Source organism: Zeus faber, assembly GCF_960531495.2.
Source record: "Zeus faber genome assembly, chromosome: 1".
NCBI lineage: Eukaryota > Metazoa > Chordata > Actinopteri > Zeiformes > Zeidae > Zeus > Zeus faber.
In genome coordinates this window covers 54,438,026-54,510,114 of record NC_137193.1, presented here as the reverse complement: position 1 = coordinate 54,510,114, position 72,089 = coordinate 54,438,026, and the positions used below count along the sequence as shown (strand labels likewise).

The 72,089-nt window shown below is 42.1% G+C and overlaps 3 protein-coding genes across 3 annotated transcripts in view; 1 reads left to right on the top strand and 2 right to left on the bottom strand.

Moving 5' to 3' along the window:
• The window catches only part of atp10a (ATPase phospholipid transporting 10A), a gene marked incomplete at both ends in the record, with an annotated part of 32,547 nt that extends 31,717 nt beyond the window's left edge, over positions 1–830 (bottom strand). Inside the window, one exon of the mRNA XM_079997607.1 lies at positions 406–830. Within this exon, the coding sequence (XP_079853733.1) occupies positions 406–830 (425 nt within the window). The remainder of the gene's footprint in view (positions 1–405) is intronic.
• Positions 831–23,909: 23,079 nt separating this feature from the next.
• gabrb3 (gamma-aminobutyric acid type A receptor subunit beta3) lies at positions 23,910–64,407 on the bottom strand (the record flags this gene model as incomplete). Its single annotated transcript, XM_079999929.1, has 10 exons — positions 23,910–24,257; positions 26,038–26,282; positions 29,095–29,247; positions 30,485–30,622; positions 31,657–31,739; positions 32,519–32,739; positions 42,447–42,514; positions 43,164–43,255; positions 44,997–45,044; positions 64,313–64,407. 10 exons carry the CDS (start codon positions 64,405–64,407, stop codon positions 23,910–23,912), a joined length of 1,491 nt encoding a protein of 496 aa, XP_079856055.1.
• On the top strand, positions 46,471–70,443 carry gabra5 (gamma-aminobutyric acid type A receptor subunit alpha5). Its single transcript, XM_079999940.1, has 10 exons — positions 46,471–46,596; positions 47,460–47,544; positions 47,678–47,802; positions 49,810–49,877; positions 50,048–50,268; positions 52,972–53,054; positions 63,045–63,188; positions 67,264–67,416; positions 67,763–67,974; positions 68,893–70,443. The coding sequence occupies exons 2-10, from the start codon at positions 47,462–47,464 to the stop codon at positions 69,181–69,183; spliced, it is 1,380 nt and encodes a 459-aa protein (XP_079856066.1). The 5' UTR covers positions 46,471–46,596; positions 47,460–47,461; the 3' UTR covers positions 69,184–70,443.
• Positions 70,444–72,089: the final 1,646 nt, after the last annotated feature.

Sequence of the window (72,089 nt, the reverse complement as noted above, 5' to 3'; positions counted from 1 at the left end):
GGGCAAAAGGTGGGTACATCTACAGGCCCCAAGTATTTTTCTATTATATATATATATATATATATATATATATATATATATATATATATATATATATAAGGGCTGACTTCTCTCTAAACCCCCCTCCCATGGCGTCAGATAGGAGGACCAGTGTTGAGTGAAAGGCCCACAGTTTACACAGTCCTGCCAAATAAATAAATACAAATGAAACACAAAAACTGCTTTGATGCACGCAAACAACCACGGTGAACTCTTATCAACTTCCTTTTCGGAAGTATATCCACACGCACAGAGGACCTACGCCTAAATAAATCACAGTCGCACCGGTGCAATGGCAGCAGCCCCCCACCCACCGCGGCTCGAGCGGTGACCGGTTCGGGTTCGATCCCCAGCGGCCAGGCCTACCTGCTGTACACCAGGCAGTCCATGTGATTGATCTCCTTATCCGATCGATGCCTTCGGTAGTCCTCCCACAGATCTTTGATGGCGGTCACGGACAGGATGAACACCACCGGGGCCAGGGCGAGCTCCGGCTGGAACGCCTTGACCACGGGCACGAAGTTGAGCAAGGCGATGAAAACGAAGTAGACGTTGGCGAACCTGTGGAACTGCTCGAAGAGGTTTTTGGGCAGAAAGGAGAGGAGCGTGTACTTGGTGGTTTTGATCTTGTTGCTGGCGTAGTGGCGGTTGGGGTTCTCCTCTCCCTTGGCGCGGTCGTACAGTATGTTGGGGCGGACGGTCCTGGCCTTGCCCTCCTTGCTCTTCTTCTTCCTGGGCTTTTTGACCCGGGGACCCTGCCCCGTCCCGGTGTCCTCCGCGTCCCGCGCCATAGCGTCCCGTCGCTCGCCGCTCAAACTTTTCCACGAGTTGTGCGTCCGCGTCCTTCTCTAAAACAACGACGACGACGACGACGACGACGACAGGGCGCTATGTGATCATTCTTCCAGCACGTGCGGAACGGCCTCATTCTCTTTCCCAAACTATTTTCTCCTTTTCATCCATATCGAAGGGGGGGGAAAAAACTTTTTCTTCTCTCCCCCCGTTGGCGAGAAAGGATGCTGGGAACCCTTCAGACGGGCATAACTTGGAGTTTCCAACCACTACGTGCGCGACTTCCAAGCCATGCGGGTGGACCCGGGGCGGCCGAGCCGCGCATCCGGATGCTCTGCAGGTCCGCGACTCGGCGCGCGGGGGCGCGGCCTGGAGGGTGGGCGGACTCGCGGGCCGTGGGGAAACCGGAGCCGCGCGCCCCTCCCAGATCCAGAGTGGGACGGTTTCTTTCCCCCCTCCAAGTGCCACGCGGTGTTATTTGAGTTGAGCGGGGGGAGACGCCGGCGGGAACCTTCACGCAGTAGATATCTATGATAGAATATGTTCTGCACGAAATGGTCGTCTGTGTCGATAGTACGACAGTGCGTCTTACCTCACGACTTTTGTGATTCCCAACCTTTTTCCTACCGAGGGCCCCTCAATGTGGTAATCAGACGGGGCCACTTTTTTATTTATTTATTTGTTTTTTATTGTTGGATGTCATGCGCTTCAGTCCAAACTATGCCATAGTTAGAATGATAACAGTGAAACTATGATTGAAACATGCGCTAATGGTGGCTATTCATTCCGGTTAATATTCGTTTTATTGGGGGCCCCCGCAACCTCTTGAAAGCCTCCTGATGGTCCCAGGACCACAGGTTGAGAACCTAAACCGGGTAGATAGATAGACAGACAGATAGACAGACAGATAGATAGACAGATAGATAGATAGACAGACAGATAGATAGATAGATAGATAGACAGATAGATAGATAGATAGACAGACAGATAGATAGATAGATAGATAGATAGATAGATAGATAGACAGACAGATAGATAGATAGATAGACAGACAGATAGATAGATAGATAGATAGATAGATAGATAGATAGATAGATAGATAGATAGATAGATAGACAGATAGACAGATAGACTAAAGTAATGCAACTGTTAGAAATGAAATCGAGTAAAAGTATAAATATTTGCTTTGAAATGAGTAAAAGTTGAAAGTCCCCCAAACGGAATATAGTGAAATAAGTAGAGATACTTGAAACATATACTTAAGTATAATAACAAAGTACTTGTGCTTTGTTTTTTTTCTTCTCTTTCCACCAATATTCTATAGTTGTACTTTTGTTTTGTACAGTCGCGTAGTAGGACAAACTGATTTCAATCAGGTTATTATCATTTTGTTTCTCATCTGAGATGGAGCGTAATCATCTCTGTGTGATTAATAGTTTTTGTTTGAGCGCTGCGGTAAACAACTTTCTGGGGGGGGTCAGATTCAGCCTGTTGTCTCAGATCCACCTGACCGCGGCCATTCATCATGTGAAAATTGAATTGTTCCCCATGCCAAGATGCCAGAGAGTACAATCAACCATTAGTTTTTTAGCCCAACAGCTGGTGGTGTGGTAGCAAATTGCTGCAGACGGCCCAGGGATAGGCCTTTGATTTATATCCTCCTGGGTCTCTGCGGGCTAAGTGGCCAGTCTTTCTCTGGAAGTGCTGATATTTCAGAATTTCGAGACTTGTCTGCCAGTGAAGATATCACAGGGTCCATGGGTCTGAGGTACTTTTTGTTCGGTCCTGTCACTTCTGCCTGAGCCTTTAGTGCGATAAACAAGATTTCATAGCAAGATTTTTAGCAATGAAAAAATAATCGTTTTGCGAGGGCAAGACGCCTTGGAGAGAATCTTCCACATTTGTTGGAGAGGGCTCCCTCTGCAATTGAATAATTTGATTATTTCTATTTAGAATAGGAAAACATTTTAAACAAGCATTCTTACCAATATTCCTATTCTTAATTTTATTCTTATTTTTATAATAATTATAATAATAAGAATAATTATTATTATTGGCTGATGATGTGGCTTTTCGTCAGCATTACCATTTGACTAAATTAAATCAAACTCTGTTATAGATAAATAAATAAAGCAAAGCATTGCATCGTAGAAGGATGGGTGGTAGGTTGAAAAAGTAAAATAAATAAAAAAACGTGATTCCCTCACGCCTCCATTTCCATCTACTGATACTGTTTTGTAAGAGCTGCTCAAAACCTTCTTGGTGTTTTGGTCCACCTCAACACTTCTCATGCAGAACCTCATTGAGAACTATTTGACATCCTAAGAAACCTTGTGGTCATTGGGTAATGCCCGTGGCCTCTGGTTTGAATATGAAGATGCAGCTGCAGTTCACCTCTCATCAGAGACAGCGACTCATCTGCCAGAAGAGGGCATGATACTCCAGCCAGTCACATAATAACTGGTGTGTGTGTGTGTGTGTGTGTGTGTGTGTGTGTGTGTGTGTGTGTGTGTGTGTGTGTGTGTGTGTGTGTGTGTGTGAGTGAATTTTTCAACCTGTTTGTTTTCAGTAGATGAATGGGAAGGAGATGTTTAAATATTGGTTGAAGTATGAGTGCATGTTTGGCGCTCACACATACCTCAGCTCTTCTTCTCTTCTTTCTCGGCAGGTTACATGTCGTTGTCGACTCCCATCATAGGGGTTAATGGGACTTTCGCGAGACACAGTTTTTCATTAATTTCGCATTTGGCATGAAGTTAATTTGACCTCGCTTTGTGTCATTTTCAATAAAGAATTGTGTATTTCTACAGACGATCTTTTAATTTTCCGCTTGACCTTTGTGTCGTTGGCAGTTATACAGTAACTTGAATCGACAAAATGATAGTAGACACTTACTGTATAGTTGAGGTGGAGCATGAAAACAATGAAAGCATTCATTAGACAATTCCTGTATGCAAAACATTGGAAAGTAAATGACTATAGCAAAATGGTGAAAAGGACCCGAGACCCCCAAAGGTTAAGTGGTGCAGGGCTGGATTGTCTTACTAGAGAGGTTCAAACTCCAGATATGTATAAAAGACTAAGGGAAATCATCTTCCCATTGACTGGATGCATATATATACTGTGAATATATATATTTACAATGTCAGAATTTATACTGCACTCTCTTCATATATATGCAGCTCTCATCAAAATGTGTTGGCCCTTTGCGTACGCTGTGTCTACAATTGCAGTCCTCAGAGTCAGATAGATACCCATCACCTCCCTCAACGCTTTCATCTTTAAAATCACTGTGTCCGAAAAAATATTCTGAAAGCATGCATCAAGTATGTCGGATAAGACCTACATTCAACCTTTTTTTTTTTTTTTTTTTTTTTTTCCCAACAGGAGACACAGAAATACACCCTGACCTCTAAATATCTAGACCAGGTGATACAGCGAGAGAACCAAGCACAAAACACACGTCCTTCACACTCAAGCAGAGATAACAGGGTTTACTTTTGTGCACCATTCGTTCGAGGTCATCATCCACCCTTTTGCTCCATGTGCTTCCCTTAAAACCTCATTGACTATTTTGTTTTCCCTCTGGTTAAACAAATGCAAAGAAATCCAAATTGATAAGGACGTGCATAATGAATAATGACTGCCCATAATGTATCCAGAGGATGCATATCATCCCTGTCACACGGAAACACTGATCTGCAGAGAAAGCAGAGAGAGAAAAAAAAACCTGCTGACTCCATTGAAGCTGCAGATCAATCTGCAACGATGTACAGCAACTCCACAACATCACACCAAAGAACCAGGCGGCCAATCACCTACAGCGGATGTAGCGCATTTAGGACGCCCGCCAAAATGATGAGTTACCATAGGTACAAAAAGTCTTAATATACCAAATCTGATTTGAATGATCAGGAATTTTCCCCAACGGATTGAACTGCAAGATACAACAGAATTTATCTGCCCACAGATTGTCCAGTGGCTGGTTTCAAAGCAAATAGTGACAAGTGAAACATTCACATCTGTCCAAGCAGTTATGAAAAACTTAAAAAAAGAATTCTCTCAATGATATCTGATGCACGCAAACCGAACACAATATGAATAATCGGGCATTAACCTTTTTTTCTTATTCACGCCCAGGCCATTAAGCTGGTGCCGACAGGAGCCACGGACGTCTTGCTTGCTTTTGGACTTGACTGAGCGACTCTGCACTTGTTCTTTTTTGTTTTAAAGACAAAAAGGGTTTCCACGGCAATTCTGTAGTGGAAGAGTGGAGCGGAGGAGACACCGCATCGGCAAAACCAGCTCGGAATTGACGTGGTGGGATGTTCGGAGAGTGACAGGTGGGATAGAATACAACTCCATCCGGGTCACTTTGTGGATTTAAGTTAATCAGGGCACCTAGAATAGGACGTGATCATGGTCGTTCTTTCTTCTTTCTCTTTTTTAACATGAAAACATTCATCAGTAGCATGGCGCAACCAAAAAAGTGGGCAGGACCGGTGGGTTTTAAATGAGCGGCAGATCTGGGTCATGGGCGTTGAGAGCGAATCACAAACACCACAGAGTCCTTCGCCCCAAACCACCACAACTGAATTTGATTGTTGTTATTGTTCTGCTCGTACAGTTGATCACCTGATCGTTTTGGGGATAGAGGACGAGCAGGAAAATGTATCATCTGAGATCTGACTGCTGTTTGAATTAGAAGTGAGTTCTTATCACTTTCTGAAACCGCAGTTTGATTGTCGAGTGTGTGTGTGTGTGTGTGTGTGTGTGTGTGTACAGTAGTTGTCATTTTAAAAGCAATTTTACTGTTTTGTAGATCAGACAATCAGTCTTATGCCACAGAAAAAAAGCCAATTTATGTTTGAACTGTTCAAATATCAAATGAAAAATGAAAATAGCATTTGTTCTTCAACCGTTTCCAGTGGATGAAGACATTTCAGAGCAAAGGGCCATGAAGCGGACTATATAACAGCAAACACCGGTGCCAGCCCCACCCTTTAAAAGCAATACTAAATCAAGCCTCCATAAATGAGAAATACTTGTGGTCAAAAAGGGGAAAAAATCAATACAGTTGAATTCATTTCATTGCAGGAAATGGAACACTCCCACTGACGACCTGCTTTCCCATTCCCTCATAATATGCCATTATGGTGTTTTTTAGTATTTCAGCCCTACCTCTCGGCAGGGTTCCCTCTGCCCAGGGAGTATTAGATAATCGCACCGGCGACCTTCTTAATATGGAAATAAGCAGGAAAGGCGATCCTTGTTATCAGTGGTATTGAGTGCATCATAGTCGGTGTCACAGTAATCTCAATTGATTGGTTTCTGATTTATGGCCGGTGTTCATCACACCAACCCTGAAAGAAAATCCATAGCCACATGCCTGCGGAGACACCCTTCGGATTAAGGTGTGAAATTTGCCATGCGGCCTCACAGAGACAGTTGCAGAATTGGCCAAAAAAAAAAATGTTTTAGACATGGATGTCATACGCAAAGGTGGAAAATTCCAGCTTCTAGAGTACAAAAACCTGCCATATTTTCGCTCCAGCCTTGCCCTGATCCAGCCCACTCCAGCCTTCAATTGGACCTTTGGGTTGACGGTAAGTAGCAAATCCACATGGTTGACTTGACTGAAATCCCCGAATATAAATTTTTCTCACCGAACCTGGATTTTCCACCTCCGGTCATAAGTGATGATGGCTTCAATATCACTGTGAAACAGGGTTTTTTAGTTTCCGCCAGAAAACAGAACAGCCTGTTCTGCTCGATTGATTTCCAATGAAGAGGGCGCGCAGCCTGGAAGAGTTTAGGGTAAAAGACAGGACTTGACAATCAGGAGAACCGTCGTAGAAAAAGGCTAATCCATCTACAATAAAACAAAGAACACAAGGAAAACAATCAAGATCAAATGTAGACATGAATGCAATCATGAGCCTGTAAAAGTTGCTTCCCCGGGCTTAATTATTTTCAAAGCCAGAGGTGGATTGAAATGGAAACAAAGACGTAATGAGATGAAACCAGAAGTTGTTTATTGGAGACGATGATGATGATGATGATGATGATGATGATGGGTGAGAGGCTGGTGATTGATCGTGCGACAACGAATGAAATAAGGACAGAATTTACTTCTGGGATCTAGCGGTGTCAATTAAAGCCTGGATTAGCACGGCCCTCTTTAATGAAAAGTCTCCCAGAAGCCTGCACCAAGCGTCTCCAGTCTGATTGGTGCGTAATGAGAAAGCACACAGACTGAACATTTCCTCTGAGGGTTGCGGACATGGATACGTCTGCTCACCGTCTGAGCACTTACACCTATGACACGTTTTAAAAATGATTATCTGCATTAGCCCCAAAGAAATTGTGCAATGAGGCGTCTTGTCATCAAAATCCAACCGCGTGATTGACGGCGGTAAGGATAAATCTACATTGTTTTTTGTTATTTTCAGGCTAAGTAGAAAGAAAGAAAGGACTGTACTGCAGGACGGAGTGATACCTATCAATACAGTACATTTAAACCCTTTTTGAGATTTGAGAAAACATGAGAAGCATGACTTCCATTCTTGTATTGCGGTAGTACATGAAAGGGTTATTTTTTTTTTTATCTTTTGCCCATTTTTTTTTTCTTTTGTTTTTTTAAATGAGCTCAACTTGTTTATTTATTCATAAGGCTTGTATTTGTTATTACTGTTGATCCATGGCACTTGAAAAACACCCGTCACTCTCCGCTTTGCACGGCCCAGCTATCAAAGGATTCAGCTGACTGCCTGCAGAATGTATAATGCATTTGGAAGTTCTCTGTGCAGAGGCCCAAATAAATCAAAGTAATTAACTCAATAATTGATATGATACATTTTCCCGCAAAATGGAGACATTTTTTCTTTTGCAAAATCTGCAGAAGTGTGCATTTCGGGGAAATCATGCAGAGAAAGATCTTGCATAAACAATAGGCGTGTTGTGCCCGGGGGGGGGGGGGTCACTTTTAACTACACAACGCAGGAATCCGGAATCACAATACGACCCCGTAATCAATGATCAAACTGTGGATGCAAAAATCAAAACAGGATGGACGAATAAATCCTCCCCTTTCAAGCAGGAAATTCTTTTGGAAACTGAATTGTCAAAGAAAAGTCAGCTGTACTGTTCTTTTTGAGAGAGGGAGAGGGAGATTGATAAATGGTAACAGGGCTGACATATTTTTCCTTTGATTTATACCAGATTTGTGATTATAGTGAGGATCAACTCAAAACCAACCAGACTTAGAAAGAAAAAAAACAAAGGTAGACAAAGCATTCACAGTGAAAATGAGAGCGCTGCCTCACTGAGCCGTGCAGCAGGTAGGATGTAATAAATGGCTGTAGAAATAATGAGCAATTGCTTGCCACGTCAGTGCTGAATGACAAAAATTAATTATTAATTATAGATACGAGGAAGAGTGATTACAGAAAAATGGTTGAGAATGGTTTTGCTCCCGTGCGGCTCGTTGACATCATAATATATTGTGACAGCTTTGATTTACGGACAAACTCAAGGGGGTTTGATCTTATGGGAAGAAAAAGAGCAACTTAATACATAAATGAATAAATAAATCAGGAATCTCTTTTCACCATTAGCAACAACGTAAATGAATGTGATCCGATGTGTCCAATAACGCAATCTATCACTCAAATATTGATTTGTTAATGAGGCCCTCAAGCTGTGCGTTAAAATTAAAATGTATGACAAATCAGTGCCATTATTTGAACATTTGGGAGGAACTGGGTTTGTTAATTAAACTTCAGTATCGACAGGTTAATCGAGATCTTGGTTTTCTTGTAAATGTAAATTAAGAATTTTTATTTTCTTCAATATTGTGTTGCTGTTATAATTCAATCCCACTGAATATCCATACACATTCAATTCTTAATGACAATATGTTATTTCATTTGAATCTTATTTATTGTAGTTATTGTCACAGGTATTCACTGCAACAATAAATACAGTTCCACACAGCGAATAGCAAACAACCTTGCAGTTATTTCACTTTTGTGAAGAAAGTGAACTAAATATTATTTTTTAACAAGGTATTGATTGAAAGTTTTCTGGCGCAATGTAATTACTGTAGAAATAAACCTTTCAGACACATTGTTATGATCACATGGCTGGTGCTGGCATGATTCAATGATATTTGTTATATATTTGAGAGGAAATGCTGTAAATTTGGAATTTGGATTATTTATCCTGATCTGGTTCTTTTTTGGAAGCCAGTTGTGCATAAGTTTCTCTATTAACTGTTTATGAGAAGTATAGTAGACGACGGGGCGTGGTTAAGCCATAGTCTGTGCTATATGGGCCTGGCACTGATTGGCCCGACCCGGCTGGCAGAGTTTTCATATGTGTTGTGTGTCTTGCAGTGAGGGATCATGGGGTGCAAGAGCAGAGACTCTGGACTAGATCACGAGGACCCTGGTGCTTGACCCTGATGCTTGTCAAGAAGAATTCTGTTTGCTCACGTTTGGCCAGCGAGCCTTTTTGTTAACTCTTGTAATAAAAACCCCGCCTTGTCGGTACCTCACTGCCCGAAAGTCTCCGTCTCTCTCCCTGAACCTGTATCTGCGTGAGTCCCCCACAAGATGGTTTCTAATTTATCATCACCCTTTAAGGACTCAAAAATGAGAGAAAAGTGACAGAGAATGTTTTATGTATTTTATGTGGAGGAGGCTGGGTACTTTCTACTTTAAATGGCACATTAAAAAAACACAATGGCACAGGGCCTCCATTACTTTGACCTTTTGTAACGACAACAAAACCAGGAGGTGGAGACTGTAGGGACGACACCTGAGGTACTAGGCTGGTCTGGTGGCAGCGTTGGAAATCTCGGATGAGGTCTGGATCCAAGATGTTGCTGGAGGCCACCCATGACCTCTCATCAGGACCATACCCCTCCCAGGGTTAGGGTTAGGGTACTAACGTCCACTGACTGTGAACCAGCAAGAGCGGCTTGGCGGTCTTGACAAGTCCTTCATGTATGATCTGGGGGTTGACGGCGGCCTGGAGGCAGGAACCAACCATCTCTCCCTCACAGGTTTGAAGCTGCCACATGGAACGTGGGGTGAACCCTCATGGATCTGGGGCGCTTGAGTTGCACAGCCACTGGGTTGGCCCCCTTTGAAACACGGACAGGCCTCTCCAACCGGGGAGCCAGCTTGCAGAATTCCACATGCAGGGGAAGGTCTAGGATAGAGAGCCACACTCTCTGCCCAGGCTGTTAGGTGGGAGCAGGGGTTCGCCGGTGGCCATCCTTTTGTAGCAGTCAGGCTCGAACAAAGGCCTGGGCAGAGGGTACACAGACCTCCAGATCAGGGAACAGCAGCAGCTGGTAACCGTAGGCGCACTGAAAGGGAGAGAGGCCAGAAGCAGAGCAAGGTAAGGTGTTGTGAGCGTATTCTACCCAGATTAGTTGCTTGCTCCAGGTGGCCAGATTCTGGGAGACAAGACAACGTAGACCGGTCTCCCAGCTCCTGGTTCAGCCGCTCGGTCTGACCATTAGACTGAGGTTATCAATTTTATTGGCAAGGGAGATCAGAGAGTCTAAGCCAGCGGGAAGCTCTAGAGGAGCTAACTGGTACTTTATGGGGTGCGCTAACCCACAGAGGAAAGATTCGAACAAGGAGTGAGAGTTCCAGCCGCTGTCGGCTGCCAGGTGTGGAACTTAATGCTGTAGGTGGAGACTTCAGCACTCACCCTGGCACAGAACCCCTGATGCTCTAGCTGACTCTCGGCTTGGGGTAGTGTGGTATAAGATCTTGCAGAGGATGTTGGAGAAGAGCTTCAACAAGGAGAATACAGGAGAACCCCTGGACCACTCTTTAGTTCGGTCCGGGAGGTGGGAGATAAGGTATAAGCTACCTTCAAGCGCTCCAATGGAAACTAGCACACTTGTAGCTCGAAATGTAGCTCAAAAGCTCCTGGAAAGACTGGCAATCCCTGAAAAACTGTTCTGGTCTGGAGGGGCGAGGTCCCGGGGCTGGCGATGTGACGATGGGGGCTGGAGCCGGAGGTGGACCTGGAGTGAAGACTAGAACTGGAGCTGCCACTCGGTAGTGGGCCAGATGGGACCTCTGTAACTGGGTGAGTATTTCTTTTAACAGGTTAGCTTGAGGTGTCTGTTGTACACTGATGGTAAGGACCTACTCATGGAAGCCTAACATGATTCCCTGGGTGGCGATTCCCTGGCTGTGCACCGCTAGTTGGTTATTGGCGCCCGCATCATCAGTGGTGGTGGTTGCTGGGAATGCTCCCGCCTACTTAAATGTTGCCCCCCCCGGATGCTGCGCTCGTCAAATGAGCGTCGCCTGGCTCTGCCGGCCATACAGCCACGGCAATCCAGGCTATTCTCATTTGTAGTTCCACGTTGGTGGAACGAGCTGCCAAAAATGACCAGAGTAGGGACCTCCCTCTCTGTCTTTAAGAAGCACTTGAAGACCCAGCTCTTCAGTGAGTACCTCCTGTCCTAACCTACAATTACTTAGCACTACCTAGCAGTATTTATTGTTACACTAATGTTGTTGTTACACTAATCTCTGTCGCAATGTAGCTTAATAAAAGCATCTGCTAAATGACTAAATGTAAATGTAAATGTAAATCATCAGAGTCGGCCGAGTCCATAGACTTGGCCAGTTCGTACTGTAACGACTGGTGGAAAGACAGGCAAGAGGACTCAATAGCACAACTCGGAGACAGGAAATCTGCTAAAAACAAATAGTCTTTACTTGAACAGGACCGGTAGACAGTAGTCAGCGGAGCAAACAGTCCAATAGGAAGTAGATAAGGTGAGGCGGTTCGGTACACAGGTGAACAGTATATAGGGCAAACAATCTGACAGGGAAGAGGCAAAAGCAAGGTCCAGAAAACAGAGCAGGGAATCAAAAATACCAGGAACGCGGGAAACTGGGGAAAACCGCTGGAACGCTTGGTACAAAAACGAATTGTTACAGAGTGAGGAAAACACACCAACTAAATACACAAGGGAGGGAAGGTAAGGTGTCATTCGACAGAGAATCCATCCGGCTCGATTCTCTCCTGGACGTCCATGGAAAGTCTGGTCTGATGCTGTTCTTTTGTCATAAACCTGTTATTTTACTCAAGTCAGCGTCAGCGGTCACTCCTTCTTCATCAACACATCAAATTCATCAAGGAACTACAAAGGTAAAATGAGGAACAGGTAAAATTAATCAGGACAGGGAAGACAATCACACAGGAGGGAAACGACAAAACCAGGCAGTGAAGACACAAGGGAGCAGGGCGGCACATTACACCTTTAAGGTTCATCCAATAACCAGATTTATACGCAGGTAATATCACTCCCAGAGAGGTATAGAAAGAGCTTCAGAGCTGCAGAAAACAGAACAGTTTAGATAACCCAGAGCAGCATTGTGGACATTGTATTTATTGCACAGATGGCGAAGGCTTTCCATTTCCTAGCGACAGTGGAAGTAATGATTAAAAAAAGCGGCGCTCCCAGAAGGGGCCAGGGGACGTACGCTAAGGAAATGACCGTGGTGATCAATCAAAACAGATTTCATAATTACCAGATTAATGATGCATGACCTCTGGTTTATGTCGCTTGGATTAACGCTCTTGTCTACATCGCATAATGTTCGAGTGAGCAATGTGAGCCTCCATCCACAAAACTTTCCTGGAAGCTCATCTTCTTTTTTACCTTTTTTTTACGATTGCCGAATAAAGCTGTAGCACAATGAGAGTGAAAAGGGGAGAGAGAGAGAGAGAGAGAGAGAGGGAGAAGGAGAAGAGGAGAATTAAACAGATGGAAGTATGGAGGCCAGAGCTGGCTCAATGTGTGCAAACAATCAGAGATGATTTATTCACACCTTTAAGGGTTATTGAATTTCATTGGGAATACTGTTGAGTGGGTGAAATTGTGTGGGGTTTTTTTTTCTTCACTGAGAGCCCAATCATCTTCCATTTGAAAACCCTTCCAAAGGCTTGCGCTGTGTTTTCCACAAATCAGATTTTTATTTGATTATATTTCCTTGTATAATGCATACTACTGGAAGGTTCCTTGTAATGCTTTGTTGATGTCATTTTGTTCATCATCGTTTACAAATTGCCGGGCAGTGCTGAGGATGTGGAGGCCACGATCCAAGCACGCATTCATTCAAAATAAAAATAAAAATTGGCCACACTAAACCACAGAAGGGATGAATTCTATAATAGTGTTCTATAACAGTGGTGGAGAAAGTACCCAGACCTTTTACTTCAGTAAATGTAATACCCTGACACAAAATTACTCTATTAATAAGTGAAGGCGCTACGTTGACATTGTTATTAAGTAAAAGTATGTAAGTACTTGCTCTTAAATGTACTTAAAGATTAGTAAAGTAAAAGTACTGGTCATATCCACCGCTGTGATATAACAAAGCCTCTAATATGGTACAGTTGATTGGTTTCTCTTGATTTGGAATAAATAACAATACATTTTGATAAAGAAAAAAAAGTAAATTAAATAAATAAACAAATATATTAAAAACAGTTTGTTTTAGAAATTTAGTCAAGTAAAAATAATATATATTTGCTTTGAAATGTAGTGGAGTAAAAGTTGAGTCTCTGAATATACTTAAGTCCTTGAGGAATGTACAATGAAATACGTACTTGTACTTTGCTACTTTCCACCGTTGAACATGGTTGTATCACTAGTTCCAAACTACCCTAATTTTCTCATCAAAAAAGCATTCTTAAATACAGCGTAAGACGTGCAAATGTAAATAGCCTTTAAATAATAACATTATTATTATTATTGTTATTATTGTTATTATTATTATTATTATTATTATTACTACTATTATTATAAATAACATTTCTATCCTTCGCTCTTCAGTCCCTCCACATTCCTATGGGCATGGTAGTAAATAAGCAGAGAAGGAGAGCCAACCATTGTGACACACAAACTCTAGTATGACTAGTGTTAAACGGAGAGAGGGGGGCGTGTTGAGTAAGGATGTTAAAGACCCAGTGCCTCACAAGGGAGTCCTTCTTCCCCTCAGGGCCAAACAGAGGCTCATCACTACTACGAGACATGGAACGCTAAGCTCACATGGCACGGCTGGGCGATCCAGCGGTGGTATTTATATCTATGTGAGATTGGAAAACATTTGGTAAAAACAGAAATATATTTTTGTTTTTATTGATCTTATTATTGGCACTTCCAATATAACTTGGTCGCCTTTGCTGATTTTCTCAGATCAAAACTGGAGATGTGGGTATCATGTTTCAGGCAGCAGTGAAAGTTTTATATATATATATACACATTTCACGTTCTCCTCCATTGGGGGTTGGTTGAGGCCGGTTCAGCACTTCGGGGTGATGTGGCTTTGTTCTGTGAGTCCTGCATGTGAGGAGCATGAGACACAGAGCGAGCGAGGCAGGACGGAAAACCAGCAACATCCACCCCCCAGTGCTCCCAGTGTTCCCAATGTTCCCAGTGCTCCCAGTGTTCCCAATGTCCCCAGTGCTCCCAGTGTTCCCAGTGTTCCCAGTGCTCACAGCTCTCACGAGAGAGTTCCAGGAGCAGAGTTCTGATCAAACAGGATCCTGGCGCTCCACATCGCTGCGACCGCTCTTGGTCGCAGGAACCACCCGAAACTGTGGTCGTTCATGCAATTTCTCCTCAGAACCACAGAGCATTGTGGCATTGTAGATATTTACATCATTTTTTCATGTTTTTCATCCCACCAAAGGCTTTATGGTGTCTTGATTTGTTTTATTTTGTTTATTTTTTGGTATTGTTCTGCGCCACTCAGTGTGGCATGTTCATTGTAAATAATGACAAGCACTCAGGATTATTTATAATATAATATTGATATTTCCATTTCAATGTCAATATCAAATGTAATTAAAAAATGATTAATTCAATCAATGATACAGTGGTGGAACAACTACAACAGTACCTTTTTCTGTATTTACTGACGCATTTTGAGTTTGGTGGAGTTTTCCAACTTTTCCAACTTAAACACAAACACACACACACACAATAACAAACAAAAGTAATCAGGATATCCATGATGACAAATAAAGATACAGTAGTACTTTATACTGTTATTATAGACTCTTTTATATCAGGACGCTGAAAGTCAAACGACTGAAATGTCAATTTTGTCATTTTGAGTCAGGGTATTTGTACTTTTAAAGAACCTGAGTATGGGCTGAGTAAGTTATTCCACTATTGGAATTAACCAACATTAAACCCTCCTCTCCACAAACAAACAAACAAACAAACAGACCCATGGTTATTCACATTTCATATTTCAGGACTATGTCAGCCATTTTGTGAGGCGCGTGGGTGCCTTCTCCACGTCCAGCCTTAGTCATCATCAACTAACTGCGAGGTGCTCCAGCGGATCGTCCGCTGCTTTCGTGAGTCCGACCCCGTGGCCGAGTCGTGAGGTGGAGGGCTGCGGTCCCAAGTCCAGCCCGTGTGGGCATACACCGTGTGTATGCTTAGCTCATTATTTTAAAGGGTTTCCGGGCACGGGGCCAGCCTGCGATAGGGCACGCGCCAAACTATCAGAGCTTCATGGAGAGAACATTATTCAGAGTGGTTGCAATGATCTATGCTTTACTAGAAGCAGGGTTAAGGGCAAGTGTTGTACAGGGACGAATATCCCGAGGTCACTAATTTGATGCCAACAGTTAAAGGGACGATAACTGTCCCGCGTGTTAATACGTTATCTCCAACGCGTTTTACCCCCGCTGCGGCGTTCCCAACAATTGTGCTCTGAGGCTCAATAAATGTGACGAAATGTAGTTTTTGTTTTGGATATGTTGTTTTGCTTCTAGTTCTAGTTCTCGTTCTGTTTTGTGCTAGCAATTACATTAAATTGTGAAAGGGATCATAACTAGCACGCCGAACAAGACGTCACGCTACGACCGCAAAGCTTCTTACTTGAGCTATAGTCCACAACAACATAGCTAACTAAAACTAACCTGACTTCTTTTCTATTGAGCTAGTGAAATTGGACGTATCCACTTTAATCTTAAGTCTTCCATTGTAGTTTCGATGTGGCGTCATAAAATGGCGACAGTAGTGTTAGCATTAGCATGTAGGTATCTTTATACAGTAGGGAGGACAATGGTCAATATTAACAGACAGCGGTCATTATTCAAAAATTTCTGCCCGCTGATTGCCACTATTGACTCATAAGAATCAACTATTCCACAGAGCAATGAATTGCAAGGACGACAAGGACAAAGAACTTTTCAGCTTCAGCATTTTTGCACAAAACGATCTCTCTTTTGTTTTAGTTTTCTTTGATTCATGTTGTTTTGGTTCTGGATCAGTGAGGGGGTCCTTACAGTCGCGGCCACGCTGTGATGAATTGCTCGCGCGGCGGGACGTAGATGGCGGCCAGACACAGGTGAGAGAAGTCTGTGTTCTCTTTATCGGCACAAACGCCTGATAATAACATTCATTTTTCCTCCTGCTGGATCGTGCCACATGCACACCAATTCTTTACATGCGCACGCACGCATACTCCTAAACGCACTATTATCTTGATGAAGACAACAGAAAGTTGCAAAAAAGTCTCTCACATGGCTACAAAGGGGTGTTCAGTGGTGTCGAATGTAGGATACAAAATAGAATAAAAAAATAAAGGCTTTGGGAAATTTGTTACTATGGGATTTGTTACTAATGGGAAACACCCTCTTTATTCCAGGTATTTTCCCCCAAAACTTGTCCAAAACATAAAGGGCCTTTTGAATATTTAGGTGGGTAATTATACGAAAACGTGCCGTTTCCCATTCCTAATGTTGGATTTTCAAAGTACTGTTTTAAAAGTCTTAATGGATGAAGTAAATTCTTACCTCTCAGGAAAATGTGCCATGCCATCTCGGGCTATGTTATGTAAAAATATCTTCAGAGATAATCAACATGCAAATGTATGTTTCGTCAACGCTGTTACCCTAGAGCGGTTACAGAGTTGACAAAAATTGCTATTGGCAGCCATCACTAGCCATGTGGTCAAGATTAAAACACCACATGGTGTGCATTGATGAGAGGCTCAAATGTTGTTATATATGTACATTTAAAATTTCAAGCAAATAACTTTTTAACGTATGCTTTGGCGGTAACAGGGCTGACACAAGCTTTTCCCCCCTTTACATAACTCAACGCTAATTCATTAAAAGAAGAGGACACTTATTTGTCTTCTCACCATCACCTTCATAAAAGGCAGAGGATTTTTCTTCGTGGAAATGATGCAACTTTCGGAACAGTCCATTTTCCCTAAAATGGTGTTTTCATTAAATGTAACAGGGTTGACGACAACCTGGGGACCCGACTAAATTGTTGTTTACACATATTAACAATAAAAGCCATTCATGAGTAATGAAACGACACTCGAGGCTTTATATAACTTGACGTTTTTTTACGTAATAGTTTGACATTTTTTACCTCAATCGCTAGTAAAAGTACAAAAATCATACTGAGGGACAGGCCATTTTTTATTTTTTTGCATGATGCTTTGCACAAAAAAGTGTTATTTAAAACAAAAGAAAAAAGCAATGAATGTGTTTTTATGTTATGAGATACATAATGGAAACTTAATCATCAAATGTTTTATTTGTTTTTTATTGTTTATTCAGATTTACAAAGCAGTTTTGTTTGAGGGACACAAAATGGCACATTTTTGTATAACCACCCAGGTAATAATCTCTGCCCTAATTGGCAATGCACCCCGAGTTCAACAGAACAGGAACCATCTATTCACCTTTGCCAGTCCTTCAGCAGATGATGCAGACTGCAACCACTGTAAGAGAAGTTGTTATCCAGCATTAACTATTTTGAATATAAAAATGAATACCAGTATCCATAATTTAATTATAACAATGTTGTGAATAATTGATGGCGAAAACTATAAGAGACCTCCGAAATGAGTCAAATTCCTGTATTTGACTTGTACTTATTTAGTTATTGACCTTGAACTAATGGCAGGTGCTCTGGAGCGGAGGAATTGCTTACCCTGCAGCTTCTTTGCTCTGGCTCCATGTAAAACACAATACACCTTTTTTTGTGCTTTAGCCTTTGAGTGCTCACAAACAACAACTCCGCAAAAACTGTTTGCTGCATTGCATACCAGCTTATCATTCCACGCCATTTCCCTCGCTCTATTTTTTCCGGCTAATAAGCCATTTTTTAAAGGAAATTGTTGGAGGGGGTAGAACCATGTTAACAAATGATGCATTAGGGCAAATATAAACCTTTATAATGTTTATAAGTATTTGTTTAAGGTGAAGTAATTCAATTGCCTTCACATGGTCAGATTTATTTTTTAAAAACCCCAATTTGCATGCATAAATACACTTAAGTTAATTAAGTGGCTCATTTAACTACTTCAAATGAAATTGCATTCATTGCTTGATTAAATTCACAGGTGCCAAATAAAATAAAAGAAAGAAATGTTAGTGTTACATTTACCATTGAAAACACACTCCATGTACACACTCCATGTACAAAAGGAGATAAGATGCATTTAGGACCAAAAGTACTGTTCATTTTCTGACCCTACTGTCCCTGCTTGTAAAGAGTTTATGATAATACAACAGCTAAAATGTTAAGGTATTAAAATATAACAATATTAAACTACAGTGATCAACGGCTTATTTGGATCAAAAAGCTTGGGACAGAACCATTCAATACCATACAAATGCTGTTGAAATAATTTGCCTGTAATAATCAAATCCGCTTACAGTGTTCATTTTGCACATATGGAAAAAGGTGTAAGGTAGTGGCACAAATGTGTAATGGAGAGGGAGCAATCTCCGCTCCGCATCCCTGTTCCCCGTTTCTGTTTCCCATTATTCTGTATGAGATAATAATTTGGTTATGATAATCATCTGCTTATAGTGATAAATTTGATCCACATACACATGATCACTATAAGGTTTCCACTGTATTTAAGAAAACAACATACAAGTAAATTACAGTTAATAATACATTCTTCAGAGCCATTATGCACAGTTACATTGCACATTAGAATTTATTTCAGTCTTTCTTTCTTAAAAGTAAGTGAGTAAATTATAGGGGTTGGGGTACATTTGGTTTCTGTTTTATGGTCCTATTGGCTTTTGCTGACCCATCACGTTGTGACCACTTCCCTGTTTTCACTGACTAAACCCTAATTCATCATTTAGGACGATGTGGAGACTTCAGGCATCAATCACTGTTTCCCGAAACAGGAGACACAAGACGCAATTAGCTGGAAAATGAGAACAGATTAGACTGATATGTCATTGAATGTAGTGTATAAGCAAAATAAATCAATAAATCAATCAATAAATCATGTTTTAAAAAAAAAGGCAGGCTTTAACGTTGATGTCAACACTTCTTGCTGCACAGTTCCACGTGGTCAGAAGCGCTTTCTGACCCCACAGTTCTAAATTTAGCACCGGGCCAAGTGGGCAGAGAGGTGCGAATACACTGAAATTAACCATTTTCCAGTGCGGTGGATGGACGAGAGGAGCTGGCTGGTGTCTTTAGAGACTCTGCATGTATGAGTTTTCCAGCTACGGGGAACTATGTTGAAGCCATCAGTGTGAGGTTTATTTGATTGATGTTTTTTTTTTTTCACCTGGAGAGTGAAATAAGACGTACGGGCAGTGAGGGAGTGAGTTGTGGTATCTATGGTGATGCGGTCTATTAATACCCCTCTGGTCGGTGTAAGGGTATTGAGCCCCTTCTGTTCTGGCCAAACCAAAGACGACGACGCCGGCCTGAAATTCATAAGCACTGATACTACGCCTGCATTTTCAAGCATGATAAAGGACATTTTTTTAAAGCCCACAAGAAGACAATAGGTGATATTTACCAGGAATTGCGTCCAGTTTGCCTCCATTACCATGGTTATCTTAACTCCAGTTACTGGTTTTGCTCTCAGAGCTCCACCTACATGAATATAGCACAAGACAATGTCAATGACTCAATAATTGTTTCATGTCCAGAGGAGCTTCTAAAACCTGTTGGTAATTCAATCAAAATATGCATTGATTCAATTCATTCCCCACAGAGGACGGTGCCGTCACTCTGGCCTACTTGGGAGACACCCACAGTTTACCTATAAGCACTGTAGTAGTGTGGCCTGTATTTATAACACCACAATTGCCACGTCTACTTCAACAATTAAGTAGGGCGTCTATTTTCAGGGAACGCTATTTTCACTCCCGCTCAATGACTGTAAAGTTTGCAGCAGTTGGTCACAGTGTTTGTTATCGCGAGAATGTTCAACCTTTCTGGAAAGAGGAATCTACTACAGGATATTTACTCTCTTATAAAATGTTTTATGGGTTTGGGAAGAATCACATTTTTATTTTACACTCAAATAAAAACAAATGAAGAGGAACAAAAACCCTAAGAAACACGTACTAATACATGTGACATGTGGCGCCAGGCTCATAATGGTTCTAACTTTATAGAGTATGGTTTATAAATAAGACCATTTTATATCGGAAACAAAAAGCAAAATATATTCTTGTTCCTTTTTGCTGATGTCAAAAATAATGCAAACAATAGCTAATGCTCAAGTCAGATGAAATCTGATTTGTGAGCCTATTGATTTATCCACATAGTCCATGTTTGATTCATGACTTCTTTGATGAACCTGCGGATGAAGTATATGTTCAGGGAAACTTGAGTCAGCTGTATTATTTTGACTTGTGGAATAATTCACAGAGCAGCCACTCTTGACACCCCGCCCTTCCAGTTTTAATATCACTCACTTAGATGAATAATAGCGTGTGAATGTACAAAAATCCATGCTCCGTCTCTTACTACACCCGGTAAAAACAATATTGCCTCAGACTAATTATGTTTCTTGGCAGAAATGTTTCTCGTAGAAGGCAAATCGATTTCCTAATTTGTTTTCTTGATATGTTTTTATTGCCCCGTCTAGCACAGACATGCCCCCAGGTGCAGTGCATTATGGGAGGTTGAGAGGCACTAGCTTGACCAAAAATAGCCACACTTATTCCAGCAATCTATTGTGTGCTTGTGTCACAGTTTAAACACAAAAAAATAACTTGTTTATGTCTCTGAATGCTCAGCTTGCTGTGTTTTTGGGACACTGACTGTATTCCTTTTTCTATTCTCTGCGGAGGCATTGTTCCGCCTGATCCCCCAATTTCAAAATGGAACACGTCTGAATCTCATCATTACGGAAGGAATTAGTGGCACTCTTGCCCATTGCCCATCTGATAATTTCCCTCTAAATGACCGCATTATACGGTCACATTTCCAGAGAACAGTTTTGATGGTTGGCGGATCGGGGGCCGCCTTCTCAACGGTTTTGTAAATAAAATGTCAGAAGCTTTTTTTCCACCAGAAAATGTACAAATGTCCACTTTACCAACTATAACATCACTGTTGACTTTGGAGGCAACAGTCATATCTTCCTTGGTGCTCCTTTTGGTTTACCATTAACAAATATCTAGGATTTTGTTCCAACTTTTGAATGTGTCTTGTTTACATAGTGGCATGGACTTATCCCCCATCAAAAAGCATACGTTTATTTGAAAGCCGCTTTGATAATGGGACGACTTCATAAGTTACGATTGGTATTGCTCATTTATTTTTTAAATTAAAATAAAAAAAGGCTTGTTCATTAAGATGCTTATCTACAAAGTTATAACTTTACTTCATGTAGCGTCACCTTGATCCTTCTATCATAATTCATAATAACACAAATGTCTGTGTTTTGTATAAAATCTATAAATATGAAATCACAGGCAAAGCCACCCTGTGCCTTTCATTTCCAGAGATCTAACGCCTTTCGAGTCCCAATTAAGGAATAAAGGCAGGAAAAATGTCCTGCCTTTTATGCAATTCTCACAAGAGGTAGAGTGTATTTGAGTATTTCAAAGGGCAAGAAGCTGCTCGTCTTTTTGCCCTCCCCTTCTCCCCATACCACTTGGTGGACGGTGCTGTGATCTTAATTTCTTCAGTCAGGACACATGAATCACCATTGTTTTCAGTGTAAAATGTCATCTCTCATCAAATGCGGCCCAATGCATCTACTACGACCAGACAGAAGGACAAACAAACTGTCAACCTTGCACCAGCAGCAACACCCTCTGTATCATGTTCAGCTTTGTAGTGTAATCTGTATAGTAAGTGAGGATTTGAGGAATTGATAGGGGGGGGAAATCCGATTAAGGGGGGGCATTGGCACAGAAATGATCAGAACTGCTGTTCTCTCCATTCCCTTCCCTCTTTCTCTGCAGAAGTGTCTAACCAACGAGAGCAATGTCCAGTGTGTGTGGGCTACAGCAAGAAGTTGATGATGCTTGAACACAACTGCTGCCAGATGGAGCACCAGCTACCAGCCAATAAAAATCCATCATGCATCATATACATATACTTGCAATTCATTCAACCAATTAGTTCAATCGAGAGAAAAGTAAAGGGGGGTAGAGATCCTTAACTAGAGGATAACCACATGAAAATATAGAGGGATGAAAAATAAATTCCGACTGAGATGTTATATAATGATATATAATTACTGTAAGCGGTTTGTCATCCCGTCCTCGGCAGCGTCAGTCTGGTCCTAATGGGAGCCGTGCTGCTCGGTCCTCTGACAGTTGGTGTCACTCCTACGCGACGCAAATCCCTCCACTCAGCAGTGCAGATGGTCCATCGCTGGCTCGGTTACCTCAACAGTTGCTGCTTGGAGGCTGCCATCCAGTCCAATTATTTTTGTCATTTCAACTACTTCTATCAAGCGGATCAACTTTCTTAAGGGAAAGGAGGAACATATTGACGAGTTCTGACATTGTATACTATATAAAGTGACCGCTGAGCAAATAATAGGCTGACTGGCAGAATACCCAGTTGAAGTGAATGAAGGTATTTGAGAGGGAATCAAGGGATCGTTTTCATGTAAAGATTTAATTCAAGATCTGACACTGGATGTCACACCACTATACCATGCAGTCGTTACAGGGCTGAGTAATAGTGAAACTGGATTAAAAGAACGGTTTACAAATTTGATAAAATAAGTCAAGGTTTTAATGAGACGGCAGTCCTGAAAAGTACGATGACAATAACAACAATAAGAAAGTATTTAAATATATCAAATATTATACGTCAATTAAAAAAAAAAAAAACCTATGCCTGGGCTTTGCGTTCTAGGTTCTGTCTTTGTTGTAGTATAAAGTATTACTTGAAATAGATAGACAAAAAAAACACTTTAATAATCATTGTTGACGGCTATAATTAAATATTGAAAAGCAATTTTCCTATGAATTGAATGTCATTTGTGTATGATGGACAAATAGTTTCCTTCAATGCTGGTATGGATTCCATCAATGTGTAATTTAGTTAAAACCAACGACCGGAGTTGTAATTAGAAGTTACTGTATTTCGTATTATCCTCGCACGGTGAAACTCTTCCGCGAGGTCAAGTTGCACTTAAAAAAAACAACAAAAAAAAACAACTGAATATTTCGTGGCATTAACCTCAAGGCATATGGAATCTTTTCTCCCTTAAAAAAATAATTTAAACACATAAATAACGGAATTAGTCGGTGTGTTTATTATCGCATTAGTCTATCAATGTAAATTGTAAAGGAAAATTGACATAACTAAACCTCCACACACGTGACACAGCACAGCCAATCGTGTTGCATTTCACCTCGTTTCAGTGGGCTTATCTGCACAGTGACAATAAATCATTTATATTACCACTGCTTATATAAAAAGTATGGCTACAGCTCTGATAATTGGCGTAAATCATTCTAAATGATACGTTTGAGATCTTAGGACAATGCTGCGTTTTCAGTCCGTGTGCTGAGACGTCCTAGGACTTCAGGTCAAAGCGGAGGGCAGGAGTTAACATAAAAATCGATGCAAAATAAGAGTTTTGTCAGTAAATCCTTCACTGCACAGGAGTGCGTCTTCCTGCGATGAAGTCTGCACCCGTTGGATCGAAAGAAGTGTCCGAAAGGAATTTACCACGTTACGCTGTTCAGCGTTCTCATCCAGAAAGAAGAATGACACGCTGTAGGGCCTTTTTTTTTTTTTAAGCACATTAATTGACATAATAAAGCCAGTAGACCAGGTTGAAGAGGGAAAAGGCGGAAGGGAATATTATCCGTGACCATCGGTCGATGGCGTTAACGTCTGTGAGGTCTGGGATTTTGATTTTCAACTGTGAGGATCGCCTGCGCAGGCGGCTCTTCTTCAGGTGTACGTTGCGGTCCAGGCTCTGGCGGGCGGTGGCGTCACGCAGCGTGCTCTGCTTCCTGAACTGGATCCCCGAGTGGTCGAACGGCAGGGAGGAGTTGCGCGTCTCGCTCACGCTGGTCGTAATTTCGTTTCCCGCCACCTCGTTGTGGATTTCCAAGGTCGTTAGCAATATGTTGCCCTGGGAGTCGACCTGGGCACAGCAGAGAGATATAGTGTTGGAAAAGACGTTGCGTCTCCTGGAGGGAGTGTTGACAGAGTACAACGGTGTGACATATATCACGATGAGCCGGGGGAATCTCCGGGGAGTCTCACAAATTAAAGCTTGGGAAACTGAGAGCGGCCTTCAGAAACAGGTTTCCTATCCCACATCACCAAAATTACCTCTGACAAATCAGCCCAAGGTTGGACCGGACGCTCCCACCTATTTATCTACCTATTTCATTACAGTCTCAGTTTCCGAGACGAAACACATATAAATCATCAGCCCAATCTTTACAGGGCCAAAAATAAAGCTGTAAGATATACTGTACTATTATATGAGGCTACACAAGAACATAAACCACCTGAAGAAAAGTAAAGATGGCAAAAATCCTTTTGCTCATGTGGATATTTTGCTCAAAAAAATTGCCTGCTTTAATGGTACATTTTTGGTCCATCACTATTAGAAAAACCTCTTAAAAAGACTGCTTCCATTCTATCCATGTACCAAAAAAGTGGACCTTCAGTGGAAGTAGAGAAGTGCAGTTCAGGTGGAAAATTGTCTCTTATTATTGTTGTTCTTTTGATTGATTCTATTAATGTAAAAAAAAAAAAGACTGAATCCCATGAGAAGAGGACAGGATCTGTACAATGAAGACAATGAAAGGAAAACAAAGACAGAAAAAAGGATGCAAGAAGGATACACATGGTGTATGGCAGGGGGTTAAGATGACCATCATGTATGTTGGCACAGCGACAACCAAGCACGTTGCTTTTTTTTCCAGTGTGTAGGAGAACGAGCACTGTGGACCATGACGGGGTTTCAGGAGAGGTTCACAGATTTTAACGGGACCGGCAGCGGTGGACACTCACCCCGTGCGGGGGACGACCTCCTTGTACCTGATTGGAAAGTTTAACGGACGAAGTCTTGCAATTGCCTCCTCCCAGAACAGACTAGCCGGGAGAAAGACAAACAAACAGAAAACCTCCTTCATCTTCAAACCCCTTCAAAGTCCTTCCTCACGGGTCACCAGGCCAGGGCTCACGATCTGCAGTTTGTGCATATACTGTAAAGAGCGGAGGAGTTAACCACGACGACAGGCTCAGAGGCTTGATCTACGGCCTCGTTGGGGTGAAGGCCGTGCTGTTAACGCTGAGATTTTAACTTGTTACCATTAAAATGGTAACTATATAATGTAAGGTCTCAGGTGCCAGGAGGCATGGAGTCCAGTCAAGGAGAACCTTAATGATATGCAAGGTAAGCACTTGTTATAGGGCACTAAGAGCTTCAAGAGAGTCAAGCTTCACTTGGAAGAGGCAGAATGCAAATCACTAAATACTTAACAAATATTCTTTGCTTTGAAATTCTTATTTGTAAAAGTCTGTAAAATATTTTATTATACTGAGTAGTTTGGGGTTCAAACTTAAAACAAAAATGAAATTGACCTTGACCTAAAACTGTTATTCGCTGCACTCAGAAAGATTGAATAATGACAGATATTCTGAAGAATATATGAGCAAGGGTAATGATTGGGGCATAACGTTGAAATGTTGCTGCTGTTCAACACTACCTTACCTATGCTTATTAGGGGAAGAGAAGAAGTTGACATGCGAGAAGTTAACAACCTGACTTCCCTCCAAAAACGAAATGGGCCGTTGCTAGGAATCTTTAGAAGGCCGGGACCCGTTGTAAAAACCTTGCACCGGTGCCGTTAGAAATGATCACTGGCCGCCGTGGCTCCCTGACGTACGTCCGTGCAAATCATCCTTACCCTGGGCCCGTCAAATTTATCCCTGTCGTTGTTTGCCTTCTGCGCCTTCTCAGCCAGTTTCTTCTGCATCTGTGGCCCTCTCCCAAAGAAGATGTAGTTGACAAAGGCGTACTCCAGCAGTGCCAGGAACACAAAGACAAAGCAGCCCATCAGGTACATGTCAATGGCTTTCACGTATGGGATCTTAGGCAGCGTCTCTCGCAGGTGGGTGTTAATGGTGGTCATGGTCAGCACAGTGGTGATCCCTGGGGAAGAAATAGCACGGAGAGGTGTTGGACTTCGAATAGAATTATATTTGATATACTGTACATGTAATTATATTTGCAGAGTGGACATTATCTGATATCACAGATCTGTCAGTGTGATAATAATGTCGACTCTGCAAATACAATGGTCTTCAGAAAGAAGCATTACAATAGAATTCAAGTGTGAGAACGTGGCATTGCCACGCACCATAACCTAGATATTAAAATGGCCACAAAACAGTCTTCCTTCTACTACTACTTTTGAATGTTGCGGATGGGAAGTTTCTAAGCCTATAAAAAGGTATTTTGACACAATATTTGTTATGGCTATTTCAAAACATTTACCATCACCCAGTTATATGTATTGAGTGTAAAGTATCGTCATCAGTAGCGTCCATCTCCATCCATCTCATCATCCAGCGTCAATCTTTCTTGAAAGACAGACAAAGAGGCTGTTTTTTTATTAAATTGCGCAGGTTTTAGGGATTTCAAGCAGTATCATAAGATGTCCCCAGTGCATTATTTAATTTGAGGTAAAACAAGCTGTACATCCTAATGGTTCTTCAGGGAACTAATAGATTGCTATACATAGACTACAGGACTTCTTCCATTCATCTCTGATAGATTCACCCATTTGCCATCCGGCAACCATCGGTCCTTCTGTTTAATTTACCATATGGGGGAGTGGATATATACTATTATGTACCAAGAATCAGTTTATGTGAAGGTTATTGTGAGAAAAAAGCGATCAGCATCCCCTTTCCTTGGCCTCCAGGTAAGTACTGCTTGCAGTAACAAAATGTCTGCCTCTTTATTATACATTAAATTAAAAAGCAATATACAGTATAACAGGTACGAGAGGGTTTCCTCTTAGTAATTAAATGACCTCAATTGAGAAGCACATTTTCCTTCCAAGGTCTCATCAAGAGTCACTTTCAGAAATTGCAGGTACAGTATCATTATTTACATTAAATCTATATCTTATTATCTTAATACAGTGAGGGCGGAGTCGGAGATGTTCCCCAAATAGCTGTGACACTTACAGTAAGTGCCGTTTTGGTAATTCCATGTAAATTTTTTAATAAAGGCCCCTCACAAATGTCTGGGTGACAGTTCTTGGCAAGTGACCGTTTCTTTATCTTTGGAAAGGCGGAAAAAGCCCTAAAACCAAGAGAGAGAGCGATAGAGAGAGAGAGCGGCCGCCATATGGTCCCCAGCTCGTATAGCACGCTGGGACTCAAGACTGCACTCCACTTACACACCACAAATAAACGCCTGTGTAGTTATGATCCCAATATTAGGTAACGTCCACACAAGTTTCGTCTATCTATATTTAAAATCTCCAGTCTGGCTCCACAACATGCCCAGTTTATTTCTGTCTGTTCTGGCTTACATAAAGCCAAAGTGTTGAAGCTGAGTGTGTGTGTGTGTGTGTGTGTGTGTGTGTGTGTGTGTGTGTGTGTGTGTGTCTGTGTGTGAGTGTATGTCGAGAGCAGAGTTCAGAAGTACACGGCATCGATTTTCGTCCATAACACGAGGAACTGCACGGACCACAAAGCTTTTAAAGAAATAAAAGGAGAGGAATTACTCAACAAGCTTCAAAACACAGAGCAGAGTATTCTTTAAAAAAAGTATCAAAATCTGAAATACTACACAGCTTCCTGAGTTTCCTCTGAGGTCAACTATGATAGGAGTAGGATCATGGATGTCATGATGCACTCAACGGTGAAATCTTTTTCCTTATGAAACACCACCGATCATAGACCATAGAGCTACAAATTGAATCGCAAGTCATTTAAAATCAGGATGAATAAATTGAAATGAATAAATTGATCATTTTTTGCAAGTTGAGATCTAAAGCTCCAACAAAGGACAGTCATACAGTGTGCTGTTATGTGATACAATCACAACGGTAGGTTAAAAAAAAAATCAAATACAATGGTGAGTTAATTTGGAGTCCGGAAAGTGTAACCGTCTTCTAACCGCATCAATCTCCCGGCGTCTCGGACCGCCCCATCTTCCGAGCGGTGATGCATTACAGCAGCTAAATCCAAGTGGATCGCGCGTCTGAGAGGTTTCTTACGCCGCAGAGAAGCCTTCCAGATCGAGCTGGGAAACCAGATATCTGTGAAATATCCTCCATCCAATCCATCACGGGGCATCCACGAATTGTGCAATTACGCAAACCTGATCGCACAGAACGGGACGAGACTTGAGAGACAGGACTTTTAGAGAGGGCAGCGGAGGGTCCACGCTGTGTGTTTGCTTCCACACCCACAGCTGCTAGATGGCGTGAGTCACCACCGGGGCCTGAAACTGTGCCATTATGTCATGAAGCAGCATTGAAAATACTTTTCTGTGGCCTAGAATTACAGGTTTAGCGAGAGAATAACCCGTAGCTCTCACAAACTGCCATGTGGCTGCGTAAAAAAATACATCCAGGAATTGTGGTCATGGACGTTGTGATATTTTAGTGTTTTCTGGACTCTGCTGGATGGCTTATAACACAGTGATGCTTCTAAAATGTAAAGTTTCACATTCGTTATCGCAGTTTCCACACATTTAAAAGCTCCAAATGTGTCTAACGGCGGCTCATTGTGGGGCAAGAGGACTAGTATTCCCGTTTCACATGAATTGTGTTCACTTTGAAGGAATATAATAATCGCGACAATGATACACACAACTTGCAAGATTTGGAAAATAATTGACCGGTAGCCTGTGGGTTGATTGAAAAACTGATTAAAAGGAGCAAACCGGGCAAAAACGGCCCCCTTTTTTTACGATTTACGCAGCCCCCCCTGTCCTCACATACCTAACGCAACTCTGGCAGCTGAGGCATCATAATTGATCCAGAAGGACACCCAGGACAGGATGGTGATCAGGATGGATGGCATGTAGGTCTGCAGAATGAAGTATCCAATGTTTCGCTTCAGCTTGAAGCTCAGGGAGAGTCGTGGATAGGCACCTGTCATAAAAAAAAATGAATGAAAAAATGAGATCCACTTATATTTATTTAGAACGTGTGTCTCCATTGCCATGGAAAAAAGGACGGGTGGTCCAATTTACAAAATGGGTGAAGAAACTTGAGTTCAAGTTATCTTGAGCTTACAAAGCAATGGGAAACAATCAGGATTGAAATGGTAGAATTTTTACCGCTTCGGACTTTCTTAAAATACGAAAATGCTTCAAAGTAGCTGTCGATGAACACTGGAAACCCATGACCTACATCTGTGAGACACTACACAAGATTCTACTTTTGGCTGCCCCGGTGGTCAAAATGACTGTTGTCATCCTGTAGTCTAAACAGATCTCTGCTAACCCCGGCGAGTTCCAACCAGTCAGGCTGTTGGAATATTGCGCTTTTCGGGATAATCCGCAGCTCCTGAACACAACACATAATGGCGGTCGTGTTGCGTCCACTGAGTCTCACTGTTTTGGTTTAGCCCACAGTTCCACCGCTGTGACCAAGCTGAGTTAGGAGCGGAGGTGGAGAACTGAGACGCGACGGCGCCATAGTCGGCGGGTATTCATCGTCGTTCGAGGCCCAAAAAAAAAACCCAGCGTGCGCCTTGTCCTGTACCGAAAACACTACACAGCGAGGCAGAGATTATCTGCTGGGAGGCACTTATGGCCGGGCCACACCAATTAGGATTTTGAACGCCTCAATTCACTTTATATCGGATCATTCACCGCGCAAGGGGTGACGGGAATACCAGGTTTGTCTACAGTACTATATATTTTAAAAAGAGTATTAACCCACCAATTCACCAGTAGGAACAATCATTATTGCCTTGTTCAAGCATGAGACATTCATTTTCCCGTGGGTCATTTGCAGCTTGAATTTAAGAATTTCAGACGTTTTCCGAGTTCATCGCCTACTGATGATGTGTTGTTGCAATAGTCGCTGTGTCTCTATAAGTGCTTGAACAACCGGAAGCAACAGACTGCCTGCCTGGTCCCCAGATCACTCCCAGTTCTAGTGGTGCGGTCAGAAAAGTCAGTGCACAAAGCAAAGCCTGTAATTTGGAAAGCTTTGAAATGAGAAGTACACGGGCCCCCCGTGGGAAAAGTACAGGACACGGGGAGCCCAAAACAATGACTTGAGCCGAACGCCTTCGAGCACTACCTGTGGATTTGGGAAAGGAAAGAAATGAACATATGACAAGTTATGGCGATGGTATCTGCGTTGCCTGGTGAGTTACCTGTGGAAAACACCACGTTCCTGGAGACCAGTTTGTAGTTGACGATGGAGAACTGCGGGAGCTCGATACGCGTGACCCCCGTCACGGCCGTCTCTCCGCCCTTCCAGTAGAACTCTATATCATCTGTCGTGTAGCCGTCTGGAAATGGGTGCACACAAATCACGTCAAGTGGCCGGAGGATTCCGTTTAATTGAGAGTGGCATTTCGAAAACCGGACGACCACACATGATTTAAAGGTGCAGCGTGTAGAACTGAGTGGTGTCTCGTAGGGTTGGGAAAATGGGAAGAGTTTCAGGTTCCCAATGAACTGCGACAGCAATGGAGAGCGAGCGGTGGATCGGATGAGGACGGTGTGTGGTGTTGCTCCACAGTTGTAGGGTATAATGTGCGGAAACAGACTGAAACACGGTTTCAATCACCTTGTTTTATTATTCCACCGTATATTGACATTTCAAAGTGTAGACCCTGAAAATAAGACGACAGCACTATTTCATACGTATTTCCAGGAAATAAAACTGTCTTATATTCAGGTCAATATGGATATTTGCAAGAACGTCTAATGCTGACAAATTCCGGTTCGGTCCGTTTGCATACAATTAAAGACTTGAAACCAGTCCGGTAAAACTGGAAATCGACCCAACTCTAACATCGAGGGGTGAGGTTGCAGATTGCAACCAACTGAATAACCCTCTCCATGGCGGTGCAACATGGCAGCCTCCATGGAAGCGTACCCGCTCCCTATGTAGATAAAAACGGGTCATTCTAGATAACGGCAATGCAATACACTAATAAAAACACTTGTGAATATTATATTCCATTTCTTCCTGAGGCCGTTCCCTAAATTCTACACACTGCACCTTTGAGCCACTCGATTGGTTTCTGAAGGACACGGTACTGGAACAGCCAATATTGTCAATGGCCCATAGAGTTTGGCCATCGCAAAAAAGGCTGTGTTTTAGCACTCCACCTTTTAATGACAAGACAGCTCCAGCGAGAGCAACCCGTGGACGCCGTCGTAACGCCGCAAATACATGAATGGATTGTCATGTGTACACTTTTACATCAGGTGCGAGAGAAATTAGGAGATGTTTTTTTTTTTTACCATTTTAAGTAAAAATGAAGACGTTAGACATAATATTTTAACGAACACAGAGCACGGTGTTGAAACTCACAACTTTCTATTTCCAGGGTACAGTTTTGTTCGTCGAGGGGGTATCTCCTCAGATCCATCATACAGGCTGCTGTGGTTGTGATTCTGAATGGGAAACATTCAAAATTTAAAATTTAAATAAGTAAAAAATTGTAATTATTTTGCGATTCACAAAAAAAACCCACATTTTCTAATTTTACTCTCTTGGTACAAATACCAAAGAAATGGAAAAAAAACATGCTTCCCTAAAAAGGTCTCATAAACAGTTACAATTCAAAAGCTCCCAGAGGAAGGACAAGACAGGATGGGTCAAATGCAGAGGCCTCATTTCACCGGCCACCATCCAAAAGCATGGCAGCGTGTGCGTGTGTGTATGCATGTGTTGTAGTGTGGTGTGTTGCGTGACAATTGAAGATTCTTCTTCTAATACATCTTAAAACACTTAAATAAAAGAGATGCTTTCACAAATGTACAACCATCTTATCATATAAAACTGAGAATTCAAACTTTACTTTTAATAAATAAATCCCAATTCCAATACAACATCTAGCTGTAAGATTTTACAAGCAAATACATTTGAAAATTGCTGAATGTGAACAGGAGTGTGTGAAATGTGAAAAATGCTTAAAAGGCAAATTCAGCACAGTGACAACAACACTCTCAATCTCTTGTAGTGCAGGGATTGTCTTTGGGATTACGATCCAGATTATGATCTGTTTGAGCTGTATCATATTCATAATCTGGATTTAGCCGAGTCATAGGCAGCAAAACGTGGCCGATGATAATCCCCAAGGCTTTAATCACCCTGCCCGGGCATCGGGGTTTACGCAGGAAGGTATTAATGCACCGGGGTCATCGGGCGGCAGCCACACCACTGCGCTCACCTGAGGCCGTAGAGCACCGTGCCGTCCGGGTGCAGCCGAATCATGCGATTCTTGACCGTCACGCCGTGCACAAAAGACTTCTTGTCGTTGAGGAAGTAGGTGTCGGGCACCCAGAGCTGGTCCGCCACCCTGTTGTCCAGCGTCAGGTTGAGCGGGATCCCGGCGTAGGCCAGCCTCTTGTCTCGCCAGTACTGCTGGAAGTACATTGTCAGCGTGTAGTCCTGTAGGAGGCAGGAGAACACGGTCACGTCGCAGAATAAGTCATTTATTTCACATTGAACGTATGTTATATTGGGAAAACGCACATTACAGCAATAACACTGTACGGCAGAAATGCTATTTCACGTTCCATGTCTGCCATCCCTCCCAGGAAACATGGCCGACGCCGTCAAAAATGTGCGCTCCTTACTCACGGTACATTAGGGCTACCAAGGTCAATGCAGCAGCCTCGGAGAATGGGATGGATTTTCTGTTGTCAAGGTGATATTTATAGAATTGTCAAGCAGCTCCGACTCCCGGCGACCGGTGCCGAGCGGCCATATTTCAAGGCCTGTCGAGGGGAGAAACCCTCCACAGTCTGGTGGTGGTGCTCCGTATAACTATGGATTTCTGGCTCCGCAGCCGCAGCATCAATACTGTGCAGGCTGCAGGAGCGGGCGGCTTCACGCACTGCACTAAAAATCATGCCGCAGATTCAATTTTCATAATGAAATAATCAGAAAGCTGCAAAAAAATGAAGGCATGCGGCATCTCTGAAGCTTGAGTTTACGCGCTGAATCATTTAGTAACGCGTGTACTTTGTATTGTTTGAGGGAACGAGATGAGTGTGCGAGAGAGTGAGGGAGTTTGGGAGAAAGAAACAGAGAAAGGGAATTTGGGAGAAAGAGAGAAAGCTCAGGAGAGTAGGTAGATGAGATATACAGACAGACAAATAGACAGACAGACAGATAGATAGATACTGTAGACAGACAGACAGACAGATAGATGCTGTAGACGGACCGACCTACGTAAATATAAACATACATACTTCATGCTATGAATGCAGATGTCAATAATTCAGAACATTGTGATTTTCAAACGGTGCGATGGGCGTCGACCACCAACAGGAAGCTTTCTCAGGACTTTAATGGAGCTCTTTACCAGCGCCAGGCTTTGTTCTGCTGACTAATGCTGCCTTAAATAAATAACTAAGCAAGCAGGAACTCGGAAATAAACAAGAACTTGTCCATGAAAAGAAAAAATGCCCCCGTTGTGCTCGGGGAGCGGAGCGGTGCGTAGAGATAGGCCTGTTTGAGGGACTGAGGAAGATCTCTCCTCTCAACACCAAACTAATTGTCCCGACTAACCAGCGCCGGTGGAATCCATTTGAGGCTGCGCATTAATCAAACACTAAACCTCGAGAATAGCCGCACGTAAATGGATGACCTGCTCAAAATCTCTGTCATTTACCACATTTTTGCTCGTATTTCATTAATCACGTCTAAGGGCCGCGTTTCTTTTTTTTGTTTGTTTGTTTTTAAATCGAATTCATGAATCCAACATGAAATGTGCTTAAATGCTGACACAGATTAAGCCCAAAGTAGTTGTTACATAATTCATGGGAGAGAAAATATTGACTGTACGCTAGTTCTGTCTTTATTTTGAATATCTTTATTTAAAAAGACCTACTTGATATGTATAAAAAAACAAAACAGGTTTGCTATCTGTTTAAGACTAAATAGGCAATTTGAGTGACAACATGTAATGATACAAAAAATATATTAAAAGTCGTAATTACCTAATATAGAACTTACAGCAACTAGCAGTAATAGCTTTTTAGTGGTAGACCCTATGCTTCCTATAGGGCTCCATTGTTACTCATGGGTCCTTTAAATCAATGAAAGTGGAGGGTACACATGTTTTTACACATAATAAGGGAGGGTCAGTTAAAAAAAAACAAAAAAACAATAATAATAATAATAAAAAAAAAAAAAAAAAAAAAAAAAAATTTATATATATATATATATATATATATATATATATATATATAATTTATTTATTTATTTATTGTTAATCCCCTTAACCCCAATAATCCCCAATGCTATTTTTATGCTCCCCTATCCAAAACAAAGGATGGGATTAATTCATAAATGAATAGATTAATTAACCAAAGCAAAGAACTAATTAACCAAACAACAAATGAACAAAATGTATTATTTGTGCGTATTCAAGCAAATGATATGTATATTATGTGCACAAAATGGTATTTTGAGAGTGATCAATGTAGAAAATGGCGTCCCCTCTATAAGCCTAACTTTTATTCCTACTTATATTCTGTACATTACACACCAATAAAATAAGCCTTTAAAGTTTCATTTTAATCAACACTGGATTGGATTTGAGTGAAAAGTCAAATTACATTGCTTCCCTTTTTACACATTACATAGAGGTTCAAAATACAGTGTTTACAGCTAAAAAAAAAAAAAAAAAAGGATAATGGTTTACGATGAAAGAGCCCATAACTTAATTCTTGGAAGTGTCTCAGTGGTCAAATGGGTCCAAAGATCAAACTGTGTCATTATCAACCTTCTGCACTAATCACAGTATTATCTCTGCATATTCTCTACCCAGAACCACAACCAGAACCAGTTGATTCCACCAGGTACATTTACTTATACTAGGAATTTGTGCTGGTGAGATTTGGTGCGTTACATGCAGATCATTAACATTAAATAAAGCTTAACAGTCTGAAAAAATGGATAAAAGGAATAATAAGATAAAATATAAAAAATATTATAGAAAGAAATTCTACATTTAGATTGCCAAATTAAACAAATGTCCAAAAATAAAATAAAAAATACAAAACAAAAATAGTCAGATATAGAAAAGTTATACAAATATACTAAATGCAATAACATTCCCAAGGCCACATTTCGGAAAATCTGGAAATAAAAAGATGTGTTCTTTTAATGTTTTTTTTTAACCAAATGTGTAGACAGCAGGAAATAGAATGGGGTTCGTTGCGAGCATCAGTGGGTAAATGACGCCCGGTGGGAGGATGAGACTGTCGCGTCACCTCCAGCTCACGGTCTCCGTGTGCAAGTCAAACATCATGTACGTCAACTTAACACCAGCACGTCTGCTGGGACCACAGGAATAGCATTTAGACACTATAATAAAAAAAAACGCCACTTCGTAAAGTCCTTAAATGTTCCCAAAGGGGATAGAAACAGGATGAGCAGCAAAGCCTTTTATTAAATAATTGTGTTTTTGACAACTGTGAGTCCTCTTACTGGGGAGGGCTGATCTGACTTGCTATCCATTTGGAACGAGCAGGAACAGGAGGCGCTCATCAAATAAAGTGTTATTGCTGTTCAGTAAAGCAGGTCATAATTAAGGCTGGGTTGTTGTTGTTTTTTTTACTACAGAGTGAGAAAGTCATTCTAATATGACTAGAAGACAGGAGACACATCACTCAGATGTCCTACTATATGTCCTGTCACATACAGCATAAAATATCAGCAAAGGACTGAAAAAAACAAGCATATATCAATTAATTAATTTATCCTGTGCATAGTACCGCATATATTTTTATATATCTGACTATTTATGTTTTGTTTCTGCTTTTTTGGCTAGTTGTAGAATATATTCCGATCAGCTACAACATTAGAACCACTGACAGGTGAAGTGAATATCATTGATCATATCATTCCAATGGCGCCTGTCAAGAGGTGGGATATATTAGGCAGCAAGTGACCAGTCAGTTCTTGAAGTTGGTGTGTTGGAAGCAGGAAAAATGGGCAAGCGTAAGGATCTGAGTGACTTTAACAAGGGCCAAATAGTGATGGCTCAACGACTGGATGAGAGCATCTCCAAAACGACAGGTCTTGTGGGCTGTTCCCGGTATGCAGTGGTTAGTACCGACAAAAAGTGGTCCAAGGAAGGACAACCAGTGAACCGGTGACAGGGTCATGGGCGCCCATGGGCTCATTGATACACGTGGGGAGCAAAGTCTAGCGTGTCTGGTTCAATCCCACAGAAGAGCTACTGTAGCACTAATTGGTGAAAAAGTTAATGCTGCTATGATAGAAAGGTGTCAGAACACACAGTGCATCACAGCTTGCTGTGTATGGGGCTGCGTAGCTGCAGACCGGTCAGAGTGCTCATGCTGACCCCTGTCTACCGCTGAAAGCGCCTACAATGGGCACATGAGCGTAAGAACTGGACCATGGAGCAATCGAAGAAGGTGGCCGGGTCTGATGAATCAAGTTTTCGTCTACATCATGTGGATGGGCGGGGTTAGGGTCCAAACCAATGGAGCATCTGTGGGAAGTGCTGGAACAACAAGCCTGATCCAGGATCTGCTGCTAACGTCTTGGTGCCAGATACCACAGAACACCTTCAGAGGTCTTGTGGAGTCCATGCCTCCACGGGTCAGAGCTGTTTTGGCAGCACGAGGGGGAGCTACACAATATGAGTGGTTATCAGTGGTGGTTTTAATGTTGTGGCGGATTGGCGGATTTGACTTTTTAATTTTTACTTCACTGTTGATTTTGTTTTAATTTTTTTATCTTGATTGTTTCCGACTGTTAAGCTTTTTTTTCCCTAATCATATCTCATAAAAATGCACCAAAACTCAACATGACAAATTCCTGGAACATATGTCAAAGTACTTGGTGGGATAAACTGATTCTGAATTGAAAAGTCCCATTTCTCTTCCTGTTTTCTGTAGTGGAAAGTGGATCCTGTAAAAGAAACACCTTGAAAATAATGCATCAGCAAAAGACTGATGTTAATTATTACATTAATCAACAATGGAGCGATGGTCAATAAAAAATTACCTTTTTAATCTCTAAACTTAAACGACAACAATTTGTTTTGAATTTATTGTGGCTATTTTGGATGAAAGAAAGAAAGGTTGCTGGCTTTGATTCTACTGACTATCAAATATTCAATATTAGAGTTATAGAGTTCATATAACCCCAGTCCCGCTGTGGAGTTACTCAAAGTTAGGGTTAGGGAGACTCATTAGTATTTGGCCCAGCTCTCCTACCTTGTGCGGCCGGACCCTCAAGGCTTCTGGAGCGTTGAGTCGTACTTTAGCATCGAGTCACTTACTCAATATAAATCTAGCATCTGCACCATGTTTCTTAAGGGTAATACTACCTCCAGGCAAAAGGTGGAGAGCGCTAAAAACGCTGGAATGGATCGCTTCTTAGATGACACATTTGTCTTGCGGCCAACATAGATCCACCGGATAAAACGCACGACGATGCAACTCATGCATCGGAATCCCACTTTATCCGCAGCGGTGCACTAAATATCCGGTGATTTAGTACGCACGGTCATTGGAAAATGACACGGTGCTTTTCAGAAGTTTCAAGCTAAAAATAAAGGGAGTACAGCGAGCAAAGTAAGAAATATATTAATAATCGTATCTCCTTGACAACGAGCTCTCTGCAGCACGCCTACACAGGGTATGGACCAGCGCCTTGTGTGACTCTGGCTGCTTCAAACTGCTACCAACACCTATGCTTTCCACTTCTGAGGGGAGGCAGCAAGAGAAAGATATTTAAAAAAATAATAATAATAATGATAATTAAAAAATAATAAAATTGCTTTCCCTTTGCTGCGTGAAAACACCAGCCAATTGGTCATGTGAAAGCAAACATTATGGGATGGGGAGCAGATCACCACAGAGACGAAGGTTAAGGATATTTATTTGCGGCTTAAAACCATTTTGTGCAATTTTATTCAATCCATTTCTAGGACTTAAAATACAGGTTTTGGCAAATGTGACTTTTTTCCCCCACAAACTACAGTAGAACGACTTTCACTAATTATTTATTCACGACTATTTTTTGTCACCTCTGAAAAACGACTTGTGGAACTCCGGGTGGGGGGGGGGGGGGGGGGGGACGATGACGATGACACACACACACACACACACACACACACACACACACACACACCCTCAATCTATGATCTAATAATTTCCATCTCATACTAGGAGGTATGTGGCACAGTTAAAGTAAGAAGATAACATGAATTCATCCATTTTAAAAAACATCAAACATCCATTTTTAAGCATTAATCTGCAAGTTTCAACGTCCAACCTTCTTATCCTGATGTGAATGTTTATTATAAAGCACAATAATGCTTGCTTTTTTGATATCTGTGATTCTGGCCTGCTCTCCAGGTGGTGTGGGCATTTCATTGATGTTTTAAATGAGTTATATAAATCACACGTACGTATTAATATCAGACATTAACATTGCTCATGGTTTTTAGTTGCTAGGTTACACACACATCTCCTCTTCCCCAGTCCAAGGTTGGCTGCATGTCATACTTTATGTCGCACCGCAAACTTTCCTCTCTATCAAGTGGAGTCAGAAATTATGTTCATTAAGAATGAGATCCGAAGAGGGAGGAAAAAAAACATAAACACAGGACTTGAAATAACAACATTGAATAAACATTTGGGAAGAAACGTCGACACGGTCATGGTGCATGTTTTGTTTTGTTGAAACATTTATCTTTAAGGGACATATTTTAGCTGTGCAAAAATGGTTTTACTTCATTTGCTGAAGGATTTATCTGTGCTATTTTGACAAATGCGCTCGGGTGATGAGTCAAGATGTTGCACATTCCTCCTTCTGCTGTTTTAAATTTTTAACTTTAAATGCCTTCGTTGTGTTGGAAATTTGTTGAATTAAATGAAATATAATCAGATTAAATGAAAAGATGATCAAGACTTTTGAATGGAGAAGAATGGATTCTATGTCAACCACTTTGTTCAAATGACCCCAAACTAACACTCCACTGGGTTTAAAGTCATGGATCAGATTTCTGCTCGGTATCGGCCGATACTTAAAACTATATGATTCAGGATCTATAGCGTCCATTCCCACTTTACAGGAAGGAACGTGGTGGGAACGTGGTGGGAACGTAGTGGGAACATGGGAAGCTGCAGTGCTGATGGAAGGGTGTGATGACATGACGCCAGAGCAGCTTCTCCGTCTCAGCTCCGCTCCGCCGGTTCCCCTGAGGCGGCGGCGCTGGAACGAGGCAGCAGTAGCTTCACTCAAAATGCAGCGAAAACACCAACACCTGGGGCCGGAAGACCTCACTTCTCCACCTAGAGTTCTTTCTTGTTCCACCATCCCTTTTGGTCGCACACCGCAGTTCTGGTGTCGTGGGGGAAAACTCTCCCCGGGCGTCGCAGCTGGCTCAGTTTGAACTGGGAGCCGATTGTAGTAATCCATCTCTGCCAGCATCCTGGCCATTTCCATCACTATCCATCCCATCTCCACCAGCATTCACCCCATCTCCATCACTATCAATCCCATCTCCACCAGCATCCACCCCATCTCCATCACTATCAATCCCATCTCCACCAGCATCCACCCCATCTCCATCACTATCAATCCCATCTCCACCAGCATCCATCCCATCTCCACCAGCATCCATCCCATCTCCTCCACTGTCAACCCCATCTCCAACACTATCCTATCGCCACCACTATCAACCTCATCTCCACCGCTATCCACCACGTCTCCACCAGCATCCACCCCATCTCCACCATTATCCACCCCATCTCCATCACTATCCACCCCCACAGCTATCCACCCCATCTGCATCATTATCCACTCAATCTCCATCACTATCCATCCCCACGACTATCCATCCCATCTGCATCCCTTTCCACCCCATCTCCACCAGCATCCATTCCATCGCCACCACTATCTACCCCATTTCCACCATCATCCATCCCATCCCCACCAGCGTCCATCACATCCACCCCAGCTCTATCACTATCCATCCCATGTCTACCGACACCCAGCCCATCTCCACCAACATCAAGACCCACCCCATCACTATCCAACCCATCTCCACCAACATCCACCGCATCTACACCAACACCCACCCCATCTCCATCACTATCCACCCCATCACTATCCATCCCATCTCCACCTGCATCCATCCAATCTCCACCAGCGTCAACCCCATCTCCACCACCTTCCGCCCCATCTCCACCAGCATCCATCCCCATCTCACTACTGTTAACCCCATCTCCACGACTGTCAACCCCATCTGCACCACTATCCACCCCAGAGTTTCCGTTCGAAAAAATTGGTGCTGGTCCACGTGTTCTGGAAGATTTCAGTGTCCCAGACAAATGGGAGAGATTCCGGTCAAATATTATCTGTGTTAATTAAGCGTAAAAACAATTTGATAGGCAGGCTATAGAGAAAAATGACATAAACAAGGCATGTAGATGTGTAATATTTTTTATTTAATATTCAAAATTTAATCCGTCGGTCCCGTCACTTAACGCCATTTTAAAAATAAATAAATAGAAATTATGAATATTACTACTTGAAATCAAATAATTTCCATTCGTGATCAATAAGTGACAAGTGCAGCCGCTTTAATTAACATTTCACTCAAATAAAATTTTGATCAAATCAAAAACAAAATAAATACGACAAGTAGGTGTAAATAAATAATAAAGTTTGTGGTGTTGTCCGCCTTCGTCGGGACGTCCCGTCGACATATTTTACACAATGGATATTTACCGTCTGCTTGGGGTCGGAACTCAAAAATCCCCAAAAACGTGAAACTATGGATGTATGTGTCCCAACGACACATCATCTTTCTGCTTCTCCTCAGAGTTCTAGACGCTGCGACTCTGTCTCAGCTCCGTGTGTGTACTGTGTTTACAACCTGTCCACGAGAAACGGGGCGGGGCTTCGTTCTGTATCGACAAACGTGATTGGTCAGAGGTGAAGCTTTCAGAGCAGCTTTAGATTGTCCAAACTGATTGGCTTCCCGGTGCAACTTGCCGAGCGCGAAAATGAACAGATCTGCAGCTTTTTTTTTATCGAAATGATCCACCCAGGGAATTATTTTCACAGGACATTATGAGGTTTAAGTATGTCGGAATCAACAGATTTGCAAAAATCGTCAATTACCAGATAACGGAAACGCTGGTCCAATCTCACCATTGTCCACCCCATCTCCACCACTATTCACACCATCTGCACCAGCATCCACCCCATCTCCACCAGTACCCCCCCCCGCCCCCACCCATCCATCAGTATCCAGAGACTGATATTAATAACTGTCACCTTTAATCCAATCTATTCAGAAATGCATGTGCAAAAAAAAACATTTTTATTATTGTTATTAGTTTTGTTTTTACATCTAAAAAACGTAAGTTCTATAATTGATTTTACATTATTGTGGCAGTTGCAGCACGGCGCTGAAATATAAATTGCGGCAATTCAAATCATTTTGGTTCACCTCAGTTAGAATTACGCTGGAAAGCGACCAATCCTTCATCATCGACCCACAACAAGTGCAGTATGTAGAAAGTGGCCTTTTGATTGAGGATGATTCTGAGACAACGCAAAAACACGCACGCTGCTGTTACGAATAACCTTTATCGAAGGAGCAGACCATATTCGGTGCAGGTCTAAACATGGCGAAGCGAAGGTCGACACACTGCGTTCTGCTACCGGGCAATTACAAACCAGGAGGAAACAAAACGCACAATGGGTGTATTTCATCTCACGAGCCTGTCAGGCCAGCGTGTCAGTAGCTATTTCCTCACAAAAAAATGAGATCAAGCTTTATGCCCCCTCAGCAATTCATCCCAAAGATCGTTGTCGTGGAGATAGCTCTGTTCGAGTGTGTGAGTGTGTGTATGTATGTGGGTGTGTGTGTGTGTGTGTGTGTGTGTGTGTGTTGTTGGTACCCTCACACACAGCTTTTCATATCTGAAAGACAATGCAATGACTCTATGGACTCAAAGCCCTGTAATGACTTTACACAACATGAACCAGTATGTCAAACCAGTGATCGTTCTGTTTCCACACCCGCTCATTCATGTTGCATGAGAAAATAAAACAAAAATGAATGGATACATTTGAGAATTTCAGCTTACCATGTTGACTTCTGACACCATGTCTATGCTGGCCACGTCTATACTCATGCCGACTGCAACCGGTGCTCCTTGAAATGACAAAGAAGAGGTACATCTAAGTTGTTACCTACAGCGGTCGAAAGTACTTAAGTACATCTGTACTCACTTGAGTGAGTGTGTGTGTGTGTGTGTGTGTGTGTGTGTGTGTGTGTGTGTGTGTGTGCGTGTGTGTGTGTATATATATTATATATATATCAGTTACTGAGACTTTCGGCCTTTTGCTCTACTGTATTTCTAACACAGTCTTGCTGGTGCATTTAAACAAAGTCTATATATAAAAACGAGGAACGGCATCTATCAAGCTCATCAATGATTCATTCGGTCCATATCCTTGTAAATTACTATGACACGACAAATTGTAATCGGGGTCTGCAGGAAAAAAAAAAAGCAGAGTGGGTATAGGCCCTAGTTTATGCTGCAAGAGTTTCTACTTTTACTTAAGCAGAAATGTCACCGTGGTACTTTCCCTTTGACTAGAGTCGTTCCGTGCCAGGGTGATTTCCACCTGCACTTCAGTGGAAAGGTCCGAGGGCTTCTCCCACCACTGACCCACACACACGCACGCACACGCACGCACACACACACACACACACACACACACACACACACACACACACACACACACACACACACACACACACACACACACACACACACACACACACACACACATCCTACCTCCAAAGTCCGGGCGAAGGCGAATATCATATCCCTTCAGCAGCTTGTCCACGGTCTCCTTGACGAACGACATGTTCCCCGGCTCGTTGACGCTGAAATAAAGAGAAAACGTGGATCGCTGTGTTCCGTGGGCTACGCTACCAGCCGGGCCGGCTACGGGTGGAGGAGGACGTGAACCCGAACCTACCTCTGGGCACAGCACACCACCGCCACGAGCAGAGGCAGAGAGAGGACGTCGCGGGGAAGGGTTCCGCGGAAGCCCCACATTCCTGGTGATCTCTAGAGATCCCTAAACGACTGGGCGAAGGGGTGTGATCGCGCCGTGACCAGGGTCTCCATCCGTGTGGAGCGGGGAGGAGGCAGGTCCGCCTGGGGCTCGCCCCGCAGGGCTCCGCCGATCAGGTGAGAGTTCAGGCGCGACGTGGACGTGGGTCTACGAGGCGGATCGGGTTGCGACGCATGTGCCCGCTGCCTCCGATCCACTTCTTCTGGCCGAGTCCAACAGCCACGGGTGGACGATCCACGGCCACATGCTTTGCACGGATTCACGGTTTTGTTTTGTTTTGTTTTGTTTTGTTTGTTGTTTCCCTTGCGTGAAAGCGCGCGACACATCCACGGCGCGCTCCACTTGTTGTCTTTGCGGGGAACAAAGTGCACAGAGGTCCAGTAGTGGAGTTAAAGAGGAAAAGGAGGCAGGGAAGCTGCTCCCCATGCACGATGCTCTGCTTGACGCTGTCACGTCTGCTGGAGCCCACGTGACGCGACACGCTGCTTATCGATTCTCCTGATTGACGATTTGCACGATCCATATCATCATCATCATCATCATCAGCAGCAGCAGCATCATCATCATTATTATTGTTATTATTATTATTTGTATCATTATTATTATTATTATTATAATTGGTCTCCTCTGTAGAGAACACTCGCTGCACGGTGGTTTGGACTCGATGAGCTGGGTTGAGTTTTTCTATTACATTTTATTTATTTGCTTATGTGTTTGTTTATTTATTTGTGTGTATATATATATATCAATCTATTTGATGATTTATGGATTGATTTATTTGATTATTTATTTGTTGGTTTATTTATGTTTCATTGGGAAGACGAGTCATTTTCCTCCTTTGATTTACAAGCGCCTTTCAAGAAACCTTAAGGGCACTTTAGAACGAACGAATATAAACAAATGGAAAAAAAAAACGAAATCAATAAAATCGCGCGTACGGTGAAGACGCATCACATGGGCTTTCAGGGGTGGGCATTGGAAAATATTTTGACGATCCATTGGTGCATCTTAAAAGTTTTAAATCAAAAGACCTCCCGACATTTAACTGCAATATCTGTTCAGTTCACTCAATTAGCTGCAGCAGTGCATCATGAGAGCTGCTGAATCACTAATGTGCTTTTTCTGCTGATTCCCGATGGTTTTATGGTTTAACTTCCAGGCTTAGTAGTTATGATTCCAGGAATGCATGACCCCATCAGTGTGCAATTAGGGTTTATTACATGCATCCATTGAGTCCTATTCAACTTTTTTTCCCCTCCACCTTTTTCATCACAAATAGAACTTGTTTCATACATCATTGGCCGAAAGTAATGTCATCAAGAAAACCATATCACAGAGTGATTATGAATTATGTGGGAAAAGGAAGCCATCACTTGCACCCTAGCACCAACGCCTGGCAAGCAGAGGAACACTGAAGCTTGTCAATCTAAGGTTTCCCTGAACTCAAACATGAGAAAAATCAAAATCACTGGAGAGAGATGTAAGGATAAAATATGACAGCGATATTCAGAAAAGGCTATTGTGGAGGGAAACTTATAATCGCTTACCTTGTGTCATAAATTGCATACAGCTTTTTGTTTCCGTCAACAGCATTCCTGTAAAAACAAAACAATAGCAAAACGTCATCCGTGTCCATCCAGAACTTGATTAACAATGTAAATGACTTCATTTTATGAACAATATTCATGCGTTGACTCTATTATCTTCAAGACCTCAACTAAACTGCAATGAATCCAGCTGTACGCCTATCTACTGCGTTATTCATACTAGTTGCACACATATAGATAATAACAGGATGTCATTATTGTAACAAAAATGACATGTTACACAATATTACAATTTTGTTCTTTTTCCCTGAATCATCCCGCCGGGCCAAATCTTTGACACCCCTGATTTATATCAAACTTAATGGTACATCTGTGTGAAACATACAATCTACTCGACTGGATAAACCACAAAGGCCCACTGCCATGTAATAATTGATCATGGTCCAGTTTATGTTTTGGGGTTCAGTCTTGGGCATGACAGAATTCCATTTGATGTAAACATAAATAAAAATAGGTTATAATGGTTTGGGACAAACAAGCCTCTGCAACTTAAAGTTGAGATCCATAAGATTGTCTGTGTCGTATAGTATTCCATGCAAAACCGTTTTATTCTCCGACATCCGAGTTGACCCCCATCTTCGCCCTAAGAAGTTCACTTTCTTTTCCCGAAAGTTTGCCTTCTACCGATGGATTGATTCTCCTGTTTTGCTCTGTTTCGTTCTCTCTCTTGGCCACTTGAGGTGACGTGGATCTTTTTTCATCCCAAGGTGCTGTGCTTTGTGCTGACCGTTCATCTATATAGACAGTTTACTGACCAGTGACCACAACTGTCTACACTGCTTTCTCAAATTCACTGCGGCTGCCTTTCTCTGCATTCTTGTCCAGAAAGGCGGACCCCGCCACCGAATGGTTATTTATGGGGGGGGGGGGGGGGTTAAAAAACAAAGGAATCACAGATTACCCCTTTAATATTCGCATTTCATCACACTGACCACCACTGCTGTATAAAGTGTACTATTGTCCCATCGTTCTTTTTCCTTCTACAGTCCCCACCTTACTCACCACCACCCGCACACGCTCACAAAACGCACACGCGTCTCCCATCCCTCCTGCACACACTCCACCATCCGCCGCCAGGAGAGTGAGAGGCTGCGGAGTCAGAGCGAGGATCGTCGCGATTGGAAACCGTCTTTTACACGGTTCATTTAAATAATCGCTCACGCTTTACTTTTTTGCTCCTCCGGGATTTTTTGTTTTTCAATTTTTAATTGTAATTCTCCAACGATGGCGCGCACGCGGAGGTGACGCGACGACCCCACAAACTCTGCCGCCGCCTCCTTCCGTTCTTCCTTCCTTCCATCCATCCTTCCATACATTTTTTTTTTTTTTGAGGCAGTGTGGGCTGCTGAGGGGAAGTTGTGATCTGCGCACTAGTGAGATCCTGCAACTGCAACTGCAAAGCCTCCTGAACGTTCCGGGTGCGAGCAGCGGGGTGCAGCGGGTCCGCAACTCAACGGCGGACGGAGCCCCGCCGCCCGGGACGCACCGCGCTCTGCAGGACCCGCAGCCGACGGGGATGCGCGCCCCGCAGCGACCGAAGGTATCGACGCCCCTCTCTCTGTTTTTCCACGGCGAGTCGTGCGCGCTGCTCTGGGTCGTGGACGCGGACGTGCACCGCAGGGACCGCTGTGCGCGGAAAAGCCGCGTTGCAGAGATCACATTGCGGGATTCGCGCTTTGTTCGCGCATTTGAAAGGTTTGCCAGTTCCACATGCGTGCACGTGGAACGGTTGATTAGTGTAAAGTAAGAAGGGGAAGGTTTTTGTTTTTTTTTTAATTTATTTTATTTTTTTAACTAATAAGTCATCAACTTATGGAGGAGATGATGAGACCGGTGCAGGAGGAGGCAGGACGAAGCTTCCAACCAACACGGAGGGCACAGTGCTTCGGACTCTTCAACTCAATAGCGGTCTATGTTACCCACGAAAATGTGTCCAAAATCTATAAAAGTAGAGCACATGACAATTGACAGATCAGCAGTTTTATTTAGTTGTATCCCGGAGAGGATGCAGGGCTCTGCGGGTGTTTGGCAACTATGTCCAGTGGTCCAGATTTCTGTCGGACTATAAAAAATATCCTGAGCTGTTTTGTGTACCAGGAGTAGCTATTTTATTTTGATGTTGTGGGTTTCCTAGATGACACATTTGTGTACGTTTTAAATTGTTTTATTCATTCACATATGGATGAGTTATCATTTTGTCATTCAGATGGTGGCAGCTACTGAATTTGAATTCCAGGATAACCAACCAATTCCACAAACTGAATTTGCATCATCAACATTAGTTCCGCTTTTATTGTATTGTACAGGCGGTCTAGACATCCCAAATGCATGCAGAACATATGATTGGGCTTACGGTCGTTTGGAATATTTAACAGTCTAAGTGTTGGGAGTCTTGTTTTACAGGAATGGACAATGGAATGTGCTCGGGCCCTGCAATGAGGAGCCTGTGGGTGTGTGTCTGGCTTGTGAGCATCACCTGCCGTCTGAGGTGAGGAACTATGGCGAGGAACGGAAAAACTCATCTTCTGGGAATCAGTTTTAGTTACTTGTTGCTTTGTATGCATTTTTTCTATTTGAGCAAGCATTTGAAAACAATAACATTTTTTTTTTTTTGCTTATAGCCTTTGCCAGGTTGCTACAGGAACTCCGAAAGAGGCAGAACTAAATGACAACATCACCATATTCACGCGGATCCTCGACGGGCTGCTGGATGGGTACGACAACAGACTGCGCCCGGGACTGGGAGGTAGGTCCACACAGAGAAGACGCCTTTAAATTAAATATTTAGTTATGAAGTTCTGATAGATGAGTGTAGTGGAAAATGGTTTTGGGTAAACACACATACACGTACGGTATATATAAGGGAGGCAATTCCCTCCACTGCAGTCGGTCATCTGATCAATGCAGACAAAGGGAACATGGTTAGATTCATAAAGCAGACCAAAATATTTGACAGAGACACGATAAGACCTGTGAACCCATGGCACCGCACCGCACGCACACACACACAGTTCCATCCCCCTGCTGCGTGACCTTGCGGAAACAATTGCTCCTTTCATAAATAAACGCAGGACATGTGTTGTTGTGGAGAGGGAGCGTTTTTTTCCGGTCTCCGCAGAAGAGTCGGTGCTGTGATTCAAAGACTATAATTCTGCTCTTTGTCTATGTGGAAGAGAAACAAGGAGTTGTGATCACACCTGTCAGTGTTCCTGAAGTATTTCATGGGCGATGCTTGATTTTGTAGCACAGACCGGGTGGTTTTTGGTTCAGGAACGTGGGCCAGGTGGACAGTTCAGCATTGCTTTTGGAGTATATACCACACAGAAATGCTGGAAGCAGACAGCAAAACAGTGGTCTTCTTTTACGTGTGTGACACCATGTTACATACACTGAAATAACGACTTGGCCTTTTATAACTTGTTTCATGAAGAAAAGAAAAACAGTAATGAGCGCTCTGAGAGATGACAGCTGGCCCACACACCAACAGAGCTTTTGTCTGGTTGACCTCCTCTTTATGACGAGACTTTCCTGGATCACCTTCACAGTCGCCCCCCCCCCCCCCCCCCCCCCCCCGGCCCTCTCCTTCTGATGCCACCCCTATTAAGGACATCCCTAAACGTATCTCGGTGTATCACTGTACGGGCGACTGTACAGAGTGATAAAAGGTACTTTCGTATTCCATTTAGTATTCCACTCCGCCAGTGACAGGCCTGTGCTGATAAGATGATTAAATGTTGTCGATACAGGATGCGAGGCGGTTCAGACTCCGGGGCTCTGATGCTGCTGGCTCCAGACCAGGAAGTTGCTCTTAAATGCTGCATTCGAAAGTGCGTCATTCTAACCATTAAATGAGCAAGTATGCGTTTCTATTCGATATTTATAGGTATACGACGCAGCAACGTCGGTTCCTACTGTTTCTGAACCTTGATTGATTATTCCCAGTTTTAAATTGTGATTTGTTTGAATGGCTGCTCCAGCTTTTGCTGGAAAAAAGTCCCCAACTGAATGGGGATATTTGGGGGCGACTTTTACTCAGTCTGTTCATGACAGTTTAAAGCTTAAATTCACATTATGATGGTTGATAGCTGTAATAAAATGAGGATAATTAATAATATAAATCAAACTAAAAATGCTTTAAATGCTTTAGAAGAGTGAAATGCTTTTACAACATTCCATTTTCTTTTTGGATTATTTCCATTGTATTCATTGAGCAGTGTTACCTTGACAATATATAGAACAACTTATAGAACTCTTTAGATGTTTTTTTTTAATCTGGAGCAAGAGAACACTACATGTGCCGGTTTAAAGAGCTACTTCCGGTATAGTAAATCAATGAGCGGAACGACCGTTTCCATCTAATATTCCTGAATGGCAATTTGGCTGCCGCGCTCAAGATGCCTGCCAAGCACTCTGCCTCTAACATTGTCATGGAGATGGACACTTGAAAAAAACGAAAAGAAAATTATAAGGGGGAAAGTGGCACTCATCTTTATCATTCCAACTTTCAGAGTTTTGTCAATTGTCGATCGATTTGTAATCCTCATGTCAATGAAGGCTCTGGGCGCCGTCACAGCTCAACCATGATGTTACCAGCATAGTCTACTTCAATGTACCGATCTTAATAGACTCTTCATTAAGAGCGAACCGGATGTGACTGTAATCTTTGGCGAGCTGCATTATTTTGGGCTGTTTGGCAGTAAGCATGGGGAAGGTCTCTCATAACGGACAACGTCATTCTACCTCTTCTTCACAGAGAAGGTGACAGAGATCAAGACCAACATCTTCGTGACGAGCTTCGGTCCCGTCTCCGACACCGAGATGGTAAGAACTTCTTGAGTTTCGGTCACTTTTCCTTCACGTTTCCTCTACCTTGAAGGCTAGAACGCGTATTTAGGATCGAAAAAAAGACTCTGATACGGCCACAAAAAGCTGAATACCTCTGGGTTATTTACTTATTCCGTTAACACGTCGGCCTCCGCCCTTTTTACCAGGAATACACCATCGACGTGTTCTTCCGTCAGAGCTGGAAGGACGAGCGCCTGTGCTTCAAGGGGCCGATGGAGATGCTGCCGCTGAACAACCTGCTGGCCAGCAACATCTGGACCCCGGACACCTTCTTCCTCAACGGGAAGAAGTCCATCGCGCACAACATGACCACGCCCAACAAGCTGCTGCGGCTCAAGGACGATGGGACTCTGCTGTACACCATGAGGTCAGCGCTCTCTCCTCCTCCTCCTGTTAAAATGCACCTCGTCGCCTCGGTTCCGTCCCGTGCGGCATTTGAATTTTGTGTACTGTGCTGTGAAGTCCAAGTTACCGAAAGCCAGCAAACACAATATTTAATTTCAAACATGCACTATGTTCCTCATGAGTTCAGATCAAATTGGACCGGTAAAGTATTATGTCTTTCTCCTCAACCCAGTCCTCTGATGCAGGGAAATGCAGTAATAATGACCTTTTCACACACACACGCATGCACGCACGCACACACACACACACACACACACACACAACTCAGCCCAAAAAACGTCGAACCTTTGTGAACAGGCGCAGGAGTTTCCTGTGGAATAAGTTTCTCTGATTCTCTTGATTTTTCCCAAAATCGTATCCACAATATTTGGATGGGAAGCACAGAAAAGAGTAAAAAAAAAACACAGTACATTCTGCGTCTCGCTGCTTCTCGCTGTGGCGTCACATTCCGTTGTAAACCAGCAAGATTCTAAACTCTATGGTAAAAATGTCTGGAAATTGGACCTTTTTCTGGGACAAGGAAACTTCTGTTGGGGTAGAATCGTGCAGGACCGCTTTGTAAGTAAAATCCTGCGTAAAAAAGTATCAAGTGTGTGTGTATTACTAACAGTCGACCGCTGTGTGAACAGGGAATAACCCTCGCCTCCTCCCAGGATGTGCCAATGTGTCTTTTCCACTTAGTTGAGGGATAGCTAGCGTGTCTCTTACCTGGTGATCCCCCATGGATCCTCCTACTTTCCGCTCACCTCCTTGCCAGAGAGCACACTTTCTGTGAGTGAGAACTGTACTGCATGTGGTCAATTGCTTTAGTGAGATTGTACGAGAACGCTGGATGAAAAAAGGTTGGGGCGTGATCTCATTTACATCCTGTTCCATCAGCTTAACCGGACACTAAACTCTAAATCAAATATTGAAAAGGAAGCGAATGGAAATGGACGTTGATGCCCCAGCGGAAAGAAAAAACATCTTATCGATCCGCTGGATGCAGAAGTCGAGGTTCTCTCCCGTCGCGGACCATTAGGACGCTCCCACCGCGAACTCTTAATGCATTTCTCTGCTGAGAACACGGTTATTAGAGAGGCATTTTATGCATGCGTTCCTTCTCTGCCGGGCTTGTTCAAATAATAAGAACAGTGGCCTGCCTACTGTAGCGTGAAATACCTCTCAGAAGGAAGGGCGGGGCTTTGATCCCAGCGTTTCGCAGCGTCGGCCTCTCGCCGCACCAACGCGCAATGGAAGTCACTTTCTTACAAAAGAAACATGCACACGTTCTGCCTTCAGCACATACTGTACCACATGTGTGCCACGTGAATCAGGAAGCAACTTTGATGAGGATTAAAGCCATGACTCGTAGCGGAGGTCTCTGATCTCTGCCGTCAGCAATATTTTGTTTCAATTCTATGATTTTTGCCGCTGGCCTCTGTGATACGGATAAAGTCCATCTGCTTTTGTGATGATTTGTTAAGTTGCTGCTGTACAGTGGTCCAGGGATCTTCTAGGGAGGATGGTAGAGGGAGGTTGTTCCTCCTCTGCAGAATATCAAAGCTACCGTCCCAATTGACACACTGATTGTCTCAGGAAGGTTTCCTCGTTCTGAAACTTGCTACGGACGCACTTCTTATGAAGTATCTGCTCTCAGACAAAAACTGACAAGGCGCAGAGAGCCAATGCGGTTCTTAAAAAGGTTGTACAGCTTAAAGTATAGTTACATCTGAGCTCTGCTTTATAGTCGTATTAAGGTTATTTATGAGGGAAATACCATACGACGTGGTAGAGCCAGGTGTGGCCCATAGAGGGCAGTGTGTTGTACACCATGTGAACCATCTGAACTCTGCTTGTGCTGCCATCATGTGTATGTATGTTAACTTCCTTTTCAGTTCTCCTGCTGCTCAAAGTGTTTAAAAAATAAACAAATATATATATATATATATACTTTTTTAAAATGTATTTTATTTTTTTCCATCTATTTGTACAGAGAAATAAGATTCAGAAAATAATGAAGCAAAAGACATCCGGGTGGAAAGGAATAATGTGATATTCTGATAATAACACTTTTTTTTACTTCAGTATCAAAAAGAAAAGTAAATCCATGTAAACTAGAAAGAGCATCGTTTTTTTTAAAACCAAAAGTCTCAGACAGCTAACACGGACTGCCGCCAGATTTAAAGTACTTTTGACTTTTGATATTTGACTTTTATTGTTTTTTTTTGTTGTTTTTTTTCACAAATATCTGTACGGTAACAAAGTATTTCTATGTTGTCACTTCACACCCCTGTATGTGTGTGTGAGTGTACAGTGTGGGTGTGTATATGACCGTTTGTATATGTATGTGACAAATAATCGCCCAAAGTGCGTGTGCGTGTGCGTGTGTGTGTGTGTGTGTTTTGTCTTCCAAGGCAAATTGTGCTGTGCTGTGATTTGGATACTAGGGGGCAGCCTTGTTCCACTTCTGAATCAACCCTATTGCGAGCAGCGTGGTTTCATTTCTATAAAGGTGTTAGTCTGGATCATCCTGAACAACATTATCTGTTTGAAAACATACTAAAAACTCCACAATGACACAGGTTGGAATCAATTGTTACTGGACAAGATAATTACTGACGATGCAGTTCGATGATCGGTGCGGATAATGATTGAGAATACAGTATATGAATTTTTTTTTCAGATTAACAATTTCGGCGGAGTGCCCCATGCAGCTTGAAGATTTCCCAATGGATGCCCACGCTTGCCCGCTCAAGTTTGGCAGCTGTGAGTAAATACAGAATTTTTTAATAATTGATTTGACACCCCAGACTTCTAAAGGGATGAAAAAAAACGTGATCACATCATTAAGTTAACAGAGACCCTGGAGCTCACAGAGGGAGCTTGGCACTTGTCATACAAGGAAAAGGTTTTTCCTTGTGCCCCCGGTACATTTGACAGGCCGTCCCTCAGGTACAAAGCTGTCGTCGTGGCAACATGGGGGATGACCATGTTGACACAGACGCACCGCCCATGATTATGTCATTCATCAGCCTGTCGAGGCTGCTACCGCACCGTGTCCTTCGCTGCTGCTTTGGGGAGCGATTTGAAGCACACTTAGATAGATACACACTTTGGATATCTGTGTCCCACACACACACACAGACACACAGGCTAGTGGTAAAAGATTCCGCTCTTTTTTGAGATTCCTCACTCAGTACAAAGATTGGATAAAAGTTCATACTCTTCTTTTGGGTGGTTCAGTTGGTGTAACGCACGGTGAGCGAGAGTCAGAAGACTTGCTTTGGCTCCGGGTGGTGAACAGGATTATCGCAAGAATCATTTCATTCATTCGGGGCCAAGGAATGCAAATGGAGGATCCCAGAACATCTTCAGGCCTAATTCTCTCAAAATGATTTTGTTTTGGCAGAGTGTGAGTCACAAAAATAATTTCCTTCTACATATATTGTTTATTTGATCGAATGCAAATTGTAATTCGGTAATGATTGATGTGAATTATGCCAAATGCCTTGGCTGTTTTTTATTGAATTATTTGAGTAATTATTTTCAGTTTCTCACTAAAGGAGCTCATTGGGCACGTAGTGAGGCTGCTCAAGGCTCTTTTAATTCACAAATCAAGATGGAGTCTTGGTGAATGTGTGTGTGCTTGGCTGCAGCTGCAGAATCAAGTGTGACTCCAGACTCCCATATAAGTCATGATGATAATAATAATAATAATAATAGTAATAGTATTATAATAATAATAGTAATAATAATATTAATAATAATAATAATAATAATAATAATAATAATAATAGTAATAGTAATAGTAATAGTAATAGTAATAATAATAATAATAATAATTATAATAATTATAATAATTATAATAATAAGTCAATAACTTGTTTGGTACGATGTAAACACACGTCTCCATTGAGCTCCTTATAATCCACATGTATGTCACATGCACCCTCACCAGTAGTTTGTGGTCAAATTGAGCAAAGCCAGTGAGGTAGCTGACGTGTCCCTGACGCACAGATCCACCCGGGGACTTCCTGTCGTGCAAGTTTGAGATTAGGACGCGAGGGCTTTCCTTCAAACTGGCACAGCGAGGGTTATCTCGGGCTTTTCTTGGGGTTGAGACACATGACCGCCTGGCTCAGTATCACCGCACAGAGCCACTGCCACGCCTCTTTTCAATTCCTCAGCCCCCTGCGGAGGGGTGGAATGGGGATAATCAGGGAGCTTAGGACCCGAATTAAGGATACATTAGCTCATGTGCTTCATGCCAATCTACGAGCCGACCACATTGGAGGCCTCGGCCTGATTATGAGGAACTGTAATGTACTTTTTGCAAAAAAATATAACAACACAGCAGCGATCAGTTCTCAGGATATTACAGCAAAGATATATACCTCTATATAGGTACCTATATAAACCTTGTGGAAAGGAAGCCATGCTGCTGTCTGCAGCCGCTGCTTGACCATGCCCCTTGGTCCACCACATACCTATACCTACCTATACTTTGTGTTATTTTATATTTAGTATCAAATATAACTTTACATTTTTGTCATCTGACATGAACTGTCTGTATGTACTAAAGTGTATATGTTATAATAGAGTATTTAACAATATGCGATTCAAAACATCATAGTAACCGATTTGGAAATGTAGGTAATGTCTTGCCGGTGCTGCCATTTTTGGAGTTATGAAGTTATTCTGACTCTTTGTTTGGAAGAGACGACCGGTGAGATTGGATTTGTTTTTACTTCTAGTCGTCATGTTATAAACTTGTGATTACGATGCCAAGATGATTTCCCCAGCACTATAACACTGTAGCCAACCTGCCCTAATAATCACCCCTTAATAGACTTTGTCCCATTTAGTAAGGTGTTGTGCTTTTGCGGGTCTAAATTTAGGCTTTCTGCCGTTGATAGCGTGCCTTCAAAGCCAATTTGGCTCGGAAATAATGTCTATTATTAGCTTATAGGCTTAAATGACTGCGGGGGGCCAGACTACATTTGAAGGTGTTTGCCTAATAACCATTTAAATAAATAATTGTGACGTTGAATATAAAGCTTGTGTGTGTGTGGCACCGTGTGGCTAAGCAGCAACAAGTCACAGCGGTGATGTGCGGTATATCCTGGGATCTACGGCTCCATTAACCCGGGCTAATCCTCTGACCTAATGGACAGCACTCGCCCCCGAGCTCAAGGCTTTCAAAGCTAGACTCGTGCTGCACGCTGCGTTAATCACTTCTCTGCTTTTCCTGTCTCACCATGCCTTCCTTTCAACTTCAAACTGTTATCTCCTGTACCGTGTTGTGTCTTTCAGTGGTAAAGGGAGGAAACTGATTTGATGACAAATTCATAATAAAGCTCACAAGATATATTCCCCAGGATTCATTATTTTATTTGAATTGATATGCCAGTCATAATAAATGAATGAATGAATGAATAAATGATTGAATAAATCAATGAAAGAATGAATAAATGATTGAATGAATGAATGAATGAATGACAAAATATATACAATTAAGATGCCTTATAAGAATTATATGAATAAATAAATGAACAAACAAACTAATTAACAAATTAATTAAGTAATGACTTAATAAATGTAAAACAAGAATGAATGAACACTTTTTTTTTAATGACCATAATAAATAATAAATAAATAAAAATTACATGTAACACCAGAATTAAGTAATTCTTTAACATTTCTATATTATATTAAAAAAAAAGGTTGAACCTGTCCGAACACACACAATATCCATAGTTGGTTGATTCAATGCAGTGTCCTATATATATACTGTATGGGAGCGATACATTTTAGGATAGATATTTTTTTACCACTCTTTACCTCGTGTTTTGTTCAGCTTAGCTTTTTCTCCCGAGCTTCCCCTGATTGAATCTCTCTAAGTATCCCAGCCTATGATTTCCATCTCAGTCCCTTTCTTTCCCCCTCCTCTCATTTCTTTTTGCAATTATTTTACTCCAATACAAGCCTGCTTCACATTTTTAGAACTCTGCAGCGTAAGCCTCGCTTGGCTCTTACGAGAAGATGATTGTGAAAAGACAAGAAAAGAAAATAGATATTGCATGCTGGCTGTATTCTAGGGCTGAATGTCCTTATTATATCCATATTGCAATATGAGACTGAATATAGTCTTGGATTTTGGTAATATCATGATATTGTGAAATAGTTAAATGTTGTCTTTGAGGCTGCGTTACAGTGAATTAATGGAACGTTATGAACTTCATAGACTGTTGTAACTATTCTAATCAATGCCTCTACCTGCTTGGTCATAATATTTACATTTCTATTGACTGTACCTCAAATGTTTCTTGTGTGTGAATAACTTATGAATGCACCAAGAGCCATCCCCAAAATATTGTCAAGTTAGAGATAAGGTTAAGGTATTCGTCAAAAATGATCACAAAAATATCACAAAAATGATTGTGATACTTGAGTTTGTCATCGCCCAGCCCTACTTTAAGTATACTGTGTGTGTGTGTGTGTGTGTGTGTGTGTGTGTGTGTGTGTGTGTGTGTGTCCTACTCTGCTGCTTGTCAGACTTTGGTATTGTTTTGTGCGTGTGTGCTGGCTTTTATTTTTCAGTGTAGTCCATTCAAATTTTAATATTATGAAATATTACAAATTCGTTAACACAATATCTTTTGGACCTTAATTGGGTTCAGTTCCTTTCATAGTTCTTTATAACGTTCAATATCATACATTTTAATTTGGTCCATTTGAATAATCTGGATGGGAAAGTAAGAAAACAAAATAAGAGTCTTATTTCCGTGCAGTTATGCTGAGTAAACGTAAAACTTTCTACTTGAGGCAAAGATGGGTCATTATATAGATATGCAATTATTTATAAAGCAGCTTTTGTTCTCTCTTTGCATTTTAAGCTGAGCTAGAACTCATGCGATATATAACTCACTATCCTCACCAATCGGTTCCAGGCAGTTTTAACTATTCATTGAGATTTATTCAGAGATCGCCTATGGGGGTTTATTGGCGGAAATGTAAAAAAGAAAAATGATGGGGGCTTAAAAAGTTATATCTCAGAACTCAGTGTGTCAGCAAGTATCTGAGTGCCCACTATGGTTTATGTCCATAAACCAATTTGAATTACCCTCTTTACGTCCCGGGGGTGAGACATTCTGAATCCCACAGTACACCTCCCTGCGCTGAAAGGCTGACTCCACGAGCTAATGTAAAGCACGGAAGCCACTTTGAATCGCTGCTCCACTTTTAAGAGCAACATTCACTCATGTTCAAGATGCGTGAAGTACATAAAGGCATTAGAAGAGCCATCTCTCTAAATATCAATGATTATTAATCATAACTGAGAGCTTATATCCAATATGGAACACAGCTCTGTGAAAGTGTGATTGATACTAATTCAGTCTGAATCTAGATCTCTGTTTGGACCTTATTTAAACAGCAGTGGAATTTTGAGAATTCAAAAGGAGGAATTCTAGTGTTCATACACGTTGTGTTTTAAGAGAAGCAGTGTGGGCGTTATAATAATAATGGAGGCTATATTCAATAAAAGCAAAACAGCATCAATTCCCCTGCTGTATTGTTGAAAGAGAGAGAGATATGGAGAGAAAAACTCACTCACTCACTGACTCACTGACTCACTCAATCACTCACTCACTCACTCACTCGCAAAGCCTTGGGTGGGAACCAGGTTTTGGAATTACTCACACGCACTCGCACACTCACACACAACCTATCAATGGAATTAACACGGTGGAAGTAAAATGCCCCCAAATCTGACCTTCACAATTGCAGAACATCATTGCTGATGACTTTCGTGTTAATGTCAGTGTTAGTGTTCTCACACCAGAAAATCAGTGTGACCTTGTGGTGCGGGGGATGGTATGAGCAGCCACACCTGTCCTGGGTCTAGGTAATCAGAGTACAGCATACCTGTTGCTCGTTGGTTGGTCTAATATGCAACAGGTTAAACCCCCATCCCCACACACACTCAGGCAAGGAGCCCTTGTCATGACACATCTCCATCTGCTCCTGGGCTTGTTCCACCTAGCCTACTCTCTCCAATAAACTGGTGTATCTGAAACCCCCTTGCCTGTGTCTCTGTGCCGAAGGGCCCTGAATACGCCACTTTGGTGGCGTGTGGCAGGCAAAACTGCCACAGACCTATTATCTGTACAACCCAAATTTCAGACCAAATCACAACACTCTGTGTTGAGGACAAATAAGTGACACATACACTGTATGCAATACAATGCATTAAGAGATTGAGATTGAATTGAAGTAAAACATTTCCAAGGAAGGAAATGGAACTTTTCTGAGTCCTTGTTGACCTCTATGGACCTTTCACCTATTTGGTGGAAAAAAAGATGGGTATGTGCATCAGTAGTCTCCTGTCCCAACTAACATTTGGGTAAATAGTGAACTTTATTATATTAATATATATATATATATATATTATTATTATATTAAGTATCTTTTAAGGCAATGTCAATGATGTGTCTTTGTGTTGCACTTTATCAGTGAGAATCTTGACTGATAACTGATGGCTTAAAGAAAAAAAAAAATATTTACAATTTAACCGAGTTTGTATAATGTTGAAATGAAACAGTAGCTCAGTGAGGGAGGCACAACCAAAGACATTTTTCTGTGGAAACTGATGGAAATCAACATCTGACGATCAGTCATGCACCAGTACAACATATTTCAAACTAAAGACATCTTCAAATCCTCCATCCGAGTCCTTACAGGTCTGCCGAATGTGCCGGAATGATTTGCTTCCATCTCACATCTATGTTCTTCAAAACATCTAAACTAGAAGATCGTACTCAAGAACAAGACCTGAGATCCAAGACCTGAGATCCCAGACCAAGTCCCAGACCAAGACCAAGTCCCCAGTCCCAAGTACCGAATCCAAGACCAAGACCTGAGATCCAAGACAAAAGACCCAAGAACCAAGTGCCAAGACCTATCGTTGTAACAGCTTCTTCATTGATGGTTTTCTTACCATCTTGCTGTTTTTGACAAAGCCATATTTAAGTAGAAATGAATTTCCTCAATATTATACTTTTTACTCCAACCCTAAATTATACTACTGCTAGAATACTATTCATTAAATATTACCTTCAGAATTTATGTTGTGACATGTGCTATTTTGTCAGTTTGTTATGTAAATTGAGAAATTTATCATATTTTACTTTTTTCACTAACTTGATTTGATTAGTATTTAATTAAAGTTTGATAGCATGCGTTTTGCAAAATGAAGTTGATTGCGCCTCATTTTGCTATTTTCGTACAGAACAATATAAGCATGCTTATTCTTTATAAATATGTCATAATTTGGTCTGTTGGGAGTTAAAATCAAAGAGTTGTTTGCCGTATTACTCTACTGTCGACTCTGTGTTGCAGGTCTAAGAGCCTGCACCTACACCTTTCCAAAATCCAATTACAGCAACTTTCAACAGCCCACCCGGTTACACACAACCATCCAGCTTTAAGGTTGTAATTTCAAAACGGTGTTACATGCAATCTATAATACTTTTTATCTGGACTAATATAAGGAAGAGGTGTTGAGTTACTAAGAGATTTTTTTTTTTGACGTTAACTTTGAAAAAGGAGACTGAACTTCACAGCGGGTTTCATGTGGAACAAACTGAAACAGACTAAACAATGAAGTTAAGAAACAACCTTTTAACGTGAAGCAATTACCGTAAGACTGGCTTTAGAAATGTCAGCAAAACGTAACAATGAAGCCCTAAAGGGAGGCACAGGAACTACGACTACATTGTCCAATGTGTCCCTGACCTCAAACTGAACCCTGCAGGTGCCCTTAAATGGATGAAAGGTTTTAAAATGACTTTTAAATTAAAGTTCAATTATGTCAAGTTAAAAGCTCATATGCAAGGAAATTACCAATACAATACAAATGAACAACTTGCTTTGCAAGCATTGCGTTGTTCATTTCATATAATTATATAGGAAAACTGCAGAAGATACGAAATAACTTTAATCTTCTCTAATCTTTTAATATTTTTCAGTATTTGAAAATGTACTAAACTACAACTAGAAGTAATTGCCAAATACTGTATTGTAGGTAAAAGCATTGGTGAAATAAATCACTCAAGTAGTCGTGGTAGTACTATAGTTTACTTCTTATATGCCTGTCTATATATATATGTATACAATGTCTTTCATAGTCTCTAAATTAAACACTGTAGTCAAAATATAAATATGCATTGGCTGAATGATCAACACACAATATTCTCATTACTAATCTGTTAGTGAAAAAAGTAGTATGTATTTCAGTTTCCAACTTTGCAATCTACCAAGCCAGTGCAGAGCTATCTAGATATGATGTCCTTTGACCTCTTTTCATAGTTAACAATTTTATTTATATATTTTTTACATAAAGAGTACTCTTTATTGCAGGGACACAGGAAGTGTGTAACTGTGTACGTGTGTGTGTGTGTGTGTGTCTCTGTGTGTGTGTGTTTGTGTGTTTGTGCGTGTGGGTGTGTGCGCGTGTGCACACGCGTTTGTGTGTGTATGCGAGCGTGTGTAGGTATGTGTGTGTGTGCATGACAACTTGACAACTTGTGGCTTGAGACTAGATGTACCATCAATAGAACATCATTAAATAATGTAATATTATCTTCAGGATATACAGCAAATCAGGATATTATGTCCTGAAAGCAGCACGAGGCACTGAAAGTGGAAGCAGAAAATAAATATTCTTCAAATGCGGAGCCCGGTGCATCACTGTTGGATTAGCTAGCCTAAACATTTTAATCCGATAGTACATCTTAATCCTTAAAATATTAGAGCTATTATGGGTTATTATACTAATGTAGTATACTACAACCCCCTTTCTTGTATTTTGAGTTATGTTTTGAAACATCCTTGGAAAATCCTAATATTAACATGTCTCAGAGAACGTTTTGTGAAATCCATCCTTTGCAAGATAAAAAACAAACTTGTTCAGTGTTGGGGGAAATTCGGCCAAAACATTGAAAAATAAAACAAACCTATTCAGATTTTGCAGAGGTAATTGGCCAATAATCTGAATGTATTTTGTCATTGCTACGCCATTTGTAAGGCCACTAAAGTAACTAAAATGGAAAGATGAAGCCTGGGAAAAAGGGAGCCGCGGTTTGCGAAGGCCCGTCCAAGGCTCTGCAGTCCCACGAAGACTGGACGGAGACAATGCAGGGTGTCTCTGAGCTGATAATCCAACAGACGGGGTTAGCTGGGTCAGGCCAAATTGCTGTGAAGTCATCTAGTGCTGCAGTTGTAGGATTAATGCAAATGCTGCTAGATTGGATGCTTCGCCGAAGTGACACACACACACACACAAGCACACACACACACACACACACACACACACACACACACACACACACACACACACACACACACACACACACACACACACACACACAAACAGGGGAAGCAGAGTATGAGCGTGTGCATCAATCAATGTGGAGTGGGACTAAAAATCCACATTCAGGTTAATTTATGTATGTTCAAAGCACTACAATAAGAACCACATGATTCTGACTCTGGATGCAGTGTTTCAGGTTGGGAGTTCAAGATGTTTATATATATCCCAAATACTGTAGATAAAAAAAGACTAGGATAAAAGTCTAACAAATGTTATTGTATAATATCCAAAATAGAGTAGGGATGGATTTGTGGTTTGGCAAGTGGCAGGTTTATGGAAAATTCCAGGTTCTTTTCCCTGCGTTGTTAATAAATCAACATCAATTTTTCACTTTCTGAGAGCGCTTTACCCAAAAACCTCTTGTTGGTTTCTGGCGTCCAAACACTTCAACTTGGGTGTGATTTTTGGATTTGGATTTTTGAAAGCCGTCAGATTGTTTTAGCTCTTTACCATTTTGGCGATTTGGAATAAATATTGGACTCGTTCCCCTTGGGCCGTCCTACGATGACCGTCGTGTGCCTGATTCTCAGGGAAGCCTGAAGCTTCACGATGATAAAAATCTGCACTTTTTCCAGTTGCGGGTCCGGCACCGGCCGCTCCGGTCACATTAAATCTGCCCTGTCCATTGACACATTTATAAACCCTTCTTAAGGAATTGTTTTTTTTCCCCTAACCTTTGAGAGCGTTTGACTTGACCCTTGACCAGGGCGTGTATGGAAACACAGGGTTCAGTCTGGGCTGGGTTGGACTGTTTCTCTGACAGGTTATCGGGTGGATGACGTATTTCCCCGCCGCATGTGATTGTATGGTATCGTACAGTAGGATTGTACTGAGGTACATGCTTTGAAGATGAATCACAGAACAATGGGGAATTGGGGAAAGATGGAGTTTGGCATTTTGTTAGTTCAAGCCTCCATCTGATTGTGTGTGTGTGTGTGTGTGTGTGTGTGTGTGTGTGTGTGTGTGTGTGTGTGTGTGTGTGTGTGTGTGTGTGTGTGTGTGTGTGTGTGTGTGTGTGTGTGTGTGTGTGTGGCCGAGTGATTTTACCACATTCCTCCTTGCATGCTTTCATTTCATCTCTCTCTCTTTCTCTCTCTCTCTCTCTCTGTCTCGCACTGTCCCCCACTCTCTTTGCCCTTACAGTAAATCCGCTGGCTCCATTGGGATTAATGAAGTTGAATTGAATTTAGTAATCGCACTTCACTTCCGGCTGCACTTCCGGGTGGACAAATCATATCAAATTGGGGAGAGCGCAGCGCTGATCTGAAGCAGAGTATTTTTCATTGTACTCTTTGTTTTGTTTTTTATTGGTTTTTTTTCTGCAGATGCTTATCCGGTATCAGAGGTGGTGTACACATGGACTCAGGGAGCAGGCAAGTCGGTGGTGGTGGCGGAGGAGGGGTCGAGGCTGAACCAATATCACCTGATCGGTCAAACCGCCGGGACGGAAGACATCTACACCAGCCGAGGTAGAGCGTTTTATGGAGAGTGTTAGCACCAAATTGTCCGACCTCGTAATTGAACCGCTGGTGTATGAAGGAAATGTTTTCAAATCAAGCTGGATAGAGACAATCGGCAGGATTTGAGAACGCCCTCCCACACATAGCCAGCTGTCTCTAGGGTTGCACTAGAGAGAGAGAGAGAGAGAGGGTGGGTGGGGGATCACTTATCCCCGGTCTGAGCCATTGGGTCTGTAGGGTTAATCCGTACGCAGGTCCATCGGTTGTGCTTTTACCGAGTGACGTCACGGCACGGGGATTGGCCGCCGCACTGGAGACACGGGAGTCGCGCGGCATCTGCTTAATTCTGTTATGTAAAGAGGTATGATAATACACTTTTGATGCCGGTCGGTGGAGAAGTTATTAATGCGCGTGTGAGGAGTTTGTGTAATCCCAATGTAAACGGAGAAGGCTCCTTTAACCAATATCTCTATCCGTACGGAGAGTGTTTAAAGGTGCAGACTCAAATGTGTATCATCATCAGTATATCATACTGTGCATGACTCAATCATGGACAGTATACAATTGAGTGTAAACATTCAATCATCAATCACGATCGCTGTGACATAGAGTGTACAGCGATGAATACAATGGTGCCTTTCAAGTACAACTTAAATCTGCCAAGATGTTTGGATCTCTGAAACACAATTGGTGGACAATCTTTGTGTGCAACATGTTGGTCTGGGCGGCCAACCCCCATCCCCACGCCGGCCCCACACCCAAACTCCACCTTCTTTACAGCGCTCAGCCTGACTTATGAGGGAAGCCGGCAAAGAGCTATACCTCAATTAGCATAGGTAATCTGAGGTGCAAACCTGCTTTATCCGGCCAAGAATAGCCGGCCTCTTACCTGAAGGGTTAATCTGAGGAGAAGACAAATATAGACAGGGCATTAGAACTGAAACTACCGACCGCGGAAATGTTAGGACTCCCAAATCAAAACAGCAAAGTTGTCTCTGATAAAACACTTTGCAGAGGGATATGAATATCCTTTCAGTGCTGACATGTATGAACACCACCCCATCCTAAACGACAACACTCCTCTAGACCACATGTGGATTGTAGGCGGCGTAGGTCCCGCTCTTATTACTCACCAGTTGACCAGCATAGCGGCGTTGTTCTCCGCTATGAACGGCAGCTCTCCGTAGACACTCCAAAACCCCAGAAATAAAATCCACCAGAACCGCATGGTCACGCCTTTCAGATGTTCACGCATATCCGAGCAGAGAGCGCAGTCAGTTCTGGGTGGTGTCTCCCCAGTCGTCCCACTGCAGAGCAGGGCCTCCGGCCACCGGTCATTTGAGCGTCGGTAGGAGAGGAGCCCTTCTTTCCATGGAGGACACGTTGCTCGTCTCCTGGGGACTGGGACCAAAACCGGTCCAAAACTTCAGGTCCCCGCCACCTCGGTCACCTGAGGGTGAGCAGTGCCAAACTGGGTCTCTCCAATCAAGTGTGGCCCGGCCTGACGGGACGGAATGGAACAGTTTGTTGCTGTGAGAGAGAGAGAGAGAGAGAGAGAGAGAGAGAGAGAGAGAGAGAGGAGAGAGAGGGAGAGAGGGAGAGAGAGGGAGAGAGAGAGACAGAGGGAGAGGAGAGAGAAAAGAGAGAGAGAGAGAGAGAGAGAGAGAAAGAGTCCTGCAGGATGCAGATTGTGACAAGGGATTAGTGAGACACAAAAATCCGATTTTGCCAGGAGAAAGCAGCAGTCATCTGTGGATTTTCTATAGTTTATCAGACTCCAAGGTTCGACAGGATTTAAAAAAAAAAAAGAAGAAAAAAAAAAAAAAAGCCTCAAATGCAATCTTAAGCTGGTTAACAGGATATGATGATGTTCCCACATTTCCTTTTCAATAATTTATCTCAAGCTCTCACAATTTAATACATGCAGATCCCATGACGTCTACATTTTATGCCAGTCTTTATTCCTCAATATAATCAAGTTATAATTTTACTTTAGGAGGATATCTTTTTTTTTTTTTTTTTTTGCTATCACTACACTAATGTCATTATAATCTCAAAAAGATGTATGTATATTATTAATGATAATATATATTAATATATTATTATTATTATTATTATTATTATTATTATTATTATTATTATTATTAGTAGTAGTAGTAGTAGTAGTAGTAGTAGTAGTAGTATTAATAATAATAATAATAATAATAATAATAATAATAATAATAATAATAATAATAGTAATAATAATAATAACAATAATAACAATAATAATAACAATAACAATAATCAGGGAAGCCTTTATAGTCTTATTGTAGCTATCTTGTAACAGCTGTAAAGGTACATGAATGAACCCATAAGATACAGTATAAATCCTTCTTGAACTGAAAACAATCTTGAGATTTACAAAGGAAGAATTCAGAACCCATTAAGTAGAGCGCAATGCTCACATCAGTCATGGAAATCACTGATTTTTAAAAATTCATCATCACATTCATATGAAAATCAACAGTTTCAATTTCACACAAACTAAAAATTTGCGGACAACACCACCCTCATTAGGCTCATCTCTGGTGGGAGCTTGACCATCTGGTGACCTGGTGCAGCCAGAACAACCTGGAGCTCAACGCAGTGGAGCCAGTGGAAATGGTTGTGGACTTCAGGAAGAACGCCGCCCCACACTACCCCATCACCCTGTGACTCCCCAGTCGACACCGTGGAGTCCTGCCGCTTTCTGGGAACCATCGTCTTCCAGGACCTCAAGTGGGAGCTAAACATCAGCTCCATCATCAAGAAAGTCCAGCAGAGGACGTACTTCCTGCGGCAGCTGAGGAAGTTCAACCTGCCAGACACTATGATGGTGCACTTCTACACCTCCACCATCCATTCTCACCTCCTCCATCGCCATCTGGTACGCTGCTGCAACCACCGAGGACAAGGGCAGACTGCAGCGTGTCATTGGCTCCGCTGAGAAGGTGATTGGCCGCAATGTGCCATCTCTCCAGGACCTGTACGTCTCAAGGAACCTGAGGCATGCAGGTAAGATGGCGGCTGACCCCTCCCACCCCGGACACAAACTGTTTGAAACACTTCCCTCTGGCAGGAGGCTGTGGTCCAACAAGGCCAAAACCTCTCGCCCCAAGAACAGTTTCTCCCCGTCGGCAGCTGGCATCACCAAGGCCCAGGACCCCGACTCAGACGGACCCTCACCCCTCCCCCCATAGACACCACACGGACCCTTCATGCAGTGTGTTTCTCTATATTCTTTGGAAGGTTTTCTTTTGGTCTGGCCTCCTCCGGAGCCCATAGGTTCGCCCCGGCTGAGGTCACGGATGAGTGCGGAGAAAAATTATACAAAGTACGACTTCTTAACGCTTGAAGACAATTTTAATAACAGCAGGGTACATCGGAGAGAAGTGTGAAAGGTTTGTGGCATTAGCAGACATATGTACTGTATATGCTGAGCATAAAGGAGGCGTGCTTATACAGTACATAGAAAGAGTCTGAGTCACATGTCTTGTTCCACAATAATTAGCAGTTTATAGTCCGAGCACTTTCAGGCGTGTTCACAGTCCGCAATCTTAACGTGCGGGTGGAAGATGACTATCACATATGAGACAGGTACGTCTGCCAGTTGTTTTCCACTCCCATGACTGTCCCCTTTGTAATAGATAATCAGTATATGAAAGTAAATAGTCAATATCTAGGAGTAGAGTGGGAAGGGGTTAACTGGATGTCTCCATCAACTTAAGCCCCTGGCTTACTGTAGCACATACTAGTGTGTACAAACACCATATTGTCTTAATCTCTCACAGGGTGGAAAATAACAAGATCATTAACCCAAAGGATGGCGCGACCCTCCTCTTACCCTCCTCTTACCCTCCTCTTACCCTCCTCTTACCCTCCTCTTACCCTCCTCTTACCCTCCGCATAGAGGGAATCTTTTCCCGTCCTGTGCTGGGTCACCTTGTGACCATAGCTTATATGAGAAAAAATGTGATTCATTGGTTATATAAGTGAGAGTTCATATGAAAAAGTAATTGAAAGAGTTCATGAAAAGATCAATTAAGGATATCTTCTTACTCAGGTCAATACACTGTGATGATGGCTCACTTCTACCTGAAGAGGAAGATCGGCTACTTTGTCATCCAGACCTACATGCCGTGCTTCATGACCGTCATCCTGTCGCAGGTTTCCTTTTGGCTCAACAGGGAGTCGGTGCCGGCCAGGACCGTCTTCGGTGAGTTTGGATTAAACAGCCGACGCCCAACGTGAACAAATTCATGAATGCAGTACCATTAACGAACTTTCGACAATTTGACAATTTGACAATTTGAATTCTCTCCTCTTGTGCTCCAGTCCGTGTACTTCTTGATCCATTTAACCTTGAGTAATCAACAAAAAAACAAAAACAATATTTTTCATTAAAATGAAAATGAGAATCCGCCACTGAAGACTAATCCCTCTTGATTACACTGATGTGTTCACGCCAAGCGCCACAACCTGCTGCTGCAACGTCTCCGCTCACAGACGCTCTAGAAGGTCTTAGCTTCCTCTCTGCTCATGCTCCTTTTCCGAACCTCCAGGTGTGACCACGGTACTTACCATGACCACCCTCAGCATCAGCGCCCGGAACTCCTTGCCGAAGGTTGCTTACGCCACAGCCATGGACTGGTTCATAGCAGTCTGCTACGCCTTTGTGTTCTCTGCCCTCATCGAGTTCGCCACCGTCAACTATTTCACCAAGAGGAGCTGGGCTTGGGACGGAAAGAAGGCCATGGAAGCCCAACAGCCCAAGGTGCGTTTGTGTGTGCGTGTGTGTGTGTGTGTGTGTGTGTACAAAGGCCTAAATCTAATTGCAGCCCAATATTGTAAGATTGCGCACTATTTTCATTGTATAACATTCAATTTGGTGTGTAGCATTTGGAAAGATTGCTCCTTGACCGCAGAATAATAACGCTGATGCAAGTAATTCGCAACCCCCCCACCCCCCCAAAAGCAACGTTTGACTCCGAGGCTCCGAGTCGCATAAAGTGAGAGATGAATCGCACGTTCTGTATTTCCTAAAAAACAGCCATATTGGTGCAGCGAAATTGCAACATCATGGCTCAGAGCCAGTTGGTTATTGACTGCAAACATCGATCGACTGCCTTAGTGTGCAAACTCAACAACTTCTATATGTCTGTGTGTGTGTGTGTGTGTGTGTGTGTGTGTGTGTGTGTGTGCGCGCATTTGTGGTTGCATTCCCTTATCTTTTCTGAAGGCCTTGCTGCCTTTCAAATGTAAGGCCGTGTGTGAAAGATTATGTCAAAGGATCCAGCTGAGCGTTTAAACATGTCCTCCAAGTAATATATCAAATGTCCAGAACTTCCTCCATCGTCACCTCCAAATATAGAAAAGCATTTGCCTAGAAGGTATATTTTAATTTTATTTGACATTATAATCCCGGTTTAATCAGCTTCAGGTTGAGACTATTCTTGGACGGAACACGAAAATAAACACTAGAAACCCAAAGTACCCGTGTGTTGGAGGGAAAACCATTGTTTACTACAACAGCATCTACGTCGTGTCATTATTTTAGAACCACATTTTACAATAATTGTAAATACTCCTCAATCGATCCATGTGACCACAGATTTGCTTCTTTGGGGATCACAGGCAATCGATACGGCTGAATCGAAGAATTGCGTTCACTCACGCATGCATTTGTTGACAGAAAAAAGACCCGTTGACGCTGTCCAAGAAGCCCAACAACGCCTGCTTGGCCGGGATGAACTACACCACCAACCTGACCAAGGACGCCTCCATCTCCACCATCTCCAACAGCACGGCGGTGCAGGTCAAGCCATCCGAAACCAAGGCCCCCGACCCCAAAAAGACGTACAACAGCGTGAGCAAAATCGACAAGATGTCCAGGATTGTGTTCCCGGTGCTGTTTGGGACCTTCAACCTGGTGTACTGGGCAACGTACCTCAACAGGGAACCGGTGATCAAAGGAGCCGTGTAACTTTTTACCCCCCTCGCCTGGTCCAGGATTTGATGGGACTGGAACGCTATCCGAGACAATGCCGAGCACTTCAATCCTCCTTTGTTTCACCGATGAGTCACGGGAGTTTTTCCCTTTAATTTGTACTTCATTGCATGTCCAAAGCAGTATCGTCACGTTTGTCTTTTCTATACAAATGATAATCTATTCACCAGTGGTTTTATTCATCTCCATATACTGACTCCAGTCACTGATACATTTCTGACATGCAACGTTTTGCATTTGGCATTTCTATTTTTTCCCCTCGAGTCCATGTAGTGTAAAAAGAAGACGTGAAACTCAGCCAAATGCTATGCAAACTCACTTTTAATTGTGTTATTACTAAAGAAAAAACAAAACAAAACATGCTTTATCTGTTGGGAGTCTTGCTTTGGAATAACGACAGCCCAGACGACCAAATATAAATATTTATAGGCCTGTATATGACTTGTGACTTGGCCCCCCCAGCACATGGAACCTCGCTTCCGCATTAGGAGCAGAACAGCTGTGCTAAGTGTGTTGCCTTCAGACAGAAACGGCGCATTATGAACGCACCGACACCTCCCGCATCCACCTCGTCCAAATATTATTTCATCTGTTCGTACAGGTGTGAAGAGGTGCCGACCTTTAGTCCCGGGGATAAAGGCAGCATCTGGTTTAGGGACATGGAAAACCCTCGTTATGTGTTTATGGTTGCCGTTTTAGGAAGGTGTGTATTTAATGCCCCCGCTTCTAGAAAAAGCTCTATTAATCTGGTGAACTTAGCTTCTATGTTACGCAGCAACACAATGTACTTTACTCTAGTCTAGCGCTTCAAAAAAGCACAACAGCTCAAAAATACTGTATATGATGCTTTTTACACAATTTTTGCATTTTGTTTCTATGAGCTTTGATGATACTTGCGAATATTCTTGATGAACCTTTTTTTTTTTTTTTCATTCCTAAAATGGAATAATCTTATTTTTGCCACAGTATAGGCTGACTAGTTGCCGTAGTGAGACCAAGTACAGTTAGATGAACGCTTTTGTTGTTTTCTTTCCTTTTTGTTTTGTTTCAGATCAGGACACAGATTGACTGGGTTGTTGTTGAATTTTGACAATTATCCATTTGATAATTTAACAAATCATATCACCTGTTGTTATTTGTCTAACCTTTCTGTATAAGATCCAATAATGTAATTTTTCAAAAAGTGTGCCATAAATAGCCAAGTACAATTAAATTAAATGACCTCATGAATAAGTACAGCTTTTTTACCTCGCATCGATTGGATTCCTAATCATTTCTACGTTACAGTGCAGCTTGGTGTCTGCAGAAACAGTTATACTTAGACTCTGTCGCTCAAAGTGACTGTACGCCTGTTTGGTCTGAATGGCATGTCACTTTCAGACAAGGTAATGGACCTGAATTGTATTTCATTATTACATTGAAATGAATCTTGTGTACAGCCAGTCTTTAATGCAAATTAAGCAATAAATAAATGCTGATATGAATAATAAGTAACACCTTTGCGGAGACATAGTTGTTTTAATTTCATCTTTTCATCCGGGTGCTAAATTGAGCTTTCTCCAGCTCTTTATTTATTTATTAATTATTATTTTATTTAATTATTATTTAGTTATTATTATAACTACATATTGAGCTTTTAGAAATTGTTGTTTTCTTTTAGTCATTTTATTTTTAAATGGTGGGCCATTTGTTAGACCAACAGTTGACCACAGCTCCATAGGAATGCTTATATTATTTATTATAATTGGAAAAAAGGTCAAATCCTCTGGAGCATTACTGTAGGATAACGCTTTTCTATGTGCACATTCTGCAATTTTGTTTTATAAAGCTGCACAGACACCTTCCACCTTTACTTTAGATAGATAGATAGATAGATAGATAGATAGATAGATAGATAGATAGATAGATAGATAGATAGATAGATAGATAGATAGATAGATAGATAGATAGATAGATAGATAGATAGATAGATAGATAGATAGATAGATAGATAGATAGATAGATAGATAGATGGATTGATATTCTGAGGCTTTCCTGCTGTTCTACAGTAAAATACTGGCTTAACTATTCACTTAGGCCTGCCTGATCGAACCTTTAGCACGTGCTGTTATGCCTTTAATTATAAACACGCACACGCACCCAGATCGTGCGGCTTCTACAGTAGTTGGAATGTCAAATCCATCTCAGGGGGGTCTCTCTGGCTGGAACATCTGGCTCACAGCTGTTTATCAAGGATTTAGTTCCACTTAAGTTGCTTTTTCCATTCAGCGTGGCCATACTCTACTTCAGTTTAAGCTGTCACTGATGTCACCAAATGACAGCAATCATAGTATATATCCTGAGCAGCTAAGAACGACCCGACTGTACGGGGCTCATCTTCTCTTATAGCAACCATGTTGTGTTATCTACCTCGCTGTTATAATATCCTTCACACCGTCTGAACACACATCCCGGAGGCCAATGCAGAGAAACAAAATGTAAAATTATGTTGTTTTTTAATGGTTAATGTCTAAGGTGGGATTTCAAGCTTGAAGTTACATTTATTTATATATATATATATATATATATATATATATATATATATATATATATATATATATATATGTATGCACACACACACACATACAATATTCATAATATGTATTGTGATCACTGGCTTTAAAGTTCCTTATGAGTAGAAGCAACCGTCTGTGATCACAATTGTCACGTGTGTTCTTATATGTTTGTTAATATGTGAAAACATCCTGTTTGAATGTTGAAAAATGAATTTAAGTCAAACTTGATGTATAAAGCGCATTTCATAGGGCAACACAACGTGCTTGACAGAGAAATTACAATCAAAGAAAATAATATAAAATGTCTGTGCAACCATAAGAACAGCC

Coding starts and splice junctions, on each gene's coding strand:
- gabra5 (XM_079999940.1), top strand. CDS start 47,462: ATGGACAATGGAATGTGCTCGGGCCCTGCAATGAGGAGCCTGTGGGTG. Junction 47,545..47,677: donor AGCATCACCTGCCGTCTGAG/GTGAGGAACTAT, acceptor TTTTGCTTATAG/CCTTTGCCAGGTTGCTACAG. Junction 67,975..68,892: donor TGGAAGCCCAACAGCCCAAG/GTGCGTTTGTGT, acceptor ATTTGTTGACAG/AAAAAAGACCCGTTGACGCT.